The sequence below is a fragment of the Tenrec ecaudatus genome, chromosome 4 (genome assembly GCF_050624435.1).
Source record: "Tenrec ecaudatus isolate mTenEca1 chromosome 4, mTenEca1.hap1, whole genome shotgun sequence".
Taxonomy (NCBI): domain Eukaryota; kingdom Metazoa; phylum Chordata; class Mammalia; order Afrosoricida; family Tenrecidae; genus Tenrec; species Tenrec ecaudatus.
Window position 1 is genome coordinate 153,692,248 of NC_134533.1, and position 68,671 is coordinate 153,760,918.

Genomic DNA, 68,671 nt, shown 5'->3' on the forward strand with positions numbered 1-68,671 from the left:
GTCACTTGTTTAATGCCTTGGCGCGCCACTTTCTACTGTAAATATTGGACGGGCCCACAGGTGGAAAGTTGTGCATATGCCTAAATTATGCTCTTCAGCTAAGATTTTCCTTCTACTGAAGTTACAGGTCTCAAGAATTTTTCAACTAGGCTTATTTCCAGTAGAAAGCATCTATTTAATTTTTCATTGTGAATTGGGTGAAGGTTTACAGAGCAAATCAGTTTTCCATTCAACAATTCATACCCATTTGGCTTCACGTGGCTGGTGATGAGAACTGTTTTTTAAAAGGCAGAGAACGTGCTGGTTGAACGGACTGTTCCCATTTTCTATTTTACCTCCCACTTGTTTCATTGTCCTTCCTCCCCCTGGGAAGAGGGAGAGAGGAGAGAAGTACAAAGTTATTTCAGGAGAAACAATAGTGTCAGAGCAAGGCTGGGCCCATTTTCCTTTCTCTAAGTGCTTCCCAGCTGGGCTGTGTGTTTTGTTTCCAGAAAACCTCCCACAAAGCCAATAGCTGCAACTTCCAGCTGATCAGAGCCTGCTAACCCTTACCAGACTTTGAATTGCAGTACTTACATCAACCTAAGAAACTATGTGGAAAGTCAGAGATACACATGTCCTTTGTGGAATACACTGTGTTCTCTCCCCAACACCATTACTTAATGTGTTGATCTGGGTTGACAAGAGAAAGAAATTCATAGACACGCACATATGTGTATAAGAAAGAGCTTTATATAAAGAGTAATTTTATATTAAGAGAACAGCCCAGCCCAGTCCAGATCAAGTCCATAAATCAGATATTACCCCATATGTCTGATACCAGTCTATAAATTCCTCTTCAGATTCACGCAACACATGCAATGACACCAAATGCTGGAAGGACACAGGTCAGTGGGTGGAAAGTCTTGTGGATCCAGTAGCGGTGGAAGCATCTCTGAGCTGCTGTGGGTCTCCATGTGGCTCCTCCAGCTCCAGAGCTCTGGTTTCATCAGTGTGTCGCCATGTGGCTGCTCAACAGGAATGTCAAGCAGAAAGAGCATGGATTTGGCCTCCAGTGAGCTATTTATCTCCTTCAGGTCTCCAAATGAGATCATCAAGCTGCAAGCTGACTGGCAGGCTAGACTCCACCCCTTCACAAGTTGACAGATTATGTAACTGCACCCTAAATATGCTTTCAGAATCCTCCTACATAATTATAAGAAGAGCTTACTTCTAGAGTGTGTCTGATTACGGTCCTACCATTTAATGATGCCATTTAAAAAAATCATTTTATTAGGGGCTCATACAACTCTTATCACAGTCCATACTTACATCAATTGTGTAAAGCGCATCTGTACATTCATTGCCCTCATCATTCTCAAAACATTTGCTCTCCACTTAAGCTCCTGGCATCAGCTTCTCATTTTTACCTGTCCCTCCTTGCTGCCCTCTCCCTCATGAGCACTTGATAATTTATAAAGTATTATTTTGTCGTATCTTGCCCTTTCTGATGTCTCCCTTCACCCACTTTTTTATTGTCTGTCCCCAAGGGAGGAGGTCATCTGTAGATCCTTGTAATCAGTTCCCTGTTTCCAACCCATTCTCCCTCTACCCTCCCAGTATCGCCCCTCACCCCACTGGCCCTGAAGGGATCATCAGCCCTGGATTCCCTGTGTTTCCAGTTCCTATTTGTACTAGTGTACATCCTCAGGTCTAGGCAGATTTGCAAGGTAGAATTCGGATCATGATCTCATGATAGTGGGGGGAGTGGGAGGGGAGGAAGCATTTAAGAACTAGAGGAAAGTTGTATTTTTCATCGTTGCTACATGGCACCCTGACTGGCTCATCTCCTCCCCTAGGTTCCTCTGAAAGGGGACCTCCAGTGGCTGAAAAATAGACTTTGGGACTCCACTCTGCACTACCCCCTCATTCACTATGGTAACTGTTTTTTGTTCTGATGATGCCTTATACATGATCCCTTTGACACCTCGTGATCGCACAGGCTGGTGTGTTTTTTCCATGTGGGCTTTGTTGCTTCTGAGCCAAATGGCCGCTTGTTTACCTTCAAGCCTTTAAGACCCCATACGCTATACCTTTGATAGCTGGGCACCATCAGCTTTCTTCACCACATTTGCTTATGCACCCATTTGTCTTCAGTGATCGTATAATGGAGGTGTGCACCCAATGATATGATTTTTGTTCTTTGATGCCTGATAACTGATCCCTTTGGAACCTCGTGATCACACAGGCTGGTGTGCTTCTTCCATGTGGGCTTTGTTGCTTCTGAGCTAGATGCCCACTTGTTTACCTTCAAGCTTTTAAAACCCCAGATGCTATATATTTTGATAGCCGGGCACCATCAGCTTTCTTCACTACATTTGCTTATTCACCCGCTTTGTTTTCAGCGGTTATGTTGGGAAGGTGAGCATCATAAAATGCCAATTTAGAGAGGCAAGAGGGGGGAGACAAGACAGTGACTCTGCCAGGGGTTCCCAGCTTGTCAGCTGCCCCAGCTCACCTGTGTTCAATTTACCTGCCATCCTCCCTGCACTGGGGAGAGCTTCCCACCACCCCCATCCCCACCCTCTCTCAGGGAGCCTCCGGTTGCCCTGCCCCCCCTCCCCCCCCCCGCCCCCGCCCCACTATGTAGTTCCACGTTCCTGAAAGTCTAGACCCCAACCGTGCTCTGGCGGGTTCCTCAGCAGCGCCCCCATTTCCTCAGGCCCTAGGCCGGCCCCAGCATTCGGTGGGGCCCCTTGGCGGGCGCGCTTTGATCCTGAGCTGCTCAGCACAGCCGGGGACCTGAGCATGGCCTCCGCCCTCTGCCAGCGGGCCTGCGCTGGGTCTCCCGGACCAGCTGCCGTCTGGCTGCTCCCCCGGGACTGAGGGCGATTCAGACTTTAGGGTGTTTATAGGGTAAACATTTCTTAGTGTTTTAGTTGTTTGCTTTCTTTGGGTTTGGGGTTATCTTTAGAGTTAAAATAAATGCCAATTTAATAGAAGAAAGTATTATTGCATTGAGGGAGTACTTGAGTGGAGGCCCAATGTCCTTCTGCTACCTTAATACTAAACCTATAAATATAGACACATAGATCTATTTCCCCATCCGTATATATATTTGGTAGACAATTGGGGAAGAGGTGGGGAAAGGGAAAAAATGAAGAAAATAAGGAATGAATGGGTAGCGGGGACACAGGACGCTAATCCACCCAAGGGGAGGGCATCGTTTCTATCTCCACAGGGAAAGAGGGACCAGGGTTCAACCCAGTGCCCCAAGGTGTGAATACAACATTCCAGCATGGAGTAGTGAACCAGTGGAGAGGTCTAGAGGGCTGGCCCCAGTCCCAAATACTAAGTGGATGCCCGCCCCTCCCCCCAGAAGAATTTATTTCAAAGGATGGCAGGCATTGAATCTGCAGGTCCGGGAGAGGGACATAACTGATCAGAGCACATGGGAGCAGATGAAGGGGGAGGAGGAGAGAGTGGAGCACATCCTGGCCCACCAGGCCTTGAGGATGATGTTCCAAATTAGAGCAGCCAGTTCACAGAGAGAACCACATGGTCAGCCCCACTATGAGACATGACACGCCTCACTGACCCATGGCCCTGCGGGGGACAGCACCAGAGACACAGTGTGGGAACTGCGCCCAATGATCCCACCACACCGAGGCAAAGCACTGGGGGAGTGCAGCGGAACAGCAAGGGAATGGAGCGGCAAGGTCCCCAGGGAATGCTGAAAGTGGACTTTGGGGCCAGGGCATGGTGCTCCAACAGACTGGACTGGAAAACACTCCTAAAGGCCAACAAATGATCCTTGAACTAATACAAGCTTTTCTTTCTTGTTGTGTTTTGTTTTGTTCTTTGTCAGTGGTTTGTGGTTGTTGTTGTTTTGTTGTATATTGTTGCTTGGTTTTGCTCTGTCTTGTTTTTGTGCATGTTATTATCTCCACAAATCTGTCTAAATAAGATAGGCTGGATGAACAATCTGGAGGAGAAAACAAAGGTACCGACAGTTCCGGGGGAACATGGGATAGAGGGAGGTAGGGGGAAAGGAAGTGGTGTTAACAAAGCCAGGGACAAGGGAACAACAAGTGATCCAAGTTGGTGGTTGAGGTGGGTGTGGGAGGCCTGGTAGGGCATGATCAAGAGTCATGTAACCAGGAGGAATTGTTGAAACCCAGGTGGGGATTGAGCATGATAGTGGGGCAGGAGGAAAGTCAAGGGAAATAGAAGAGCTGTGAGGCAAAGGGCATTTATAGAGGTCTAGATAAGGACATGTACATATGCAAATGATGCCATTTTTAGAGAGACATTGAGCAAAAGTCCTGGTAAACTTGATCAACCCGTGCTGTGAAGAGAAAATGAAGAAGGAAACATGAAAAAGCTGGAATGTCAGTTCTACAACTTTTAAAAGGTTAGGAAGAAAAAGCAATTGACATTCAATCCTCTTCTATTTCCCTACTAGTTGGCTCTCCAATGGGGAGGGTGCACTCTCTATTACTAGCACCTGTTTTGTTTTTATTATAACAATAATAGGGGGAGGGAAAAAAGGAAAATGAGCTGATTCCAGGAACCTAAGCGGAAGGCAAATTTTGAGAATGATGAGGGCAACGAATGTATAAAGGTGCTTTACTCAATTGATGTATGTATGGATTGTGATGAGTTGTATGAGCCCCAATAAAATGATTTTAAAAATATGTATACCCTTTTAAAAGTCAGTGAAATAAATCATGGGATTGCTACCCCCTCAAAAAAAATAATAAAAAAACATTTTCCCTAACAAAAGAGTTACATTTTAAAATCATTTTATTAGGGGCTCATACAACTCCTATCACAATGCACACATACAGCAATTGTGTAAAGCACATTTGTACATTCATTGCCCTTATCATTCTCAAGACATTTGCTCTCCACTTAAGCCCCTGGCATCAGCTCATTTTCCCCCTCCCTCCCTGTTCCCTCCTCCCTCATGAGCCCTTGATAATTTATAAATTATTATTTGTCATATCTTGCCCTGTCCGATGTCTCTCTTTACCCACTTTTCTGTTGTCCATCCCCCAGGGAGGAGGTCACATGTAGATCCCTGTAATTGGTTCCCCCTTTCCAACCCACCATCCCTCTACCCTCCCAGTATTGCCCCTCACACCCCTGGTCCTGAAGGGATCATCAGCCCTGGATTCCCTGTGTTTCCACTTCCTATTTGTACCAGTGTACATCCTCTGGTCTCGCCAGACTTGCAGGGTAGAATTGGGATGATAGTGGGCTAGTGGGCGGGGGGGTGGAGGGGAGGAAGCATTTAGGAACTAGAGGAAAGTTGTATTTTTCATCATTGCTACATCACACCCTGACTGGCTCTTCTCCCTAAGACCCCTCTGCAAGGGGATCGCCAGTGGCTTACAAATTGGCTTTGGGTCTCCACTCCGCACTCCCTCCCCACCATTCACTATGGTAAGATTTTTTGTTCAGATGATGCCTGATACCTGATCTCTTCAACACCTCGTGATCGCACAGGCTGGTGTGCTTCCTCCATGTGGGCTTTGTTGCTTCTGAGCTTGATGGATGCTTGTTTACCAAGAGGTACATCTTTAAACCATTCATTTTTGCTTTGTTTATTTACATATTTGAACTAAATTTGTACTTAAGGGGCTTGAATTCTCCCAATATAAATGTCATTTTAAAACTTGGAAAGTGTTAAGTTTCCAAGTTTTAAATTGTTCTGTGAGATCATTGAAGGCAAATTAATCTCCATAGTGTGGGATCACAGGCTGTGTGAGGGAAAATTTGGCTGGAAAAATAAACTCTAGTCAAAATGAAAAGGCAACATTTTAATATTCACTTCTCTCATTTTTTATTTTTCATTTAATGATATTTTATAGTGTTCCCAATGTAGCAAGAAACTGGGCTAAATGCTACAAAGAGAGAAAAAACAACTACAAATTTAGTAAGTTATTGTTTAAAGGACTCACTATACCTTTGTCAGGAGAGAGAAAAGGCAGGTAACTATGTAATTACAATACAGTGTGTCAAGCACTAAAATAGATTACTTGCACTGTGTTGTGGAAGAAGAGAATGGGATGTTAATTGCTAGATTTCATTGCTAACCAATTGCAAAGCAACTCACACCAACCCTGTAGGGCAGAGTAGACCTTCCCCTCGAGGTTCCAGCACCGGAATCTTTTCAGAGGAGGACTGCTACGTTTCCGCCTCTGGGAAGCAGTTGGTGCCTTCCAACCAACCGCTGGCCTTCTAGTTAGCTGCTGAAGGCCTTCACTGCTGTGCCTCCTGGGATCTGATGCAAAACAGAAACAAAGGACTATCTATCTATAAGCTATGTTTTCATAAAATGACAAGGAGCCTAATACGTTCAAAAACATCATTTCTGTTTGAATTACCATATATACTCGAGAATAAGCTGACCCAAATATCAGCCGAGGCACCTAATTTTACCACAAATGTGCTTGACACAATGGATGGATGTATGGATTGTGATAAGAGTTGTACAAGCCCCCAATAAAATGATTTTTAAAAGAAAATAAATTTTTTAAAAGAAAAAGAATTGTATTTTTAAAATGTGCTGGAAAAACTCGACTTATACATGAGTATATATGGTGCTTGTCGTCACTTTATTTACAGAAACCTATTCATCAGAATTCTTCAAAGAAATTATAGAGAAAATAAGATCTCTATAACAACTCACAGAGCCCTGGCGACACGTCGTGTAAGCGTTATGCTGCTAACTCCAATGTCAGAGTTTCAAACCCACAAATCCCTTAAAGATTTACTGCTCCCCTGAAGATTTACAGCCTGGGGAACCAACCCTATGAAGGGCTGCGAAGAGCTGGAATCAACCTGGTGGCGGAGGGCATGATTGGATTGGATGTAATGACTTAGGAGCCCTAGTGACCCTGAACTGTTAACCATGAGATGATGTTATCTGCTCTTGTACAGACTTAGTCATAGAAACCTTACATAAACGTCACTATGAGTCAGGATGCACTCAATGGCAGTGGATTTGTCTTTTTAGGGGGGATGTTATATGAGAATGTAAATTATAATATGGTAATTTTGTATGACAAGCCAATGGGCTCAAACATAACAACTGTTAGAAAGGCCCAGGACCAGGCAGTGTTTCGCTTTGCTATGTATAAGGCCACTATGAGATGACACCTAACAATAAGACCGTCACAGCGGGAAGTGTGCATTTGTGCTCAGAAAGACCTCCCACAGAGTTGATAGAGGCAACTCTCAAGCTGATCACAGCCTACAGAAAGGGCGTTTGCCAAAACCCAGCACCCATTGCTGATAAAACACACTCAACAAAATAGTAGTGGAAGGGAGATTCTGCAAGATAATCAAGGACATATTCTCAAAACTAATGGGCAACATTAGTGTCAGTGGAGAGAGGCTGAAAGCAGTCCCCTTGTAAACAAGAACCAGACAAAAATGTCCACGTTGCAAACTTTCTTCATAGGGCTCTTATCAAGTCTCTGTAACCCCCAACAAATGATTCAGTGGGGCTATGCAAATAGGGTGTGAGTGACGCTCAGGGGATTGGTCAGTTTTCCTTACCGCTCCCCTGGCTATGCGGATGAGTCCTTTTTGAAGCAGGAGCAGAATGAAGCCTGCGAACCTTGGAAGCACACATGAAAGATCTCTGTGAAGCGGAGGAAGATTAGATGCATCAAAGACTTGCGCACAGAAACTCAGAAGAGCAGTACTGAGACTGTGGGTAGCTGTTTCTCGTCCGGCCTGAGACCAAGGAGCAGAGCACCAGGCAAGCTGTTTCCTTGGCTCATGGAGGCAAAGGCCAAGGGACTATGTGGCTGAGGGACTGAGAACTAAAGAGAAATTTGGCCACTGGCTAAGGAAACCTTAATGTTTACTAACGCTAACTTGCGTTAACTGTCCATGAAGACTGTCCATGCATTCTGTGTAGCCACTACAAGGAATGATCAAGCCCAGCATAGAGATAAAGTGGCGAGGGAGCAACAGCTGTCCAACAATGCGAAACGTGAGGAAGGATGCAGGCGTGTAAGCATGTCTGTCTCCTGCCTCCTGGCAACAGGGAAACCAGCGGAGTGAGATATGGCCTGCCATTGCCATTCAGTGCAACCGTTTCCCATCACGCCTATCCAAAACTGTGCTGTCTTAGCCAGGTTATGGTGAGAGGCAACGACCCTGATGCTCACCTTTCCTGATTTTAAACCATGCAGTGTGTCCTTGTTCTATTCCCACAACTGCCTCTTGAGACATGCAGAGGTTCCACTGGAGCACAATGTAATGTTCTGGAATTTTCAAGGCTACCTATCGTGTGTTGATACACTAGCCAAATGCCTTTGTACAGTCATTTGCACAAGGATCAATCTTTCTGGTATTCTCTGTTTTCAGCCAAGAGCCATAATATCAGCAATGATAGCCTTTGTTACACATCTTCTGAATCTGACCTGAACGTCTGGCAACACTCCGTCAATGCATGCTGCAACTGTTGTTGGATGATCTTCAGCAAAATTTTACTTGCATGTGATATTTATGGTATTGTTCTATAATTGTATGCATGTTATATTATTATATCCTATATATAATGCAGTTCACAGAATTGCACATTCTATTGAACATAAAGTTGCTCTGAGTCAAAATAGACTTGATAGTACTTAACAAGAACACATAGCATAGCTATGCACTTACTATCAAAAATCAGTGAAAACATGCAAATAGCAGAAAACAAATTAGATAACTAGAACCTCTTAAAATTTAGACACTTGGCGGCCAATGGAGATCCCCTCATAGAGGGGTTTAGGAGAGGAGATGGGTTAATTAGGGTGTGAGGTAGTATCGATGAAGAACACAGCTTTCCCCCAGATCCTGGATGCTTCCTCTTCCCAACTACCATGATCCGAATTCTACCTTGCAGGGCTGGATAGGACAGAGGCTGTACACTGGTACATATGAGGGTTGGAGGTACAGGGAATCCAGGGTGGATGATACCTTCAGGACCAAGGGTGTGAGGGACGATGCTGGGAGAGTGGAGGGTGAGTGGGTTGGAAAGGGGGAACTGATTACAAGGATCCACATGTGACCTCTTCCCTGGGAGAGGGACAGCAGAGAAGGGGGGAAGGGAGACTCCGGATAGGGCAAGATATGACAAAATAACGATGTATAAATTACCAAGGGCATATGAGGGAGGGGGGAATGGGGAGGGAGGGGGGGGGGGAAAGAGGACCTGATGCAAGGGGCTTAAGTGGAGAGCAAATGCCTTGAGAATGATTGGGGTAGGGAATGTATGGATGTGCGTTATACAATTGATGTATGTATATGTATGGATTGTGGTAAGAGTTGTTTGAGTCCCTAATAAAATGTAAAAGAAGAAAAGAGAAAAAAATGATTAGGGCAAAGACTATACAGATGTGCTTTATACAATTGATGTATGTATATGTATGAACTGTGAAAAGAATTGTATCAGCCCCAATAAATTGTTAAAATAAAAAAATATATAAATTAAAAAAAAACAACCAAAAAAATTGCACCTTGAAATAAATAAAGGAAGAAATTTAGTTCTCAAAAAAAAAAAAAAAAGAGAAGTAGTTACAATTCCCTGGAGGTAAACAGAGATAAACCAAGAAGATTCAAATAAAGAATTTGGGAATTGCTATGAAAAAAAAAAAAAATTAGACACTTGGTACATCAAAAGAGTGCACCAAAGAACAACAGACCATGGGGAAATTTTAAGTAATGATCTATTAGACAATTGAGTAAACTCTAAAATTTACAGAAAACTTCAACACCTCAACAAGAAAAGGACAGTCCCAATTTTAAAATGGGCTGTCGCGCGCCAGGTCTCGCCAGCAAGAAAAGACACGCTACAACAGGATTTTTCCACAGGCGTTTTATTACGGGTTCGATTTGCAGATGCGGAAAAGGACCCCGAAGCCCCAAACTACTGCTGCTTATATACGCTCTACGGGGACGTGCCATGCATTGATTGGTGCGTTCGCCAGAACCCTCGTTTGCATACTCCAGGTGGAGTTGTGACTACGTCATCTAAGCAGTGCGCATGCCTTAAGTGGTTGTTTACCACTTAATGGGCCACCGCCCTGACTGCCCGGCGCCATCTTGTAATGGCGGCGAGAGCTGCGGCTTCCCACAATGGGCAAAGGCTGTGAGCAGACATTTCAAAGAGCATATTCAGGCCGCCAACGAACATGAAGAAAGGTTCCAGACCATTGGCCATTTGAGAGAGATGGCAAAACAATGAGGCAGCATCCCAGCCTTGCATTAATAGCAGCGTCCAAAAACCAGAGAATGACAAATGCTAGCATGATGTGCAGCGACTCGAAGCCCCATATATTCCTGAGGGACTGTAAAGTGACGCCACCACTCTCTAAATGGCCTGGCCTTCCTTAAAAATTTGAAATAGAAATACCATGTCATCCAACAGCCCCATTATTATATATATATATCCTTTTTTTAAAAGCCATAACATGCACACCCATGTTCATCTCAGCACCGTTCACAATAGCAAAAAAGATAGAAACATCTCCGTTCATGGAAAAGGATATTAAAAAAACTGTTACATATACAACATACTATGGAACATTAAAGAATAGTGATGAGTGAGTGAAATATTTCATAACATGGATGAAGCTGGAGGACGTTATGCTGAATGAAATTAGTCGATCATTGAAAGGCAAATATTGTATGAGATCCTATTATGAAAAAGTCAAGATTCCACCTAACAGAAACATTCTTTGATGGTGACCAGGTGGGTGCGTTAGGCCAAGTTCTCCTGAGCAAGGCTCTGTACACTGCAGCTCCAGAGCCACCTGTGACTTTTTCGGTACGAACATACATATATGGCTCTGACGTAAAACTGCAAAATTATTATTCAGATAATGGTGATCTGTTTGTAAAAATAATCATAGCTCTTGAATAATTTTTAAATTGTTCTGAGGGACAGGATTCGCTTTTCCGTCTCAAAAATTTGCTGACTTCTGCGCTACAGAAACAAAACTAGTGACGCGTGCATGTGTGCGTGTGCGTGCGTGCGTGTGTGTTGAGAGAAAAATTTAGATCAAGAAAATGGCTCACAAAGTTGCAGAAGCGGTCCCGCACAGTACCAAGTCCTTACGTCAGTCTTCAGACTCTCAGAGCTTTGGGGACTGATAAACCCAAGATTAACAAGAACTGAGAAAATTAATCCAAGGTCAGGAAGCCAGGTTTGTGACTGGAAATCAGAACGAACTCAAGGACAGCAGGTCAGACAGCAGGCAGCTGATGGTTCCAGACCCAAAGGAGATATAGCAGGCCCTTGGCTCACATCCAAAGAACTGGAGAGCAAAGAGCCAGGTGCAGGATCCACACCCAGCAAAAAGCAAGCAAGCTCCCCACCTGAGCAAGAGGCCTGTACTTTTAACAGCTGATTAACTGTCCACAGCAGATCCCATTATGGAGTTGATTACATTGGGTTATCTGATTTCATGGGGAATTAGATTTTAATTGCCAAACACTGGCACTTGTGACACAATCAAGTTGGTATGAAACCTGAGCATCAAACCAGGGGATGGAAGGAATGGGAGGGTAAACCACAAAGTACACTGTAGACACCTTTTAACTTAGGTGATCCACTACCATCAAATTGACTGAGACTCATAGTGACCCTGTGTAGAGTTTTCTAGGCTGTAAACCTTTACAGGAGCAGTGGCTGGCAGGTTTGAACTACCAATGTGGAAATTAGCAGACCAAACAGCACACTGTGAAGAAAAAAAAATTATTTTAAATGGAAAAAGATTTTCTTTTTTGGAAAAAGATTTTCAACTCATTTAATACACCAGTCAGGCAATTACGTAAGCTATTATTAAATGCTTAGTATATGCCAGATACTGTATTTGGGGGAGCATTTATTTGGTGGGGGAAGGAGAGACATGGTCCAGCCCTGCACCATCCTCATAATTGTTATGTTTAACCCATTGTTCCAACCACTGTCAATCCACCACATTAAGTCTTACTCTTTTTCATGATCCGCTACTTTACCAAGCATTATGTCCTTTACCAGGAACTGGTGGCTTCTGATAGCATATCTAAAGTATGTGTATATATGTACTGTGTGTGTGTGTGTGTGTGTGTGTGTGTGTGTGTGTGTGTGTGTGTGTGTGTGAGAGAGAGAGAAAGAGAGAGAGAGAGAGACCCCACTGAGGGGACAGGCCTCAGGTATCTCCAGACATGTCTCTGTACACAGAAGTGTGTTCAGCCTCGAAGGGTCCAGGTTAGGGACAATCTAGGGAAAAAAGGTTAATGTTGGGGAGCAGATGGGGAGGGGCAAGCGGCAGGCAGCCCTCCGGATACGTGTCCATTCCCTTGGCAGTGTCACTTCTTGACCATGATGTAGCCCTGGTCACACTCGAAGTGGAACCAAGCTTGGTGTTAAGGCATTGCTCCGACTCCTCATACGTGTCTATATTCGTACAGACATTTAGCACACATAGTTTTGAGTTGAGGCCATGCCTGGAGGGTTTCCTGGGTTCACTGCCACAGGCATGTGGGGGACTAGACAGGGAGGCAGCCTTGCTACAGTCACCCTCTGTGGAGGGGCACCTATCCTGGTCTGACTCGCATCTAGTACAAATAGGAAGCTCACTACCATCAGCTCATAGGGTCCTGCTCTTCGAGGGCAGACCTTCCCTGGTGCCTCCTTCAGCCGTGGTCCTGAAGATAAGGGCCAGCTTCCTACAGAACAGAACTGGGTCGTGTATATTGGCCAAGCAACTCATCTACCTCCAGGGCAGCGAGTCATCACACCCTGACAAGTTGAATAAGACAATGTTATTTTTCCTCCGAGTTGTACAATGGTGCATTGACTTTTCTTAAAGAGTTGGTTCATAAGTATTTTAAAAAATATCTTATTGTGGTTGAAATGAAAGTTTGCAGAGAATATTAGTTTCCCAAAGATTCAAACATGGAGCATTTTGTGTCATTTGCTGATAATATTGCAATGTGGATTTTCATCCTGATTCCTCATCCATTCTGGGTTCCCCATTTGCATTCACCCAGGTTTCCTGCCTGTTTATGTCTCCAAGGAGACCAAGCTAGGACGCCTGCATTCATCACATGTACTCACATTGTACAGGATCACATAAGGCTGAAGACGGGGAAGGGAAGGCATACTGATTAGAAAAGAAGTTAAACTAACCCTAGTTTCTGATAAGATTATTTACAGAACAAACTCATAAAGAAACTTCCAAAACAATCAAAAGAACCAGCAAGTGAATTTAGGAAATTGGATTATTGTACTGGGGCTATGGTGCTCCAGTTTATACATGCACAGGCTTGTTCGCCATAAAACATGTTTAAACACGTCTCTGCCATCAGTGGGCATGTTTAAGTTCTCTCAGTAAAACACTGGTCAAAGCCTCCTCTTAGGGAACCTTCAAAAAAAAAAAAGGTCCCATCAGAACCGTGCTCTCCAGAGAAGCCGCTGTGCCAGTTAAACTCAAGGCTGACGGTCCAGCTCAGAAAGTTCTGGCAATTGTTGGGGCTCCCAAAGTAGTCTTGATGGTTTTCCCCAAAGGGCACAGGACAACCATCGAGACGTATTGGGAAGAAGTTTTAAGAGAAATGAAAACCGCATCCATGAGAAAAAGGGCAGGAAAACTGCAATGAGAAAGTGTTTCCAACGAGGCAACACTGGCACCTGCTTAACTCCCGACGGCAGCCAGGGGCTGCCCTAAGGGATTTTCAGTGAGAAACCTTATGCACCTGATATTGCCCTTTGCGGAGTCTTTTTGTTCCCCAAACTCAATAAACATTCAAAAAGAACACATTTTTAGTCCCTTGAGGATGACAAATCTGTTTTGACCCGGTGTAAAGAGCACAGAATACTTCGGGGGAAACTTATAGAGTTGGAAACACCATCTTCAGAACTATCTAGAGCAGTGGTTCCCAACCTTCCTAATGCTGTGACCCTCTAATACAGGGCCTCATGTGTGGTGACGCCCAACCATAACATTATTTCGTTGTTACCTCATAACTGTAATTTTGCTACTGGTATGATTCGGGCGACCCCTGTGAAAAGGTTGTTCAACCCCCAAAGGGTTCATGACCCACAGGTTGAGAACCACTGCTCTAGAGCCAGATGGGAGAGAAGCTGAAAAACAATAGCTTTACATTTTGATATTTTTGTTTAACAGAGGTTTCTAAGATTTTGTAGCAATACTCTTTGTCTTCATATATTAGAAACAAACAATTGGAAAAAAATTCAATCAAAGCATTGTTACATTTAACAAAGTGTTCAATGTCTACTTGTGTGACTGACATTACTTAAAAGATTTTTTTAAAGAAGTATTTCTCTCTAATCCAAAGAATCTTAAAATGATAAGCTGTATTTCAATGATAGTTTCTTAAGGATAATAAACTAAAAATATATTACTGAACATTTTTCATCCATACACAAATACATATAGACAATCATATATACATAGATAAACTTGAAATAATATTAAGAGTTGATAATTTCATATTACACAACTATTTCAGGGTCACCTGCGTCCTTTTGGGGTGGGGTAACCATATGTAGAAATTAGCCATTCTGTATGGCTAGAAAAGGTCTGCCTGTACTTCTCTTGCAGCATCGCCCCCAATTCACCAGCAGATGAGCAGCATCTGGGAGACAAGACATAACCTCTCAACAGTTTCCTAGCTGCTGATAAACTGGGGTTATGCTACAAGAGAAGAGTATTTTGACCCTTTCTAGCAAGAAAGAAGGGATAATTTCTACCTGTTGTTACAACCTTCCAAATTATTATAAAGAGTCCTAGTAACACAAAGTTAGCAGTTCAAACCCATGAGCTGCTCCCCATGAGACAGATGAGGCTGTTGCTCCTGTAAAGAATTAGTATTAAATACCTTATATAGGGTTGCTACCAGTGGAATTGACTTGTTGATAAGTGTTTTATTATAAATACTCAAAGTTGATAAAACTACAAAAATAAACCAAAAATCTCTTTCAATAAAAATTATGGTTGCCCAAAATAACACAGTAAGTAGTTCAGTTCTTACAACACTTATATTACATATTTAACTTACAATCTGGTAGCTTTCTTTTGTTTTCCTAAACACATATGAAATATACATAATAACAATTTGTTTAAAATAAATGTAATTTATAATTTTAATAATCTTTCTAATATGTCAATACAATTAGACTGCTAATTTGTCCATTTGGAAATGTTTCCATTTCAACTTAATGAAAAGTCCATATATTTGCAAATTTTACTCTTTCCAAAGTATGTAATCTACAGACCAGGTGTGTGCTGTTGGCGCAGTGGTTATGTGTTGGCCTGCAATTCACAAGGTTGGCAATTTGAAACCACCAGCAGCTCTGCGGGAGAAAAGCTAGGCTTTCTCCTCCCATAAACAGTTACAGCCTTGGAAACCCAGAGGAGGTCACTACAGGTCAACAATGACTCAATGGCAGTGAATCTTCAGAACACATATAAAACAAACATTATTTTTCCTAAATACACATAAAATTACATTACTATTTTTTAATGTTAATTCTGATGTCATTCATAATAATAATGATCTTTCTAATATTTCAATACAATTAGACTACTAATTTGTTCATTTGGGGAAATGCCCATTTCAACACAATGAAAAATATCCATATATTTACAAATTTTACTCTTTTCATCTTCAGACTTCTTGGAATATTTCACTCTTTTCTACGAAAGTATATGCGACTCATAAGTTCTCTGAACTTCTGTATTAAGGAGTAATTATTCATATTTTCTTTCCATGTTTCATAAGTCTTTCTGAGGTTGTCATAATAACTTTCCTTTTTCAAACTGAAATTTGATCCAAGTTTTCCAAAAGAACTGTCTTTTCCCCACATTTCTCTCCAGGAGCCTTTGAGTTTTCCCAAATAACTTTCTTTTTCACGCTCTTCCTTCCATAATCCTTCTCCTTTCTTCAAGGCCGTTAATTCTGCTTTCAGTAAGTTTCGGTGAATTTTCCAGTAGGTTTTAGAATCATGATTTAGCCCTTGGACAGGGACAGTTTTACCAAGGCCTCTTCTCAGAATTTCTTCATTCAGGCTCACGTTAAAATAGCCACCCTTAAATTAAAAAAAAAAAAATCACACAAACCAATAAACTAAAAAGCTGTCAGTATACAGATAGCATCCTTGTTACCTTAAAATCAGTACTTCAGTCTTCCAGAGAAAAGGCAAACATTTAAAGCAGAATAGTCCCAACAAGAGTGTAAAACAACTGTTATTAAATCCAAGAATTTCATGCCCCAAAGAGGCCCTTGCTCAAAATTGAATTGAATCTTAAAATGTATTACATTTCACCAACTCACTGGTCTTCCCCAAGAAGCATAGAAGCAATAAAGTATAAAAATAATTTCATGCTTTGTTTGGAAGGGGTGGGGCACACAATGACAGACACTGCAAACCAGACAGAATCATCACATAAGTCTAAAATGTCAATATGTAATAAGGGTATTGGCATGCTTTTTAAAAAACTTCTCTCAAAATAAATAACATGAAAATAATCTGGTCTTTGAATCTATCCTGTAGGAAATTCCACTCAAGAGATTTCTCACCCTCCCTCAATACAAGAACACTGTTCTAACAAATCGACGATCTGAGATGTTCACCCTCCCGACACAATCGCTGAAGACAAAACAGTTACATAAGCAAATGTGGTGAAGAAGGCAGATGGTGCCCAGCTATTAAAAGATATAGCTTCTGAGGTCTTAAAGACTTAAAGTTAAAAAGTGGCCATTCAGCAGTGAAGCAACAAGTTCACATGAAGAAGCATGCCACAGGTGCAATTATGAGGCGTCATCGGGACCAAGTAATGGGCATCAGCAGACACATAACAAACAAACAAACAAACAAACAAAAACATATTGTTGAAAACAAGGGGGGATTGAGCAGAGATCCACAGCCCATCTATAGACAGTGGCACAATAACCTCACAGAGGGGCCACAGAGAAAGGATGAGTCACCAAGGTGCAGTAAAGCATCAATGAAACACACAATATTCCTTTGGTTCTTTGAGGCGTCTTCACCCCAACTATCATGACCCCAGAGCTGCTTCTCAATTCAGACTAGACCGGCGTATGTACACAGATATATATGGGGGCTCACAACACACCAAATTCAGGAGTGGGAAGAGTGATACTAGAAGGGTAGGGGGAGGAGGGAGGAGAGGACGGGAGAAAGGAGGAATGGATTGCAATGGTCGACACACATAACCATACACCTCTCTCCAGGGGGAAGAGCAACAAAAAACATGGGGAAGGGAGACAATGGTCAGTGTGAGATGAAAATAATAACAATTTAAAATAATAATAATAATTTAAAATCTATCAAGGGGTTAATGAGGAAGGGAAAAAAGAGGAGCTGATACCAAGGGCTCAATAGAAAGTAAATGTCTACAAAAGAATGAAGGCAACATATGTACAAATTTGCCTGATGTAATCAATGTATGGATCATAACAAGAGTTGTAAGAGTTCCCAATAAAATTATCTTTTAATTGAAAAAGAGTTAGAGAGAGAGAGAGAGAGATTTCTCACTTCTGAATGAAGCCAAAGGAGCCCTGGGGGCAGAGTGGTTACCAGTGGGGCTGCTACCCACAAGGTCAGCAGTTTGAACCACCGACCACTCTTCTGGAGAAAGACTCAGCTTTTCATTCCTTACAGTTAGTCTCAGAAGCCCACAGAAGCAGTTCTACCCTGTCCTACAGGGTGATGAGTCAGAATCCACTCAGTAGCAATGAGTGTGTTTGTTTTGGCTCTGGAATGAAAACAAATAAATAGGACTGTTTTCATTCATTGTAAGCAAGAACCCACTTAGCTTTTTCTGCAATCCTTTGAGGATTTCAGACAGAAAATCAAGTTCAAGATCAGTGTATAACCCTAACACCCCAACAGCCCCACCCCAAGGAGCTGAACAACAGAAACGTGGGTAAAGGGAGACAACAGAGGGTATAAAATATTACAAGAATAATAATTTATAATTTACCAAGGTTTCACAAGGGTGAAAAGGTGGAAGAGGGAGGGAATAAAGAGGAGATGATATTAAGGGCTCAAGTAGAAAGAAAACATTTTGAAAATGATGATGGCAACATCTGTACAGAGGTGCTTGGTATAACTGATGTATGGATTGTTAGAAAAGCTATAAGAGCCCCCAGTGAAACAATTCAAAAAAAATTTTAAAGCACTAATAACTTAAAGTTTCATTAGAAAAGTAATTCAACTCAATTCTGAAAACTTCAGGCTTTAACTGGGAGAGACTCTTCTAAAGCCATCAAGAAACAAAGTAATTTTTGTTCCTTTAAATACAGTAACACTTGGGCAAAGGATGGTAAATTAGTAGATACAATTTTAAAGGGCTTGTCCTACTTTGCTCAATTAAGAAAAATTATGAGCTAATTCGTTTCAACCAAAATCAGAGCAATTCAATCTCACCCATTAGTCAACCTCCACACAGGCTCTTCCACTACTCCGCCTGTTCACGGCATGGACTTGCCCTAGAATTCTACCTGGACGGGGGACTAAGACCAGTTCTCCCACAGGGTTGTCTTGAGGATAAACGAAATCATATTCAAAGTGCCCAGCTCAGTGTCTGATGTACGGCAAACACTTTAATATATTGTGGTTATTATTATTATTTTCATCATCACAATCATTTCCTATTTTGGCAATTATACTCTGAGCATAAAAGAAAAGCTGTTATATTTATAAGGCCTCTGTATACTTTAACTAATCTTGTATTAATGAGTTAATTTTAAATGTGGGATGCTAACTTTTGGATAATTCCTATTGTGAAAGAACTGAATATGATGTGAACATCCAAAAATTAATGGATTTCCATAAATGACACCAGTCATGCTGGGAAGATGGAGATTGATAAAATAACCAAGATTATGGCCCTTAGTCACCCTCCACTTCTAAGAATTAAACTCACTACCATGTTAGGCCAAAGGACAAAAAGGAAAGTAGAAGTGATGGAAACAGAAAACACAGGGACAAAGTGGGATAAGTGATAGTACATTGAGAGGATTTCAATGGATGAGTTGAAACAAAATGTGTATGAATTGTTGAATATAAAACTGATAATCTGCTCTATAAAATATCACCTAATTCACAAATAAAAAGTTTACATTTTTAAATGATTTAACTAGACTCTCTATTATTAATTCAAGAAACTTTTAAGAATTAAAATAGTTCTGATCCCAGTCTTTTTAATATGAGATTTATTTGAGATATTTTTTTCTTAAAGAAGCCCTCGTGGAGCAAACAGTTCCGAGCTCAGTTGCTAACTGAAAGGCTAGCAGGGCTGCTCCCCTAACGAGCGAGCGCAGTCAAGCCCTATGGGTCCTCACCCCCCACTATCATGACCCCGTGCTGCCTTTCCCTACGGCTAGACCCGAGCAGGGGCCCAGGTACCGGTGAGAGATAAGTGCTTGGGACACATGGAATCCAGGAACAGGAACAGAAGCAGCAATACCAGGAGGGTAGGAGGAAGGTGGGGAGAGGAGGTGAGGAAAGGGGAACCAATTGCAATTATCAACACATAACCAGAAACACACACACACACGCACACACACACACCAGGGGGACGAACACCAAAACCCATGGGGGAAAGGAGACAACAGTCGGTCGGGGTGTAAGATAGGAAAGTAATAATAATTTATCATTTATCAAGGGGTCACAGGGGGGGAGGGAGAGAGGGGGAAAAGAGAAGCTGATACCAAGGGCTCAAATAGAAATATTTAGAAAATAATGATGGCAACATATGTACAAATATGCTCAATACAATTGATATATGGATTGCTTTAAGAACTGTAAGAGCCTCCAATAAAATGATCTTTTATTTAAAAAAAGAAAAAAGCCCTATGGGTCAGTTCTACTCCATCACTGCTGGCAACATTTCCCCCGTTTTTAATAAAACATTTCCCAGATTACCTTTCATATAACAATAGATTTTAAAAATAAGAAAACCAAAATCCAAACCTAATGTTGTCAAATCATAAACTGCTCTTAATCCTCTGTCAGTGACTAGCCATATTCAGGTTTTTATATAGCTAGAAATCAGCCGAGATGCAATGTTTACCCTGGTTACTTGTCTTGAGGTACAGCTTGTTTCTGCGTGACTGCGATCACCCTCACCACCCTTGTAGGAGCTGTACAGCACACTGAGGTAATTCAGAATCTACCACTAAGAGACGTGCAAGGAGGCACATCCAAGGACTGTGGCGTCCCTTCACATGATGGCGATGAACCACCAAAAAGGTAGGATGGCTCTGAGGCATCGTCTGTAAATGACAGGCTGTTGTCATAAATAATAAATACGCTCCGTTTCTCACGTCCCAACATCTGTACACCCAGGCAATGTGTACGTTATAGAAACTGCCACGTTTTTGTAGTCTTCAGTTGACAAGCTTCATTTTAAAAGTGGTCCCTAATAAAACAAGTGTGATGTAATATATATGCATGCATAAGGAAGTAAAAGGATACTTTTTAAATTAGCATGCTCACTCATTAATGACATGAAAGGTTTTTCCCTTTTCCTTAATTTTCTACTCCCTCCTATATTGTAGCTAAAATAGTAATACAATTAAATAGGAAGTATTTTAATATAGTTGTTTCTCTGTAGTCACTAGTAGTAGAATTCTAGAGAAAAAAAGATTCATAAGGTCTTATTATGTAGTCAATGTTTTCATAAACAAGCAATTAAACATAAAAATAAGAATGAAATAATGGTATATTTTCATAGTGCTTACCTTATTCACTAATAGGTAACAAAAAAGGGCGGAGTTCTCCCTTCCAAGAAGCTGGAACCAGAGAAGCTGGGAAGGTTTCAGCTCCTTCTGTACCCAGGCCTTCCCAGTCTCGGTGAGCTCCACCCCCGCCAGCTTAACCAGCAAAACACCGCAGGGGTCTTCTAAAACGGTGAGGGAAGAGAGAGCTTTTAGCAGGTGGCAAAAGAAAGTCCCAAAGTAATGCGGCACAAAGTCATAGCTGACTATAAGATGCTTATTTATAAATATCCAAATGCTCTACATACAGGTTGTATCTTGTATTCAAGGTTTAGTTTTTAAAAATACAAGTGTAGGACAGATGGAATCAAACTACAAAACCCATTGTAAAAAAAAACAACCCATTGTAATAACTCTCAGAACAAGATGTGAGATTTAACTAATTTAACCTTTTTAAAAAATCCTTCTAGATATATTTCTATGTGTGTGTGTATATATGTATACATATTCTGCAATGTACGTATCATTAGATATATATATAGACACAGAACTATAGATTTGTGATCTTGTAAAATAAATTCTTATTATGAAAAGATCTATATTAACTGCTTTTTTTACTTAATAAATTATTTAGGATATTTTTCCATCTCAATAAATTTTGATTTATACCACTATTAAAACTTTTTAATACTTTTTATGAAGCTGATTTCCATAGAGAATTGATTATTCATAATTCATAGTAACAATATTTTGGAGGCTTTGGCCCTGGAAAAAAAATCTTAACTAGAATTTTTTTATGTGTATAATTTCCAGGAAGAAAAAACGATTGAACGAGGGCAACGAATGCATAAGGGCGCTTTGCTCAATGGATGTATGTATGGATTGTGATAAGAGTTGTATGAGCCCCAATAAAAAGATTTACTAAATTAAAAATAGAAAGAAAAAAGATTGAGTGTCAAAAAACAAACAAACAGCACTCTAATGTCCTTTTAAACCATCATACATGTAATGTGTAGTTAGAAGTATAGTTAAGATCAACTACTCTCTAGGGAAGAAGAGAACTCAAGTTCAAAAGGACACCCTAGAGCACTCGCTTCAGCAGCACACACTGAAATGGGAACAATACGGAGAGATTAGCATGGGCCCTGCACAAAGAGGAAAGGCAAATTGGTGGATCATTTCAGATTGCTAAAAAGATACACTATATGTTTTTTTAAGATACACTATAATGTTACCAAAATATTATTTGAATATTAAGAAACTTTTATTTTTAAGACCCAGGCTTCTTAAAACTGATCCAAAGCTTTCAGTGAGGGAAAGAACAAAAGTACTTCTCATGGGGACTTCACGTATTTGGCTCAGAAGTGCTAAGCTACACTAACAAAGACAGCACTCGAAACAAAATCAAGAAAATAATAGCATTTACAATAGCCACACAAAAAATGAAATACTTAAAATAAGCCTAACCAGAAAAACAAAAGACCTATACAAGAACAGTACAAGACACTATTATAAGAAAGCAAGAAGACCTACAAAAACGGCCGAATAGTCCATGTGCAGTAATGTAGCCCAACACAAAACCACGGGGTTTCTCATGTTCAAGGACACAAAGGCTTAATATGTGAAAATGTCATTATTACCTAAACCCATCTATAAATGCAATGCATTTCTGATCCAGATCCCAACTATTCCCTACGGAAGTGCAAAAATTAATTACTAACTTTATATGAAGAGGGAAGAGAGCCAGGACGAGCAAAGAGCTTCTCACGAACAAAGAGGTCTCTCACTTCCCCACCTGACACCCAGTAGCTCTAACAGTGTGGTACATAAGCCAGTGGAACAGACTAGAGAACTGGGAATCAATGCAGACACCTACAGACCATCTAGATGAAGAAGAATGTGTTATCAAAATTGGAGGAAGGAGACATGCAGATGATGCAACTTTGTTTGTTGAAAGTGAGGAAGACTTGAAGCATTTGCTAATGAAGATCAAAGATTGCAGCCTTCAGTATTGATTATAACTCAATGTAAAGAAAACCCAAATCCTCACAAACAGACCAACAGATATCATCATGATAAATGGAGAAAAGGTTGAAGTTGTTGAGGATTTTGGCTTACTTGGACCCACAATCACTGCCCATAGAAGCAGCGGTCAAGAGAGCAAATGGTGCATTTCGTTGGGTCAGTCTGCTGCACATGACCTCTTTAAAATGTTGAAAAGCAAGGAAGGTACTTGGAGGACTAACATGTGCCTGACTCAAGCCAGGGTATTTTCCGTCACCTCAAACGCATGTGAAACCTGGACACTGACTACGGAAGGCTGAAGAAGCAACAGTGTGCTTGAATTACTGTGCTGGGAAGACTACTGAAAGTTCTTTAGTCTGCCAGAAGAACCGACAAATCCGTCTTGGAGGAAGTATAACCAGAACACTCCTTAAAAGCACTGATGGCAAGAAATGATCTCAAGTACTTTAGATCTGTTATCAGGACAGAAGAGTCCCTGGAGAAGAACATCATACTTAATAAGGTAGGTAGGTAGGTAACAAAAAAAGAGGAAGATCCTTGACAAGCTAGGTTACACAGTGGCTGCAACAACAGGCTCAAACATAACAATTGTGCGGATGGCGCAGGACCAGAAGGTGCCTCATTCTGTTTGATACAGGGTCCCTATTTATTGGAACTGATTTAATGGCACCTAACAACAACAACATATAGACAACTGGTCTTTAATCAAAGGATGAAAAACAAGTACAGTCTCGTCACCAAATAGTGCTGACAGAATTGGATTTCTCATCTTTAAAAGGATGAAACAGGACTCATACCCCACCCCCGGTACAAAAACAAACTCAAGATGGATCAAAAGGCTTAATGTAATTTCCATCAACTGGCGAATGGATTAAAAAATTCTGGTGTATACAATGGAGTACTATGCAGCCCTAAAAAAGCAACGAGAAATGCATGGTGCACCTTGTCTGATGGGAAGAGTTGGAGGAAATTATGCAGAGCAAACTTAGTCAAGCACAAAGGAACAAGTACAACATGAGTCCACTGAGGTAAGCTCAAAAAATATAATGGGCACAGAGAATATTCTACTTAATGCATAAATCCTCGGTTGAGGTCCAGGCACTCTGGCAGGGGTCTGACCCAACCCAGGGATGCATGTGGCAGCCAACTAAAAAACAGGGGAAAGAGGGTAAAAGGGAAAAAAAACGAGGGTGATGGGGCACTACTACACCTGTGGGGAGGGTATTGTTTATGTCTCCACAGGAAAGGGAGACAGGGACCTGACCCTATCCTGGAGTGCCAAGCCTTGAAGGCAACATACTGGCATGGAGCAGCAAACTAACAGAGAGGATGATGGGCCAGGCCCAAGCTGATCTATGTTGACCACTCCCCAGAAGAAAGCAATACAGAGGACAGCACTGAAGATATAGCCCGGGAAAAGTGGCGGATCTGTCCAGATGCAAGGGTTAAAACTAAGAGGGAAAGAGAGAGAGAGAATGGACCTCATCATGGCCCACCAAGCCCTGGGGACAACATCCCAGCTCGGAGAAGCCAATTCACAGAGAGGACCGTAGGGCTGGCACCACCACGAGACAGCATTCCCTCACTGACCCATAGGGCTACAGAGGACAGCACTGGAGACACTGTCAGGAATGTGTGCCTGGTCTGCCCCAGGCACAGTGAGGTGAAACGCAAAGGAATGCAACAGGGCAGCAAAGGGAGCAAAGTAACCAAGTTCCTGAGGAGTCCTGAAAATAGACTTCTGACTGTGGGACAAGGCTTGGCACCTCATCACACCCAATTGGAAAACACTCATAAGGGTCAGCAGACTGACCTTGAACATCGATTGGCTTTTTTTGGTTTTGTTTTTTCTTTCGCCCTATGTCTATCTATATAAGATAGACAGGACAAACAACCCCAAGGAGAAAAGACTCTGGGACTAGTGGTCCCTGGGGGACATTGGAAAGGACAGGGTGGGGAGCCAACAAACTCAGGGATAAGGGAAAAACAAGATATCTAAAAATGAAGGTGAGGAGGTCTGGTGGGGTTTACGCAAGTGCAAGGTATCCAAGAGGAAACACTGGGAGCCGAATGGAGGGTGAGCAAGTTAGTGGGACAGGAGAAAAGAAATAGGAAGTAAAAGCTATTTATAGAGGTATAGCTATAAGAATAAATATGTGTAAATATATTAATTTATAAATGAAAGGGATATAAGCCACTTTATATGTTAATTATAAATATATGTACATTGGCCTATATCCCTTTGGGCCTCTTCTCAAGGCCTCCCTAAACACAAGAACATTTTGTTCTAATAACCTGGCACTCTTTGATACTCACCTTCCGATACTATCACTGAAGACAAAATGGGTGCATAAGCAAATGTGGCGAAGAAAGGGATAGTGCCCGGCTATCAAGAGATATAGCATCTGGGGTCTTAAAGGCTTGAAGTTAAATAAGCAACCATCTAGCAGGGAAGCAAATAAGCCCACCCGGACGATGAATGAATCAACTGAACAGGGTCAACAATGCCTGTAGTTTCTCCAAAATTATAGAAAAATCAAATATTTTTTAAAAGTCTATGTTTTCACAGGTGGGAGAACCTGTCATTGGGAAAAACACTTCATATTACTTCTTAGTATCCAAGGGGAAAACACACCCCTTTCCATGTTCCTAGTTGGACACTTTTGACCTAGAATCCATCCAGACCTTGGGAACTCCAGTCACAGGCTACAGACAACTAGAACTTTAGACCCTGTCCTTTCAAGGGACACAACACCCTTCACGGGCCGTATCAAGAGGATCTAGTTTGGGACCCCCAAGAAGCAAAGTGCACTTTCCTTTAAACTCACCTGTAGCACATTTAAGGAACTGAAATACAGTGCTACCTCAGTTGTCTAACTCAATTGGTTCCACATGCATGTTCAAACACCAGACATAATGGAAAACCAAATAATTGGTTCCAAGGCCCCCAAGTTACACTTACAAGTTCACGATGGAGGCTTTTTGCACATCCCTGCACATCCCTGTCTTACACACCATATTGTTGCACATCCCTGTCTTACACACCATATTGTTGTCAAGTTGTTTCTGATTTATCCAAATTAAGAACAACTTTTCAACCTCTTCAATCGCCCGGGTTCTTTGTTTCATGGTTAACAATTTCACACCTTTTGCTACATTAGCTGTTTTAATCACATTTTTTCACTTCAAAAATGTTGAGAATGTCGACTTAGCCATGTTTATATTCAGTTTCCAATCGCACAAACAGAGACCTGATTCAAATTTCTCCAAAGATTTCTGTCTTTAACTATCGTGGTTGTTTTCCTCTTAGCTTTACTACTGGTATCATTAACTATCTTTGGAGCCAAGGTTATGATACTGTAAGCAAATAAAGTGCAAAAAAAACCCAACAGCACACTGCCACAGCACTGTCTGTTGTCTGAGCAAGCGCGACTGCGAGCTGCAACATGTGACTCACTCTTGGCCCGGCCAGACTTTTACAGTCGGGTTTCTGGTGTGGAGTGAAGTTATGAACCCTGTGTTGTGTGTGTGTGGACTTTGCTGTTCGAGTAGGGGAAGTTTGAGCCTGGAGCCACTGGACAGCACAGGCATCACTGCGCTCCCTTGGACTGGAGGCTGAAACACCCTCGTGTGAGAAGAAGCAGACGATAAAACTTTGGAATTTGGCTTGAATCTCTTCCTTTGAGGATGTCCAAGGAACAGTGGCCTCGGTCTCCTGTAGATCTACTAGGGTCGTGCTATTTTGGTTTGCTTTCCACATGTATCAGTATAGCAGACAGGGTGCTCCCTTTGTGAACAAGTGCTCCCGAAAGTTTTGCCCTCCCCTCAACTCTCACTGTTTGTGTAAATAATGTGCTGTCACTTAAGCTTTTAGTCTGTACAAGTCAACCATCCATGTACTGAGAGGTTTAAAAACTGGCCTATGCATGCATACCTTCCTGTGCTCAACAGTGCTTAAAGTTCTATAGCCCTGGCTATAATACTGACACTATCAACAGAACTCTCTTAAGACTCAGGGCTATGATTTATAATGTTCTCCAATGAAATCATAAAGATGTCGCTAAAGTGAACCAGGGACCTAAATACACCATACCTATAGGAACAGCTGTGGCCTCACCCTGCTCTGCGTAAGAACAATCGTTCTTATGGCCTGGCTCTACTTGATGCTCCTCCTAGTGAAGCAGCCACTCGGCCTGTTTCACTTAGTCGTTCCTGTTGGGGTGTTTCTTCCCTTGTGTTTTTGTATGTTTTCCTGTATATGAAATCCAGCTATGTGAACCTATAGAGACGGCATCTGGAGTAATTACATAAAGATAGGGCAGGAAGTTGGAGGAAAATGGGAGTTGATAGCAATGTCTACAGGATGACCCTGTTCTAAAGTGCACCGTGGTGATGACGGCACAGCTCTCCTTAGAATGACTGGACTATTGGGTTGCATGGTGTGTGCATTATATGCCAATAAAATATGCTTTTAAGTCTGCTGCTTCTAAGTTAGGTTTTGTGCTAAGTTGGACGTGTGTGACCCACGCCGTCAGTAACACATTACAAAAAAAGCACAGTCCACGGTGGATGGCAGGACAGATGATGCTCAGGGGGGGACAGTGACATGGGCTCACGTGGAGCAGCCCAAGGCACTCTGTCAGAAAGGTAGGACTTCAGCGTAGCAGAATACACCTACAAGAAGGTGAGGCGGCAGAGTTAGGATGCCGCGTAAGGACAAGACCCCGGGCATTGAAGAGAAACACTAAACCAAGCTATAGTTCACTCCATTATATTTCTGCTTCACAAGCATGGAGGAGAAATTGTGACTCAATATTTTCAAGGATTTTTAAAAGATAGTACATAATATAGTAGCAACTGATATGTACAATTCATATAGTAGTGTAAGTAGATGCATGACAAGGAACAATTTCATAACAGAAGTAGCTAGGTCAAAAATATTTGTTACCATCAGGGCTATGAGCTAGCTACCAAGCTTCGTTTGGTGCCGCTCACTCATTTAGTCCCTGTGTCCTGGCCATCCGAGCCTTCAAACAGTGTATCACAGAGCCCATTTCATCCCCACCCGTGGTCTTCTCATCCTTTGGGTCTCCAATGAACAACTAGTCAGGAAGGCGCTCTCGGACTATCTGTAAGTACAGACTCTCCTTTCCACGACCCTCAATAATTCTCTATCCTAGCACCCTGTTCTTTTACGTTATAGCTCTTAGACAATTTTTCATTTGTTTGCTGTCGATCTTCCAGCAAGACTGCAGCAGAACAAGAGGCCTTGTAGTTTGTTTCACTCAACATTGTACAGCCAGCTTACAATCTAGAACATTGGTTCTCAACCTTCCTAATGCCGTGACCCTTTAATACAGTTCCTCATGTCCTTACATTTATCTCAACCATAAAATTATTTTCATTGTACTTCATAACTGTAATTTTGATAGTTACGAATCATAATGCAAATATCTGAAATGCAGGATGTATTTTCATTGTTACAAAATTGAATATAATTAAACATATTTAAAGCATAGTGATTAATCACAAAACCATTTGTAATTATATATTGTGAAATATTTATGTATTTTCCGCTGGTCTTAGGCAACCCCTGTGAAAGGGTCGCTCGACCTCCAAAGGGGTCACAACCCACAAGTTGAGAACCACTGATCTAGACTATAACAGGGGCTCAATGTTTGTGGAATGAATGATTGAATTCCTGACTAAAAGACTGAGTGGTGGGCACCATCAGAACAAAAAATCATATCATAGTGAATGAGGGGGGGAGTGCAGATTGGAGACCCAAAGCCCATTTGTAGGCCACTAGACATCCCCTTACAGAAGGATCTCGGGGAGGAGATGAGCCAGTCAAGGTGCGATGTAGCAACGATGAAACATACAACTTTCCTCTAGTTCCTAAATGCTTCCTCCTCCCCCACTATCATGATCCCAATTCTACCTTACAAATATGGCTAGATGAGAAGATGTGCACTGGTACAGATACACAGGGAATCCAGGGCGGATGATCCCTTCAGGACAAGTGATGTGAGTGGCGATACTGGGAGAGTACAAGGAGGATGGGTTGGAAAGGGGGAACCAATTACAAGGATCTACATGTGATCTCCTCCCTGGGGGACGGACAGCAGAAAAGTGGGTCAAGGTGAGACATCGAACAGGGCAAGATATGACAAAATAATCATTTATAAATTATCAAGAGTTCATGAGGGAGAGGGAAGCAGGGAGGGAGGGGGAAAATGAGGAGCTGATATCAGGGGTTTAGGTGGAGAGCAAATGTTTTGAGGATGATGAGGGCAATGAATGTACAAATGTGCTTCACACAATTGATGTATGTATAGATTGTGATAAGAGTTGTATGAGCCCCTAATAAAACAATTAAAAAAATAAAAGACTGAGTGGTGGAATAAAAAAATGGAGGAAAAGTAGAAAGGAAATCTAGAGGCTAATGAAACACATTCTTGTATGAAGTTTTCACTTTCTATCACAGATAATCAATAGAGAATTATCAGGGATTGTTTATTAACAACACCTAATCTGAGAATGCTACAAACAGCTACTTAATCTTAATTTTCTTGCACCTTACTTACTTTTCCAAGAAGATATGACAGGTAAAGTAATAGGAATATGTTCAATTTCTAAACCATTTTCAGTTATTCGATGGAATCGTCCACGTAGTTTAACATTCTTTTTTATAAATTCCACTGGAATATCTGAAGAATTTGTGAACTTTGATGTCTGTTGGTTTACAAGGAGAAAAATATGGCCTCTTAATATTTTCATTTAAAAATGTCAAATTACCTTCAAAACACTTAATAAAATAAAACCATTGGAAATGTTCTATTTCATAATTTTATATATTAATATACTTGCATTAATGGGTACTAATGGGCTTTCTCCTCCCATTAACAGTTACAGTCTCAGAAGTCCACAGAGGTCGCTATGAGTCAGCATTGATTTGATGGCAGTGAGAGTGAGTTAAAGTAAAATTTAACCAAAGGTGTTTAAAGGAATATTATTTTGAAATCATTATTCACTGTTTTACTCTTTCATGCTATATGTAAAGCACATTAAATAGACCCTTACCCTCTAAAACTTATATTCTCAAAATATAACGCATTTCATCAAAAAGCAGTTTCTAGCATCACACAAATCTAGTTAGACAGTCCCTATCCTAGTGTGCATGCATAACCTATGTATGCTGGAATTGCAAGAAACAACTTTAAAGAGCTAATCAAATTAGAGTATTTCTGTTGGTTGCCGATTAATGTTTTCTGACTCATGTGGGTCCCAGGTGTACAGAGTAGAACTGAGCTATGACCTTTCAGAAGCAGAGGAGCAAAGCCGATCTTCCAAGGCACTTGTGGGTGAATTCAACCCCCAAACTTTCAGCTAGTAATTGAGTGTTTACTGTATTTCTCCTCAAATAAAGCATGCACCATACTGCCTTTACAATCCACCCGCCTCCTACACTGGCTATCGATGTGCGCAGTATTTATTTACAGGGTGCATTACATGTGAAAAAGCATCAGAAACACTTGGGCCTCCTAGGGACTCCAAAATTGATTAGACTCCTTAATTAACATGGCTTTTAGCTTGTCTTTTTTTTCAAACTTGTAGATGGCAAATTAATTTAAAAAGAAGATGAGAGTCCAAAGTCAACATGAAGAATTTACTAAAATACCGAACATCTAGATGTGGACTGTAGGCATGTCAACATCTTAAAACCGACATCTCCCACATTACATAATACTGGGACGAGCTTCCGTTCTTCATTTACAATCCTGCCTAGGGATGAGCCTCATATACCACAGGATAAATTAATACCTGAACCCAATGGTAATAAAGCCTATCTAATATTTGTGATATAAAGAGCTTAACCAAGTAAGAGATAGAAGCAGAGAAGGTGAGTCAGTCACACAGCAGGAGCAGAAGCAGTAGCAGGAGCAGAAGCTCGAGGGACGAAAGCTTTCCTCCAGTGTCAATAGAGAGAAGGTGCCTGCCCCCCTAGAGTCTGGGCTCAGATTTCCCACTGCTAGCCTTCTTACACGGGAAAACAAGTCTGTCTCTAAAAACCCCCCAATCTGGGCATTTCTATTTTAGCAGCACAATAACAAAGACCCTCCATTTTACAGACAAGGAAACCGAGGTCTGGGAGGCTATAGAACTTGTCCAAAGTCACAAAGGCAGAAAGTAGGGGTGCTGGAACTCAAACCTCTAGTGACCCCAGTGTCTTTTCCCTTAGTCATATTACATAATGTCTTCCTCCCAAACTCACTTCTACCGAGTTCATTCCGACTCATAGTGACCCTATAGGGCAGGACAGGACTGCCCTGTGGGTTCCCGAGACTAAAGACTCTCATCTTTTTCCTTGGAAGTGGCTGGTGGTTCTGAACTGCTGACCTTGCCAGTAGCAGTCCAACAAATAACCACTATACCACCTGGGCTCCTACTGTTTTTCTATACGCAATCATTTCTCATTCCATAATATTGGATTCATACAAAAGAACCCATCCCCAAATTTAGGAAGCATTTGTTACTCTCAAAATAGTCAACCCTCTCCTCTTACAGTTGGCCCAGAAATAACCACTATTTTGAATTCTGTATTTCTCACTCTCTTGTCGTCCAAAAGGGAGCCCTGGACCTCAGCAGAAAGCACAAGGTCAAGGCTGCTGTTCACCAAACTCACCTAGATCCTGGGTTTGCCTGAACTAAGGCGGGTCAATGAGCTGGCCAAGCTGGGTCATTCCCAACTGGGAAAGGGGTAGAGCAGTGTCAGCTGATCCCGGTGGACTTTTACGTTATGACATGACAGCTCTCAGGGGAAGGTTGGAGTGCCTTCCAAACAAATAGAGTGGGGGAAAGCCCCTATGCTGGCCCCTCCCTGCCTCCGCCACATAGTTTCTCCATGGCATTTTCCAAGGTACACCTCCTTCCCAATGGCCCCAAGAAGTCCTCCAGGCTGGCAGTGGCTTCTGCTACAGCCGAGGGAGAAATCCCCTGAGATCCTCATCACAAGAGCCCAGAAAATACTCTACCCTCCCAGGGACCAAGTCTTCATGTTTCTATGATGAAAATGAAAATAGTAATAATTGACCCCTCCCCATCTTTCTGAGATTATCATGTGGTGCTCTGGGCTGGGCTGTAAAACACTTAGCACAGAGTGCCCAACATGCAGTTAACACTTAGTGAAAGGGGTAGACTGTATTTTCGAAGATGGCCACTGCCCTTGATCCCATCCCACATAGGCTATTTTTTCACCCTAGTATTAATTTTTTTAATTGAGGCATAATTCCAACCTAAAATAGTACACAAGTGGATGTTTTTACAGATGCACATGCCTGTTATACTACACAAAATATTAAACATACCCATCACCCCCAGTTTTCCCATGTGCCTCAGGGATCCTTCCCAAGCAAGCCCTCTCTCCCCTTCCAGGAAACCACTGGTTTACTTTCTGTCATTACACAGTAGTTTGCATTTTCCATACTTTTCTATAAATTGAATATTGTTTATACTTTTTTGATTGGCTTTAAAATTTCACTTAGTATTACAGTTTGGAGTCTCACAGGTTGTTGCATATATCAATAGTTCATCCCTCTTCACTGCTGAATTATACTCCATTGTACTGATATAACATCATTTGTTTATCCATTTACCTGTTGATGACTATTTGGACTGTTTCTAATTTGGGGGCAGTTCAAATAAAGCTGGGAAAGAAAGAAAAGACAAAAAGAGTCTTGGGAGTATAGTGGTTAGTGCTCAGACGCTCACCAAAAGGTCAGCAGTTCAAACTTCCCATCAGTTCCATGGGCAAAAGATGTGGCAGTCTGCTTCTAAAAAAGATCACAGCCTTGGAAGCCCCATGAGGCAGTTCTACTTATCCTTAAGGTCATTATGTGTCAAAACTGACTCAAGGTCACCTAACAGTCACAACAAGATGCAACTACTGGCCGCTCCCTATCTGGGGGAAAAAGACACCTGGAACCAATTAGTCCAATGGGCTAATGGGCCACACAAACATCAGTCTTATCGTAGTTACATAATTTCATGTCAACTTGATAAATAAGTGTAGGGGTGGGGTCCAGTCTGTCAATCAGGTCACAGCCTGACTGATGCCTCCTTGTGGGCTGGCCTTCTCATGAAGATTCTGGGAACTCCCTCTCTTCCTCCCTGGAGGTGGACCACACTCTCTCTCTGCTATACATTCCTGTTGACAAGCCGCATAGAACCACACTGATGGTAGTCAGTGCCCTGGAGGTGCATCCACTGCCATTGGATCCACAGGACTTTCCACCCACTGGCCTGTGATGCTCCTGATTCAGCATCACTGCTGAGGAATTTATGGGCTAATATCGGACCTATGGACTTGATCTGGACTGGGCTGGGGTGTTCTATTGATACATAATTACTTCTTGATATAAAGTTCTCTCTTACATACATATGAGTATCAATTTGTTTCTCTAGTCAACCTGGTCTACCACATTATGGTACCTTGGGAGTGGGGTACAAGAGAAACAAATAATGAAGATGGAGAATGGATACATATTAGACCTCTGCCTCATGGTAGTTTTTCTTCTTTGGCTAGCCAGAGGTCAGATATGGCCACACTGTTTACTCAATTGTTTTCTGGAAAGAATATGTGAAATTAATGTTTTGATTCTTTGGCTCTTGTCTTTGGTTATTCCTGTTCAATGGCAAAAAATGAATGTGATTAATGTATATTTTGAGTTTTGAGTTCAATGAAGAAATCGCCCCTTGAATTTCTCAGAGACCATGCTACTTAGTGAAAATGGCTGACAGAAGGCCCTGCCCTGGCATCATGCAATAAAGAGATGCCATATTTTGTATCAATGGAATAGTTTGGATAAGGATTAAGATAAGTTTAAATAAGGATGTAATGTAACTGTTTTAAGAATTGAGTTTAGGATCTGGCTGTAGTAGGTTTATACTGTTTTCTCCTGTCTATTGTTATTACAATGAGTGACAGGAATCATTCCTGGGAGGGAAAAATGGAGTTTGTAAGCCTACTAGCATCAGCCATTAAATTGGATCGTTAAATATGTGGGGGCACACGTGGCAAAAAAGGCTCTGAAAAGATAAGCCCCACCAGTGCCTTGAGTGCTTAGGACATTTATATTTGAAGAAACTGGCCTAGCAGGCTGTTGAGAGGCTGAAGAAGTAAAAATGAACACTGGCTTTTCGAATTTGGAACTAGTGGTTTGTGCCTGAAACTGAAAAAATTTAGAGCCATGAAGGGACTCTTTTCTCTAGGACTGAATGTTAAAGGGAGCCTGCAGGCAGCCTGAAATGCTTGCTAGGTGACCACCTGGATCCACTTGTTCAGTGGAAGTAGGAGAAAGGCAGCAATGAAGAGACTGGCTGAGTCTGGCCACTGATACCTGTGGACCTGGTTCACAGGGACTAGAGGAGAAGATGAGCGCAAGTTTGCTAGTCTCAAGTTCATGACTTAGCCCAAGGGGGTGTTGAGAATTTGTAACTGGGCTCATGGTCAAAAGGTGCAATGGTCAGTGGGTACCCTGATAAGGCTAAGCATGGAGGCACACACTGAGTTAACCAGAACTTGACCAGATGAAGATTTTTGAGCCTGTGGATCAATGCATATTGATGCTGAATTAATGGCCTGTCCTGATTTGACTTTGCTTATGGATGCGGACTCACAAGGTTTCAATTGGAATGAAGATTCTTCACATCAAAGAACACCTTGTCTCCTCCGAGCACTAGGTTGATGAAATTGGGCAGTATGGAAAGTGGATACCGAAAATTGGGCAGATAAAGGCATGTAATGGCTGGCTTACAAACATTCATAGGTTGGGGAATATATTAATAGGTTTATAGGATTATGGTATAATTGTTCATTTAACTGCAATTGTTAGGCATAGAATATTTTTGTTTTGTGGAGGGAGGGTGGCAAGTAAAGGGGGAACCGATAATAAGGACCTACATATAACCCCCTCCCTGGGGGATGGACAACAGAAAATTGGGTGAAGGGGGATGTCGGACAGTGTAAAATATGACAAAATAATAATTTATAAATTATCAAGGGTTTATGAACGAAGGGGGAGTGGGGAGGGAGGGGGAAAATGAGGAGCTGATACCAAGGCTCAAGCAGAAAGTAAATGTTTTGAGAATGATGATGGCAACAAATGTACAAATGTGCTTGACACAATGGATGTATGGGTGTGTGGATTGTGATAAGAGTTGTATGAGCCCCTAATAAAATGATTTAAAAAAAGAATATTTTGCTTTGTTCACTTATAGAATATCATGTTTAAATGAGGGGGTCACATTTTGAATTGTATGCATTTTAGTTTTATTGTTTAGGCACACAAATGGTTTTACTATTGTCTTTGTTTTAGAAATTATATATGGCTAAGGAGTTATGTAAACATGTCAAATTGACAAGAAGTGAGCTGTCGTAGTTACAAAATTTCAAGTCAACTTGATAAATAAGTGTAGGGGTGGGGCCTGCCCTGTCAATTAGGTCACTGCCTGATTGACACCTCCTTGTGGGCATGGCCTTCTCATGAGGATTCTGGGAACTCCTTCTCTTTCTCCCAGGAGGTGGGCCACTCTCTCTCTGCTATACATTCCTGTTGACAAGCCACATGGAGCCACACTGTTGACAGCCAGAGCCCTGGAGATGCGTCCACTTCCATTGAATCTACAGGACTTACCACCCAGCAGCCGGTGATCTTCCTGCATTCAGCATCATTGCATGTGCTGCGTGAGTCTGAGGAAGGAACTCATGGGCTAATATTGGACTTATGGGCTAATATCGAAAGTATAGACTTGATCTGGACTGGGCAAGGATGTTCTATTGAAACATAATGACTTCTTGATCTAAAGTTCTCTCTTATACATATGAGGTCCATGAATTTGTTTCTCTAGACAACCCGATCTAACATAGGTCTTAACAACTCAGAAACCAGAAGAGCTGGAGGTGCCTGTGATCACTACCAACTGCCCTGGAAGAGTTCAAATCACAAGGTCCTGGATAGAGTGGAAGAAAGATGTGGAACAGAATTCAAAATCAGGAAAGTGACCAGACTTGCTGGTTGGACAGCGACTAGACCCCTGAGACTCTGGTCTTTGGTCACTTTTCAGTCTAAACTTAAAGACAGGGGAGGAAAGACAGCAGTTGGAAAAGATATGCTACAGAAGACTGTTGCTATGGAGGGACTGATAGTGTAAAATTAGATGTAGACATGAAATGAAAGAAATATACCGTAAATAGGAGCAATAAATCACTGTTGAGAAAGCACTGTATGGCGAACCACAAGGTCAGTAGTTCAAACCCACCAGCCACTCTGAGGGGAAAAAGATGAGCAGTTTGCTCTCTTAAATATTTATAACCTTGGAAACCCTATATAGGGCTGCTATGATTTGTAATGAAGGAGCTCTGGTGGTATAGTGATTATGTTGGGCTGTTCAAAACCACCCCGCATTCCCACAGAGAAAGATGGGCTTTCTACTCACATAAAGAGTGACAGTCTCAGAAACTCACAGAGGCTGTTCTACCTGGTCCTATAGAGGTGCTATGAGTTGGCATTCAACTCAATGGCAATGACTTTGATTTATTTTTTATGAATTGTAATTGACTCCATGGTAGTGGGCTTGATTTTTGGTTTAATCTCCGCATGACACTGAAATTGCATACATTCTGTGACATGAATTGGTTATATATAATACACTGTTAAATTTTGACTTATTAAACAGATTTATACCATCTATTATTAATACATCAGAAGGGCAAAAAAATGGTATAAAGTATTCAGTTTCAAAGAACATAATTCAATTACAATCTAATTCTAATAGCTATAGATAAAGCACTTTTGAAATAATCTGCAAAGTGCAAAATGCAAATTTAGTGATTTTAATATTCTAGCGAACTCAATTCCTTTGAAGATCCAGTGTTAAGCATGAAAAGAAGCAATGGTGGAAATATAAGTTGTGCAATTCCTTCCCATAAAATCCTGTGGATGTGCTTTTAAATCAAGATCTTAAAATATGCTCTTTATTCTACAATACTACTTCAAAGCTTCCAAGATAAGTAACAAAATGATACACTGCTTGTGATGAAAACTGACAGGATTACAGTTTTTTTCATTGTTTAACTTACCACTCGAACACTTCTGAAGAGTAACACGATTCCAGCTATGGCCATCCCAGTGCTGATGTTCTACAGAAAGAGATGTAAGGCTTCATTCTCACTAATTATTATGCATACTACTGAAATACTAATTTAAAGGGTTAAACAGAATGAAACAAAAAGATTGCCTTCCCCTTCTCTCACTCTGTCCCCATACCTCATATTCAACTGAAGGCCTACATTTTCCAAGAAACTTTGATTGCCCACTTATTCCACTAATCTTGATTTTTTAAATTTTATAAGCCCAGTCTGTCCCAAGCAATCGAGCATGCACAGAACATTGTATGGTTCTCTGCGGACTGCAATGCTTTAACCTTAGTTCCCTGAAGGCATGGACCAGCCTAAGGGTTCTTGGGCAATGCCCACAGTGCCTCAGATCATAATCAATGGCGGAAATTTAAGTATTTGGTAAAAACCTTATCACTAAAGCCTTAAAGTACAGCATTTTGGAAAACATATAGGTAACTAGTTGGAGAAGTAATAATTTTTTAACAAGGAAAGGTGTGAAGATGTGGACTACTAGAACTCTCATAGTTGATGGGAATAAAAAATTGTGCAACTATGGAAATTTTTTTCAAGGAATGACCATATGATTCAGTAAATATGCTCCCATCTACATACCCCAGAGAACTAAAAACAGACCCAGAGACATGTACATCAGCGTTTATTATTGCACACTGCCATACAGTAAATGTGGCATATACATATAATGTCTATCAATGTAGCATACTACACAGCCACAATGACAAGTTCTGAGACATCCTACTACATGGATGCACCTTGAGACCATCATGCTGAATGAAATAAAGCACGCACAAAAGGACAATTATTGTATGATCCCGCTTACATGAATTATCAAGAATAGGTAAGTAAATTACAGGCCAAAGTTTATTAATGATTGCAAGAGATGCAGAGGGGTGGGGGGGGGGCCAGTAACAAAAACTCAATGCTTAAGAGACTTTGCACTTCTGTTAAGGATGATATCATTTGGGAATAGATCAGTATGAGTATTGAACAATGTGATGAACATGTTACTGAGCTGTACGTGTTAAGACTGTGGAAATGTCCAGTGTTTGTTACATGTTTACCATGATTTAAAGAAAGCAAAAAAAAAGGTGATGTTCTTAAAGTGTTTGACTTAAAATGAATTAGAGCAAATAAGAGTTTAATTAAAAAGGAAGAACCCTGCGACTCCTTAAGAGGACAAGCTACCATTTTCCTTCCATAAATATAACTAGCGACATAAGTAGTGATGTTGCAAAGATATTTAAGGGCAGTTTTAAAGTTCTGTGATTACGCTAGTTGGAACAATGTATCTATGTGTCAATATGCCAAGGTCACCACACAAGGTCAGCAGTTCCAACTTACCACACAAAGATGTGGCTGTCTATTTCAGTAAAGACCGTTTTTGGAAATTGGATTTTTACAGGGTAGCTGTGGGTCAGAAACGACTCCAGGGCAATGGATTTGGTTTTGTTTGTTTTCTGTGTGCTTACAAACTTTTCCCTCCTCGGTTAAATTTTAATTACCACGTGCCTTCGTTTCTTCCTGCTAGGATACAAATCTGTATCTAGCCATACTAAGTAGCAGACACTCCCGATTCTATTGACTTCCTTTTGGAATCAATCTGTACCTTCACTCACCGAGGTCAGGTGGATTTGGACTCAAAGTGAGGCCCTGTGTGTTTCCACGGCTGCTGTCTTTGTCCCCAGGGGCAGCTGGTGGTTTCAAACGACTAACCTTGTGGTTAGCAGCCAAATGCATAACCTGCACTCACGTTCCTGATTTCCCTCCCCCTACCTGCCTGTGCCCTCTTAGTTGCTCACTTCTCATCGCTCGGATTCTAAATGTTAAGCTCTAAGTGGCCCAGCTCTAAGTTTCAGGCCTCCTGCTGCAGCTTTCTCTCTGGCTCCAAGATCTCCTGCAGGATCGGGGTTTTAAAAACAACCAGAGGCTTATGTATACAGCTCACTACCAACGTCTATAGGCCCGTTCTAACTTCCCTTCAAACTGGTCTCCTACTCAGCTACCCAGCACAACACTTAACAATTGCTTTGTTAATTCAACAAGCGCCTACGAGTTCACCCTAAACAAAAACCCCACACTCACTGCCCTCGAGTCAGTGCTGACTCCTAGCGACCTCCTGTGTGATACTGGGACTGCACCTGTTCAGGGAAGCAGACAGCCCAGCATTTCCCCGCGGGGCTGCCGTGGATTCAAGCTGCCGCCCCTGTGATCGTGCCCAACCCCACACTTCACCTCTGCGCCAGCAGGGTCCTCTCAAGTTCGCACATCTCCCTTTTATTGGAACTTGACCTTCAACTTCTGTCCAAAAACATCCCCTCCGTTCTCCCCAACAGATCCCTTACAGGTGCACCCCACTTGATTCCTCCTCCGCCCCCAGCCCGCGCGGGTGCCCCCTTCGCCCACCGTATTCTTCTACTGCCTGAACTACACACGTGCCGGGGCCCCCGTGGCACTCAGAGGGAACCTTGGAAACAACCGGGCCGCCTCTCCCTTCTCTTTAAAGGAAATGAAAGGTCTTCACCCGAGGCACACGCAGGCCCTCGGGGCCCTCACCGGGCCTCCTCTGCCGGGCCCTCCCCACCTGCTCTAGGACCCAAAGCGCCCACGCTGGCGCGGCCGGCGCCGGCAACCTCGCCAAGTCCCTCGGGCGCCACGCTGGCCCTCCGTGCCCCGGGTGGGCGCGGCCGCCGCCGGGCGAGGCCTCCCGCTCCACGCGACCCAGCGACCACCCCTGCCCGGACGGCATGGACTCCCGTACCCGGACAAGAACCAGGTGGTCGTCGGCCCACTGGGACAGCCACGCCACCACGTTGGGCGCCTCTCGATCCCGGTCCGGCGGCGGGGCTGGCCCCCGCGGCCGCCCGGCCATGTTCCCGGCGTCGCGTCGCGTCGCCCCGCCCGCGCTCCCAGGCGGCAGGGGGCGTGGCGCTGCGCGCGGCGGCGGGGCGCGACCTCGACGGCAGGGGGCGTGGCGCAGCGCGCGGCGGCGGGGCGCGACCTCGACGGCAGGGGGCGGGGCGCTGCGCGCGGCGGCGGGGCGCGACCTCGACGGCAGGGGGCGGGGCGCTGCGCGCGGCGGCGGGGCGCGACCTCGACGGCAGGGGGCGCTGCGCCCCCTGCGAAGCAGATCAGCGCGTCCCGGAAGCGGTTCTGGGACCAGGATTGGAATAGGTACGTGTTGATCATCTACCCAAACCAAACTCTTGACCGTCCTGCAGATTCCGACCCGCAGCGACCCCACAGGACAGGCTAACACTGGTCCAGTGGGTTTCCAAGGCTGTGACTGCTGATGGGAATAGAAAGCCCCCTCATCTTTCTCCCTTACGCTGCTGGTGGATTCAAACTGCTGACCTTGTGGTCAGCAGGCGAACGGGAAACCCATTCAAATATTGGGAATGGGACCGTTTGGGACCTAGTCTGTACAGCTTAGTTTGCTCAAACTCAAAATATAACAGCCCTCCCACTCCCCCCACCCCCACCCTTGCCGGAAAAAAAAATAATCCTTTAAAACGTAATCAGTGAGAAAGTTCTAATTCAGCAAGTTTGGGCAAACAAAACCTCCTGGACAAGCAAGCCCGTTTACATAATCGATGGAGCCTGAGACCTTAGGGAGTGATAGGCCCAAGGATGCCTCCTGCTCCCTGTGAAGCTTGACTCTTGTCCCATTGCTTGAAGACCTTCATTCAGTGCAACAAACCTATTAAACAGACCTTCAAACTTGCCACGAAGCTTAGGGCAGGGTTCTGCAAACTTTTGAGCTGGAAGAGCCAATCCTGTCCCACAGCAATTTGAAAACTATTGGAGAGCCACAAATATACTTTTACAAACAAATGAATTCACCGTTATCTGAATAACAGCCTTCCAATGATCTTCACTTTTACTTCGGAGTCACGCATGACTCCTGAGCCACAGTTTGCCTACAGGGGGTTTGGAGTGTATCCATGGCTTTGATTGTTGCTGAATCTTTTAGAGGTAGCAAACCCCACTATTTTCTTCTGCCAAGCGCTTGCAGAATTCCTCCAACCAACCTGGTCTCTGTCATAAGCTGAACATCCCGGACCTTATTTGCTGGCAAAATTATGTTAAACATAAGGGTTTGCAAAACTGGTCCTGGGCCTTCTGACCAAGGCAATCAGAGCATAACTCAAAACTGTGCCACTCCCAGTACCGTGACCTCCATCAAGGACATACCCAGACAAGCCGCTAGAGGAGCCTGCCTGAGGGAAAGGGTACAGGTACTCACTTTTCAATGCTCTCTGTCTGAAGGCAAGGTTAATAACAAATTCGATGGAGGCTTCATCCATATGCAGACTATGCAAGTAGAGTTGGGGCTTTCACTGTATCCATAGCCTTTTGCCAACCCAAACCAAATGCACTGCCTTCCAGTCAATGCTGACTCCTAGCGACTGTGCCCCCATGGGATTCCGAGACTGTTACTGTTTACTGGAAGAGAAAGCCAAGTCTCTCTCCCTCAGAGCTGATGGTGGTTTTGAACTGCTGGCCCTTCCGATGGCAGCCCAACAGGTTACCACTGCACCAGCACTAATGCAGTACCATTTTACTTTCCCGCCAGCAATACAAGAGTGATCCAGTGTTGTCCTTGCAAGCATTTTTTTTTTAGCCATTCTGTTAGGCACGTAGTGATACTCACTATGGTGTTGATTTGCATTTTCCTAATGGCTAGTAGAAATTATCAATCAATATTATTACTATCACAAATAAGTAAACTTCCGCTGAAGATCATTTTTAAACGGCGGCAGCAATATATCCACAGGGTGGTGGTTGTGGTTGTTGTTAGGTGAGTTCCAACTCATCAACCTTGCCTACAACAGAAGAAAACACTGTTCGATCAGGCCACGCTCGCAATCTCTGTCATCTTCAAGCCATCAGTGCAGCCACCATGGCAAACCACCTGTCCAGGCTCTTGTTCTTCGCTTCCTCTCTCCTCTACCAAGCATTATTTCTTTTTCTAATGATTGGACTCTCCTGATAGCGTGCCTATCGTGCATGAGATCAAGTCTTCATATCCTTACGTCCAAGGAACATCTTGGCTGTACTTCTAAGACAGATTTATGGATTCTTGTGGCAATAGCTGATAGTTTTAATATTTTCCCCTAGCACCAGAGTTCAAATACATCAATTCTTCTTCAGTCTTCATTACTCAATGTCCAGCTTTAGCATGCACATGAGGCAATCGAGAGCACCATGGCTGGGGTCAGGTGCACTGAGCCCTCAAAGTAACGTCCTTGCTTTTCAAACCTGCAAAGCAATCTGAAGAAGCAGATTTATCCAATGAAATGCGTCATTTGATATCTTGGCTGCTGATTCCATGAGCATTGGTGGTGAATCCAAGTAGTTTCCCCATTTATCTTGATGTCATTTAGTTGTAAGAACTTATGCTTCCTTTTTTTCTGGGTGCAGTGTACTTTATCGATGGTTCATGACAAGGTCGGGCTCTCTAAGCCCCTCCCCTTCCTTCAGGGGATCTGGATGGAACATTGTCAGTGTGTTGGGGGATTGAGTTGGGGGCAAAGACTCCCCAGCAGCTGAGGGCCTCTCTTCCTCTAGTGCTCTTGCTGGGCTGCTGGTCCAGGGGACTCTCGCTCCTTGGAGGCCATGTGGGCCATGAGGTCCACCACCCTGTTGCTGTAGCCAAATCCATCGTCATACCAGGAAATGAGCTAGACAGAGTGGTCGTTGAGGGCAATGGCAGCCCCAGCATCAAAGGTGGAAGAGTGGGTGTCACTGTTGAAGTCACAGGAGACCACCTGGTCCTCAGTGTAGCCCAGGATGCCCTTGAGGGGACCACCGGACACCTTCACCTTTTTTTTTTTGATAAATCATTTTATCGGGCCTCATACAACTCTTATCACAATCCATACATACATCCCTTGTGTCAAGCACATTTGTGCATTTTCTTTCTACTTGATCAATTGATATCAACTCCTCATTTTTCCTCTCCCTTCCCCACCCTCCCTCATGAACCCTTGATAATTTATAATTTTCCCATGTTTTACACTGTCTGATGACCCTCTTCACCCCCTTTTCTATTGTCCATCCCCCAGGGAGGGGGTTATTTGTAGATCATTGTGATTGGTTCCCCCTTTCTCCCCCACCTTCCCCTTCCCCTCTTGGTATGGCTACTCTCATTGTTGGTCCTGAGGTGTTTATCTGTCCTGGATTCCCTGTGTTTCCATCTCATATCTACCAATATACATACTCTTTTTGTTGTTGTTGTTAGGGTTAGGAATAGGTTAGGCTTAAGTTTACGGTTGTTAGGGTTAGGGTTAGTGTTAGGATTGTTAGGGTTAGGCTTAGGATTAGGGTTAGGGTGGTGCTTTTAGTGTTAGGGTTGTTAGGGTTATTATGGTCAGGGATAGGGTAAGAGCTAGGGTTAGGATTAGGGTTATGTTTCAGGTTGTTAGGTTTATGATAAGAATTACGGCTAAAATCCACATAATTAGGCAAACCATCCATGTCCTAGTTAGAACAATAAGAAAACATATGTTTGAATAAAGAAAAGGAAAGAGAAAAAAAGAATTATGGTCAAGAATATGTTTGTTAGAGTTAGGACAGGGTTGTTAGTTTTAGGGTTAGATATAGGTTTAGGGGTGTTAAGGTAAGGGTCAGGGTTAGGGTTCTTAGAGTTAGGGTTAGGGTTCTTAGAGTTAGGGTTGGGGTTAGGGTTACAGATTTTTAAAAATCATTTTATTGGGAGGTATACATACTCTTGTCTAGCCAGATTTGTAAAGTAGAATTGGGATTATGGTAATAGGGGGAGAGGAAACATTTAACAACTAGAGGAAAGTTGTATGTTTTATCGTTGCTATACTGCACCCTGACTGACTTGTCTCCTCCCTGAGTCCCTTCTGTAAGGGGATATCCAGTTGCCTACAGATAGGCTTTGGGTCTCCACTCCACACTCCCTCTCATTCACAATGACATCACTTTTATTCTTTGATGCCTGATACCTAATTGCTTCGACACCTCGTGATCACACAGGCTGGTGTGCTTCTTCCATGTGGGCTTTGTTGCTTCTGAGCTAGATGGCCGCTTGTTTACCTTCAAACCTTTAAGACCCCAGACGCTAAATCTTTTGATAGACAGGCACCATCAGCTTTCTTCACTACATTGTTATGCACACATTTGTCTTCAGCAATCATGTCAGGAAGGTGAACATCGTGGAATGCCAGTTTAATAGAAAAAGTCTTCTTGTATTGAGGGAGTTCTTCAGTAGTGGCCCAATTTCCACCTGCCTCAATACTAAACCTATAACTATATGCATATAGATCTATGTCCCCATTGTTACAGATAAATATATTTATATGCCTGTATTTAGATCTCTATAAATTCCCTTTGCCTCCTAGTTTCTTCATCTATTTCCTTTTACTTTCTTCTTGTCCCACTATCATGCGCAGCCTTCATTTGGGTTTCAGTAATTCTTTCCTGAGCGGTCTTTGAAATTTCCTGTTCACCTCTTTGACTGCATCATGTCTTCCATTTGCCTTCGCCTCCTCTGTGACAGACAGCAAGACCGAGAGTCTCTTCTGGAATCCACTTTGGTGTTCCTTTCTCTCCTCTTTGGAACGGCCTTTGCTTCCTTCAGGAATGATGGCCTTGCTGTCCTCCCACAGCTCACCAGGTCTCTCGTTCGTGGTCAGTGTGTCGGATCTGTTCTGGAAATGTGGCTGTTTGGGCTCGGGTAGCTGCAAAGTCCGTTGTTCAAACCCAGCAACTGCTGTGCTAGAGAAAGAAAAGGCTTTCACCTGCTATGAAGATGTACAAGCTCAGAAACCCAGAGGGCCAGTTAGTTCTACCCTGTCTTACCAGATCACTATGAGTCAGAATTGACCAGACATAAAATCCAGGTGGAGCTTAGTGAAGCTGTTGGGTCAGCCTTTGGCTCCTTAACACAAGGTCTGCAGTTCCCATGAAGATGTACAGCCTGGGAAACCCTACACAGGGGCAGTCTGAACTGAAGAAACTGAGCTGAAGTGCTCCATTCCTTAGAGGCAAGGATGATGAGACTTCATCTTACATACTGTCGCCGTGTTGTCAAGGGAGACCAGTGTCTGGAGAAGGACATCATGTTTGGTAAAGGGGAGGGGAAGTGAAAAAGAGGAAGACACTCAGGAGATGGATTGAAACAATGAGCTCAAACATTGGACCAATTGTGAAGATGGCGCAGGACCAGGCAGTGTTTTGTCTGTTGTACATAAGGTCGCTATGGACCGGGACCAAGCAGATGACACCTAACAACAAACCTGATTAGAATTGACCCAATGGCAGTGGTTTTTATAAGAAAAGCAATTAATATAAAATCCAGATGGATCGAGGCTTAAGACAGTAAACTACAGTAAACAATGCTGTAGCCCAATAGAGTTCTGGTATGCAGACTGTGTTGTCTCCCATATAACAGATCAGTACAATCACCGATATGGTGAGTAAGTTCTGTTTAATCACCTGGAATAAAGCAAATTTAAAACTTCATTTGCATCCAAAAGGACACCAATTCACCTTGACTACGAGCACTCCAAATTAATTTAGGACCCCAGACAGGAAATGGTGGCTATGGTAACCTTTGAAGCCCAAACTCCATGGAAAATATATTCTATCATTTCTGTTAACTCTCCACTGTACCTTGAGAAAATTACCTGGTATGCAATTGTAGAGGAGAATGTGATTTTGTTTGCTTAAGAATTTGCTTGCTTAAGAATACACCCTGCTTAGGACTATGCCCAGAACAAATGCTTACTCAAGATAAATCTTACAGTTATGTACATCATTGTAGTCAAATAAAAGGAGAATCTAATGCTTGTTTCCAGGGCAGAGGCATCCAATTTTGTAACTATTACCTAAAGGTCAATCGCTAAAATCTGATTGAAGCTCCGGGTGTAACCGGACCTGTTCTCTGGCCAGCAACTGCTGCAGTCGAGTCACACAGGCAGGGTGAGAGAGAGCCTGCATTTATTAACAGATCTGGAAGGTCCTAAAATCTCTAAGACTGCCTTGTCCTTCTCATGCACTTGGGGCTTTTATAATCCTTTCGATGCTGGCACGTTTGTCTTGTTACCATCTTTCTCAGTCTAAAAGCCTTCCCGTCTAGGAATGTAACTTCAATCACAGGGTCGGCATGTAAGGACTTAAGCTGCCCCTGCATTCTTTCAGACCAGATTTATGTTCTGAAAGCAAACATCTTTCTAAGGGCTCCTCCTTAGAATCTGGGTTCTGTGTTTTCTCAAAGTTGCTTCTCTCATATTGAGTCAGAGTCAGCCGTACCATAACAGAATACTAAGTCACTTAGCTTATATATTTTTCTCCCAAGTTAGACTTAATGAAAATACAGTACTAAATGATCCATCTGTGTTAGTGTGGGTAGACTAGAGAAACAAATTAGTGGACATTCATATGTGTACAAGAAAAAGCTTTATATACAAGAGCAATTGAATATTGAGAAAACATTCCAGCCCAGTCCAGATCTAGTCCATAAGTCTGATATTAGTCCATATGTCTGATCCCAATCTATAAAGTCCTCTTCAGACTCATGAAGCACATGCAATGATGCCAAGTGCAGGAAGATCATGGGTCTGTGAGTCAAAAGTCTGGATCCAATGACCATAGAAACATCTCAGTGCTGGCAGGGGTCTTCACACGCCTCCTTCAGTTTCTAGAGCATGGGGTCTATTAGTATAGTGCCACGTTTTTTCTCAGGAGAGGGTCTCTCAGGAAGTGAGTGAGAGAGTGTCTCCCACCTCCAGGAAGGAATTCCCGGGATTCTCCGAATCCTCAGGGGAAGGCCATGCCCACACAGAGGCCTCATTGGCTATGACCCAACTGACAGACTAGATTCCACTCCTTCACTCTTAATCCTCTCAAATCCCAAATTGACACCAGATTATGTAATTACCACACCATCCTATGCGCTCTGCGAATACATCCACAGAAGTTAGTAAAGGCAGTAAAAAGTTTTAAGCTTAGTGTCTACTCTCTTTTTTTTAGATAATGCTGGATCAAAACAGAATTTATCAATAGACCTCTCTCACGTGTATTCCATCAGATGTTCCTTGCCAAATTTTTTGACCATTACCTGTCAACCAATCACTGAATTTTTATGGAAGTTCTTTGTATTTTCTGATAAAAACTCCCTGAACAATCTCCTCCCTCTGCCACTAGGTTCAGAATCCAATTACTCTTCTGATTGCTACTACGTAAATTGCCTTGCCGCTCAACAAAAGCTTTTCATTTCAACCAGACTATTATATGTGTTTTTGTTTTTTCTCTTTGACAATATTCACCGGCTGAAGTGCTGACTCAGGATGGGGGAATCTAGAACATGTCTATCAGAAGGAATCTACTGGAGTTTGTCCTAATTTCATGCTCTCTTCTAGAAATCTCTATTTCTTTTTCCCAGAAGAGAAGTGAGATTAAGTAGCACACGCAGATCTAAGCAGAATAAGAACTAGATTGAAACCAGCAGGATGGATCAGTGACCCACCGAAATCCTCTGATATTTGTTTATTCCAGTGAATTCAAGAGGCCAGTGTTTGTATATCTTTGCTCATGTGTCCCCTGTGAGATATACGTACTGTGAAAACCAGTGCAGCACTCCAGTGAACTGGGGAAGTAATAGTCCCTGAGGTTATAGTCCTCTGTGGTTAATGTGGAATTAGTGTTGGGTGGAGCCATTTTATAGAGTGTACTTTGTACCAATGTCCTGTGTAATTACTCTCAAATAGCACCACGTGACTTAGTTGTGCCTCCTTTGGCTACCTTCGTAGCCCTGTGTCACCTTTCAAGTTCCCTTTTGGTGCACCCTTTAATCAATCCAACCTCCAGGAACTTTCTGGGGGAAATAATTTTTTAAGTTAATAATGTTGGAACACACTGGTGAACTTGCTATTTCAAAAATTGGAAAAAGACTCTTACATTTACCTAGCCTTTTCTGTAAACTATTCCACAGAGTAACCAAATAAGAGAGGGAATATATATCTTCATACATGTATTTGACTTAAGCAAAAAATAAAATGTAGATATTTTAGTAACCCTTAATAATGAATGGACGTAGGCATTGTCTTAGAAGTGGGGGAACCCACCTCTGACTCCGCTTACAATGAAGCAGAAGAACTCACTGAAAGCAGACAAGCATTCTAATAAAGAATTATCAACTTCCAATATAAGGATACCAAGAATCCATGGGCTAGCAGTTTGGTGAGGATAGAATAATATTCTGCACTTATCAGTGAAAGGTAAAGAATATTCTGATTGTAAATTCTTCAGATTGGCTATTATTGGTAAGTTATTTAATGTAAGCACTTTTCTGCACACTTCCTATTGTTGTTAGATATCTGCTGGTTGGTGCTAAATGCATAAGGACTTCATGTCCAACAGAAAGATACACTACCTGGTCCTACACCACCCTCACAATCATTGCTACATTTGAGCCATTGTTGCATCTACCATGTCAATCCATCTCATTGAGGGTCTTCCTCTTTTAGCTGATGCTCCACTTTGCCATTCTGCACACTCAAACAAACAAACTCGCTTCCATCAATTCTGACACATCGTGACCCTACAGAAAGGGTAGAATTGCCCCTGTGAGTTTCAGAGACTGGATCTCTTCACAGGAGGAGCCGCATCTATCTCTCTCAGAGAGGTTGGTGTTTTCAAATTGCTGACCTTGCAGTTAGCAGTTGTGGTTGATGTATAACTGTTTGACAGTTTGAGGATTAAGAGTGCAGGGGTGGAGTCTAGCTGGTCAATCAGATCATAGCAATGAGACCTCTGTGTGGGCATGGCCTTCTCCTGAGGATTCTATGAAATCTGGTACTTCCACCTGAGATAGGAGACTCTACATACACCCTGGAAGACATAGCAGCTGACAAGACACATGGACACACCCTGATGCAGACACTCCTGCCATTGTTGAGATGTTTCCAATGACACTGGATCCAAGGACTTTCTACCCACTGGCCTGTGATCTTCTACACTCAGCGTCATTTCAGGTGGCCATGAGTCTAAAGAGGACTTTATAGATTGGTATCAGACAATTTGCTAATATCAGACTTATGGACCTGATCTGGACTGGGCTGGGATGTTTTCTCAATATTCAATTGCTCTTGTATATAAATCTCTTTCTTTCACACATATGTGTCCATGGATTTGTTTCTCTAGTCTACCCAGACGAACGCAGCAGCCCAACCCATAGCCCCTACACCACCAAGGTTCGTCTATTCTGCACACTTGTCAGTGTAATTTCAACCACATTCTTACTGAGAGAAGCTGCCTTCTCCCTGTTGCCCTCCAACAGGCATGAGTGGAATTTGAAGAAGACGTTAAGCCATTTTCGTTTTGTGAAACACTCCAGAGTTGAGCATGCCCTTACGTACAACGTCCCTGAGAGCGTCTTGCACAGTGGGTTACGACAGCAATCTACAAGCAAGACCTAAAAGGGCATGCTGCAACCTTCGAGAGCGCTCTGTCTTGACTAACCACGGAGCAAGCATTTCTTAGTATATATTTGGATCTGTGTACAAGTTAGCATCCTTTTGGCAAGACACAGAAATTAAGATAAGAAACCATATCCAGACTTCATTCTGGTTAAATGTCCTATAATGTGGGCTTCCCGACATTCTTGCGCATCCAAAGTCACAAAAACCACAAAAGAGAGACAATAAGAGAGTTTGCCTGCTGAGGGATGAACCTACCACCACCTAAAACAGTCAGTGGTCAGGCTCCCACATCAGTGCTTCCTTCCCTTAGCCTGAACAAGACCAGCATCATTTGGAAATTTGCTAAAAACTTAAAGTCCTACTTCCCATCCCTGGCGTACTAAATTAGAATCTGTGGGTGATATTCAGGAATGCATGATTTAAACGTTCTGCAGGTAAGTCTCATGCACCTCGATGTCTGAGAAGTACTTAAAACAAACAAAACACAAACACTGCCATCAAGTCAATGCTGCAGATAGCTTGCCTGTCGGACAGGGTAGAACTGCCCGTGGGTTTCCAAGACTATAAATCCTTACACGTAGAAAGCCTGCTTTTTGTTGTTGCTTTTTCTCCTTCTCCTTGAACTTTTAAAAAAATCATTTTATTGGGGGCTCATGAAACTCTTATCACAATCCATATATACATCCATGTGTCAAGCACATTTGTACATGTTGCCATCATCATTCTCAAAACATTTTCTTTCTACTTGAGCCCTTGGGACCAGCTCCTCATTTTTTCCCCTCCTTCCCAAACCCTTCATAATTTATAAATTAATTTTCAATGTCTGACTTACACTGTCCAATGTCTCCCGTCACTCACTTTTCTGTTGTCCGTCCCCTAGGGAGGAGGTTATATGTAGATCCTTGTGATCAGTTATCCCTTTCTCCTGGTATGGCTAATCTCATTATTGGTCCTGAGGGGTTTATCTGTCCTGAATTCCCTGTGTTTCCTGCTCTGATCTGTACTAGTGTACATGCTCTGATCTAGCTGGATTTGTAAAACAGAATTGGGATCATGATGTGGGGGTGGGAGGAGGAAGCATTAAAGAACTAGAGGAAAGTTGTATGTTTCATCGGTGCTACACTGCACTCTGACTGGAGAAAGCCTGTCCTTTTTCCCATGGAGCTGTTGGTTTCCAATTGCAGACCTTCTGTTTAGCTGTCCAACATGTAGCCCACCACGCCACCAGGGCTCCTTCTGAAAAGTACTCTCAGGTCATTCCCTCAAGTTGATTCCAATTTATAGCTACCCGATCGATCCAGGGAGAACTGCCCATGAGTGTCTGAGACTGACTCTTTCTGAGAGTAGAAAGTGCCATCTTTCTCCTGAGTGACGGGTGCTGTCAGATGCTCTTCTTGCAGTTAGCAGCCTAACGCGTAACCACGCCGCCACCAGAAGATGGAGGAGCATGTAAAGTGACCATGGCCATTGTATCACTGAAGAACATGAATAGCTTTAAAGCAAACAATTGCAAAGGAAAGAGAGAGGGAGAATGGACAGATCTGTAGATTAAGGAGGTGCTGGTGGTGCTATTGGGTCCGACCACTACGTGCAACATTGCTGGTTCGAACCCACTAGCCACGTCATGGGGGAATGAGGAGGTTGTCTGGCCCTGGGAAGACTGGCGGTCTCAGAAAGCCCACAGGGAAATTCGACCATGTCCTATGGTCGCCGTGAGCAAGATGAGCTCTGCAGCAGGGAGTTTGGTTTGATTTTGTAGATTAAGAAATTCAGCATCCATCACAACATATGAACTTTATGTGGATTGTGATCAAACAATGTGCAGCATATATGATAAAGTTTGAGGAAACAGCAAATGAACCCAATTTGAAAGACAGGTTTTGAGTGTCCAGCCCTTCTAACACAGAGAAAGAGTGGAAAGCTGCTCCCGATGGAACAAGCCTGCAGGCACCTCTTGGAGACGTTGCCAGCTGTTTTCCAGACCACTGCAGCAAGTAGAAAAGCACAACAAAGCAAGTTGTATGAAATGTGGACTACCCTCAAAATCTCACTGCCATGGAGTCAATGGTGACTCACAGCGACCGCCTGTGAGTTTCCAAGACTGCAATGTTTATGCTGCTAACTGGAAGGTCAATGGTTCAAAACCAACTACTCTGAGGGAGAAAGAAATGGCTGTCTGCCCCCATAAAGCTTTACAGACTCGATAGAACATGATGAATCATAATTGATTCGAGGCAGTGGGATCGATTTTAGTAGGCTATTGTGTACAATAGCATTATGAACAAGTTTGCAATCGTGTGAGAAATACCCCAGTGGGACAGAGAGACGCAAAGTGAGCACACAGTGTTGGGAAAACCCTGTTAATAGACTCAATGGCCACAAAGCTTTATTGTGTAAAAGATGGCAGCCATTGCAAAGCGCAATGAAACAAGGTATGTCTTTAAAGAAACCTAAAAACAAAATGTGTCAACTCAGATTGAATGCTGCAAGGATACTAGTAGGCTGACCATCGTAATTTGAGGGGAGTTGGAAGTTAAATGGCAGTATTACATCAACACAATGTCCTAAATATGGTGCTCGTACTGTGCTTATGGAGAACGTCGTCAGGAAATGCACTTGAGGAAAAATTAAGGGACCAATGGGGCCTCATGCCTGCAACATCTTCCCAAATAGTTCTGAAAAGTTATGAGTATGTATATGTTGATAGATAAAAACACAGAGATAACTGGGCTGAAATAGTGTTGATATTGTTAGGTGCCATAGCGTATGACCCGACTCATTATGACCCCATGAACAACAGAATGAAACGCTGTCCGGTCGGGTGCCATTGGTTCCCGTGCCAGAGCCATGGTGCAGCCACAGATCAATCTGACTCGTTCAGGGCCCTCTCCCTTTCCACTGCCGCTCCATGTCACCAAGTCGATGTCCTCCTCCAGGGCCTGGCTTCTCCTGACAACTTGCCTTCCTTGCTGGTAAGGATCACTCTGGCCTCACTTCACCCCGCACAGAGCGGTTTGTTCTTTGGGGAGTGCATGGTACTTTCAACAGTCTTCTTCAGCACCTCCATGCAAATGTGCTGATTCTTGTGTGGCTTTCCTTACTCAATGTCGCCCTTGCGCATGCATGTGAGGTGATGGAAAATACCATGGCTTTGGGTCCGAAACACCTTAATCCCCAAAGCCACATCCTTACTCGTCAGTACTCGAGAGAGGCCTCGTGCGGCAGATTTGCTTAATGTAGCATCTCTTTTGATTTCTTGACTCCTGCTTCCAGGAGCATTGATTGTGAATCTAAGACAGACAAAATCCTTGAGAACTTCAACCTTTCTCCAATTATCATGAAGTGACCTATCGGTCCAGTTGTGTGGATTTTGGTTTTCTGTACATTGATTTGTAATCTAAACTGAAGGCTGCAATCCTTGGTGTTTATCAGCTAGTGCTTCACGTCCTCCTCACTTTCAGCAAGCACAGCTGTGTCATCTGCATGTTGCAGGCTGTTAATAAGCTTTCCTCCTATCATGGTAACACATCTTTTTCATATAAGCCAGCTTCTCTGACGATCTGCTCAGCTTGCAGACTGAATGAGTGTGGTGAGAGAATATAACCCTGACACACACCTTTCCTGGTTCTAAACCATGCAGTGTTCTGTTGTTCTATTCCCACACCTGCCTTTTGATCCACGTACAAGTTCCTCATGAGCATAATGACGTGTTCCAGAATCCCCATTTTTCTCTAAGTTATCCACAGTTGACTATGGTCAGTGATTCAAAACCACCAACTGCTGGTCCACACAGTCAAATGCTTTTGCATAATCAATAAAACACAAGTAAACATCTTTCTGGTGTTCTCTGTTTCCAGCCAAAATCCACCTGACATTCGTAATGATATCCCAGTCCATGTTCTCTTCCAAATCCAGCCTGAACCTCAGCCAGTTTCCTGTCAATGTACTGCAACATGGGGATGTGCACGGTGTTGCTGCTTTTCTGCAATTAAAAAGATTTCCAATGACACAGCATGGAAAAGAGTAGTTAGAAATAGATTTACTGATGTTCAGTAATGTGTATATTCTATCATCCTGTCTTATTTGTGTATATGCTTAAAGTTTTCTATAATAAAATGTCTTTATTATAGACATCTCCCTTATTTTAAGGCGGCAATTCCAATTTATGGTAGGCAATTCCAATTTATTTGTATCTACAAATAATGTAGATCAGAGGTTTTCTTATCGGTATGAATGGGATTATTTATCAGAATGATTTGGAATGTCTCATTCCATAATGTCTGTTTACACATGTGCATGAAAGACAACTGTCCCAGGTAGTTTGCTGTCTGGAAGTAAGATATCACTTTTATACCTGCTCTGTTTTCTTGAGTGGGAAACAGACAAGATAGCAATCCTTCAGGAATGAGAAATAATTGGGTACACTGTTGTGAATAAATGTCTCAGGATATCTGGGCACTATAGAAATATCTTTGGGGAAAAAATGTATCTTTGAAATTACTGGTCTAGAGACCCTTACTCCCATCCATGTGTGCTTGACAATCATGGAAAATCCCTCCTCCACTGCTAAACTTCCTTCTGGAAAATTCAACAATCGTTAGAAAGTCAGACAATTAGACTTCACTAGACCCACCTCACTCAATTTCTAAACTTAGACTTTAATGTGTTCCCCATGAATCCCATACCACTCATCTCTATTTCGATCTTTTCTGTCTTTTCAATTTGACACTCTCACGCCTGCTTCTCGCACATCATATCAAAAATACCTGGCAAAAACGAGCTTCACTTTCTCTCCTCTCCTCATTAGCATACTTCAAAATCTTTCCTGTTTCTTCTCTCCGGGGTCCGAGATTGATGAGATACGTGCTGTGGTTAAATTTCTCCCCTTAACGACGAATGATCTTCGGTAAAAGGTCACAGTTTGGATAGGAAGGAGCCCTGGTGACAGTGGCTAAGCACTGGACTGTTAGCAAGCAGTTAGTTGGCAGGGGGAACCAACCCACCAGCGGCTCTGCAGGAGACAGATGTGACAATCTGTTGCCATAACAATTGTAGTCTTTTTTTTTGTCTTGTGAATTAGATGGGGGGGCGGGGTGTTACTCACCAGACCATCACTTTGTATTCACCAGCTTTAGCAACTAGTCAATTCTCCCTAGTGCTTGCCCTGACATTCCCACATCTTTTCCGTTTCTTCACATCTCCCTCTTGTGGGATATGATTTACCCCTTCACCCGAATTAACACCTATCTATACTCAGTTATATTATTTCCCTTTCCCTCCTCCCCTCCCACTTCCAGTAATCACCAAAGTCTATTCCTTTTGGCATGAAAATTTTTACCTTAAAGTTGTAAAACAGTAGTACCATATAATACTGTACTTTTGGGGGACCCGATTACAAGGATCTACATGTGACCTCCTCCCTGGGGGACGGACAACAGAAAAGTGGGTGAAGGGAGGCGTCGGATAGGGCAAGAAATGATAAAATAATAATTTATCAATTATCAGGGGTTCATGAGGGATGGGGTAGAAGGGAGGGAGGGAAAAAATGAGGAGCTGATGCCAGAGGCTTAAGTGGAGAGCAAATGTTTTGAGAATGATGAGGGCAATGAATGTACAAATTTGCTTTACACAAATGCTGTATGTATGGAGTGTGATAAGAGTTGTATGAGCCCCTAATAAAACGATTTAAAAAATAAAATTGTACTTTTATGACTGACTAAATCCATGTGGCGTAATGTTCTCCAGGTCCATGCATGCCATGCGGTGCTTTGTGGATTCACCATTATTCTTTAGGGGTGTATAATATTCAATTGAGTGTCTGTACCAAAATTTTTTTCCATTCTTCTACTGATGAGAAATTAGGTAGTTTCCATCTTTTTGCTACTATCCAGAACCCTGGAGGCAGAGTGGTTATTTAAGCATTGTACTGCAGTCTACAAAGTCAACAGTTTGAAACCACTGCTCAGAGAAAGACAGGGCTTCGCATTCATGTAAACTCAAATGGGCAGTTCTACTCTGTCCTGTCACTGTGAGTTGGCATCAACTTAATGACAGTGAGCTTTTAGAGTATTAATATTACAAACAATGCTGTCTGTTCATGTTATTGCACTTACTTCTTTAAAGTATATACCCAGCACAGACACTGCTGACTAATATGGAATTTCTATTCCCAGTTGAGTTAGCACATTTTAACAGTCTCACCAACAGTGTATGAGAGTTCCAATCTCTCTGCACGCTCTCTGTATTTGCTATTTCCTGTTTTCCTGAACTTTGCTATCAATTCCACTGTGGGGTGATATCTCATTTTTTTAATTTGAAACTTTCAAATATCAAATGGCCAGTGATTTCGAACATTTGTTCATATGTTTCTTGGTCACCTGAATGTCTCCTTTTGTGATCTGCCTGTTCATATCCTGTGCCCATTTTTTCATTGGATTATCTTTTTCTTGTGGTGTTGCAGTTTTCTATGGATTATAGAGATTATTTCTATGTCAAATGTATCCTTGCCAAAAGACAACTGATTTTTTTAGTTTATTTTTTAAAATCATTTTATCATGAGCTCATACAACTCTTATCACAATCCATACATGTATCAACTGTATAAAGCACATTAGTACATTCGTTACCCTCATAATTCTCAAAACATTTGCTCTCCACGACGATGCTTCTTTTTTAAAAAAATCTATTTTGCCACTCTGTGGCTTTTTTTTTTAAAGCACATTTGTATATTCATTGCCCTCATCATTCTCAAAACATATGTTCTCCACTTAAGCCCCTGGCATCAGCTCATTTTTCCCCTCCCTCCTTGCTCCCCCCTCCTTCATGAACCCTCAATAATGTATAAATTATTTTGTCATATCTTGCCCTGTCAGATGTCTCCCGTCACTCACTTTTCTGTTGTCCGTCTCCCAGGGAGAAGATCACATGAAGATCCTTGTAATCAGTTCCCCCTTTCCAACCCACCCTCCTTCTACCCTCCCAGTATCACCACTCACACCACTGGTCCTGAAGGGGTTATCCGCCCTGGATTCCCTGTGTTTCCAGTTCCTATCTGAACTAGTGTACATCCTCTGGTGTAGTCATATTTGTAAGGTAGAATTGGGATGATAGTAGGAGGAGGAAGTATTTAGGAACTAGAGGGAAGTTGTATGTTTCATTGTTACTACATTGCACCCTCACTGGCTCTCTCCTCCCTGAGACCCTTCTGTAAGAGGATCTCCAGTGGCCTACAAATGGCCTTTGGGTCTCCACTCCGCGCTCCCCCTCATTCACTCTGATAAGATTATTTGTTCTGATGATGCCTGATACCTCATCCCTTCGACACCTCATGATCGCACAGGCTGGTATGCTTCTTCCATGTGGGCTTTGTTGCTTCTGAAATAGATGGCCGCTTGTTTACCTTCAAGCCTTTAAGACCCCAGATGCTATATCTTTTGATAGCTGGGCACCATCAGCTTTCTTTGCCACATTTGCTTATGCACCCATTAAGACAACTGTTTTTTGACAAAGACCCAAAATACATTAAATGGGGAAGAGTTCTGGCAATGTACTAGACAATAGTGAAAAAGGTTCCAGATGGAATCGGTATTTGAGACTGATGAGTGTGTATTGGGAGCATAGTACCAGCAATTTTGTAATGTTAAGACTGTGAACTCTGGAGTCAGATGATCTCAGTCCTGCCCATAGGCAAATCATGTACCTTTCCCATGCCTTCATTTATTCTTGAATGAAATAAGAATATTTACCTTTTAAGGTTATGGATCCTCATAAGATTAAATAATGCATTTAAAGAGTTTAAAATAGTGCCTAGAATGAAGAAAGTATGAAATAAGTGTTGACTGTTATCAGTATTAGTATTTAGGAACCCATGATCATCTCAAAACTGGGCTGTCATATGTCACAGTCTTGTTAACCATCCAACTCACAGCTCTGCTTTGCTTTCTTCTACTGAAACTGTCTGTGGTCCTGTGGACAAAGGAGACTGAGTTAAAAATCCACTGAGTTAGAGGAAGGATCTCTATGGAACACTGACTAGAATTTAGAGGGTGACTATGGACAGTGCCCCTCATGTCTACATTTCTCTACTGAGGCTGGTATGCAGGCTGTGTCATTGGCATCGTGTGTGATGAAGTCATAAGGATTCCTAATATTATCCCTTAAGGAAAGCAATTTGTTATAAAGAAGGGCTCAAATTTTTAGTGACTTTCAGAAGAACTGTCTAAGTTAGAGAGGCGTATGATCTGCCCCAAAGGAACTGAGTAAAGTAGAAACATCAAAAGGCTATTATTACACCATTTTTAGATTGAGAAGCTTTGATGCTCACTATAACTACACATTTTTAGAAGAATAATAATTCATATTACATAATTTCTATTCTTAAGTTCTGTTATTTTTATCAGGAAGAGAATAGTGAAATATGTATGATTTTTGAAAAGTCATCATCTTGCCTCCCTATAACTGTGCTGCCTTTCCTTTCTTCCCCCTACTGGCTTCATTCCCCTTAGTTTACCCATTGAACAATAAAAAGCTCAAACCTTAACTCTTTAGGAGTGCAGAAATGAACAAGCGTCCACTCCTTCATATTACATTTTACTAATTAAAAGAAGCCCTACAGTGTAAGATAAGATAAAATATAATGTATAAATTATTAAGGGTTCACGAGGGAGGGGGAGGGGGGAGCGGGGAGGAAGGGGGAGGGAAAAATGAAAATGAGCTGATTCTAGGAACCCAAGCGGAAGGCGGATTTTGAGAATGATGAGGGCAATGAATGTATAAGGGTGCTTTACTCAATTGATGTATGGGTTGTGATGAGTTGTATGAGCCCCAATAAAATGACTCTAAGATAGATAGATAGATAGATAGATAGATAGATAGATAGATAGATAGATAGATAGATAGATAGATAGATAGATAAAAGGAGCCCTAGATGCTATGAGTCAGAATCGACTGGAAGGTAGAGAATCTGGGTGACAGATAAACATTGGACTATTAACCTAAAAGTGGGTGGTTCGAACTCCCCAACAACCCCGTGGGACAGGTTTCCATAAACCTTACAGGCTTGGAAACCCTATGAGGTGGCTGTGAGTCAGAACGGACTCGACAGTGGCAGGTAAGGTTTCTGTTTGGAGTTTCTTCTACGTAAAAACTGCCTTCCCTCTCCCCAGGAGTCCTGGTGGCAGTGGTTGAGTGCTGGGCTGCTGACAGTTCTAAACCACCAGCTCCTCCACAGAAGAAACAGCTCTATGTCCATAAGAGTTCTATGGACACACAGGGGCAGCTCTAGCCTGTCCTGTAAGGTCAGTGTGAGTGAGTCCGCAGTGAGTTGATGGCAGTGAGCTTCCTTTCGGTTTTGGTTGCCTCGCTTGACATTTCCTATTACCACCTACACTCGCAAGCATACGCCTTTGCTTCCTGTAGGAAGTTGTCCTTGTAATTCATCTCCAGTGTCTCTATGGAATACATGACCTATTTACAATACTAGCGTGCTTGCTTACAGCCTATTTCCTAGAAAGGCCTTCTGATTTCCGTCTTCAACTGCATTTTAATAGAAGCTGGCCGTCAAAAAGGTCATCACTAGAAATCAGTACTTTCTAATCTGCAAAAGCCTAGCTTTTGCATATGTTGAATACATGCAGGCACCGATAGATGTTCTCGCCAGTTAGTGTGTAGATTTCAACCCATATGTGCAAAACAGAACTGCTCCATTGAGGGTTTTTTCCAAGTTTTATTGGCATATTATTCACATATATAATTACATAGTTCAATCACATGCCATGGAATTTTGAAGGTTATGACCTTTAGCGAGCAGAACACCAGGCCTTCCATGGCACCCCGGGTGTTTGAACCCCCAACCTTTGCTAGCAGTTGAGCACATATCCCTCTACCCCATCCAGGTGCTCCTACATCGATTGTGACCCATATATACAAATGTGGTTCTCTCAGTGCAGCAAGATCAGCAATTTAAACATCCGAGTTAGGATTTGGAAAAAAGGATGAATTGAACAAAAACAAAATCTCCCTTTAATTTTTCAAAATCTATTGAATTTTTAAAAGCTTAAAGAGCTGTACAAGTGTGATTTTAAGGAGGCTTCGTCAGTGTTTTGCCTTTTGAAAGTCAGTCATTTCTTTGAGCTTGTGTGGAAAAGTTTACCATGGACCTAGGGGCTCTGGTTTTCTCACCTTAAACTTCTAGTTTTTGCCTTGTCACTAATATTTCACAAAATCGGGGCTTAAATTCTGAGCACTGGGTTTCAGAAGGCGATGGTTCACAGTCCAGCCTCCTAGTCCATTTCTCTTCCACCTGGCTTCCTTCTTCCTTGACCTCGGACGGAGCAGGAGAAAAGCTTTTTCCGCAGGTGTGTTTGAAAGTGCTTTACTGGGACTCCTCAGCCAGCCCAGGGAAGAGCAGCCTCGCCCTGACTCGACCACGCGTGCCCTTCACGGGAGGAAATTGGGGTACTAAGGTTGCATAGTCATGAACCACACTGACTGCCTTGCCAGAGGGTCATGAACCAGCTTTGGGAGCTTTTCAAATCTGCAATAGAGCACGTTTCCCAGTTATGGTCCCTTTCCTTTTTTTTTTTTTAATGTTTTATTAGGGACCCATACAACTCTTATCACAATCCATACATACAGCAATCGTGTAAAGCACACCTGTACATTCATTGCCCTCATTTTCAAAACATTTGCTCTCCACTTAAGCCCCTGGCATCAGGTCCTCTGTTGTCTCCCCTCCCTCCCCCGCTCCTCCCTCCCTCATGAGCCCTTGATAATTTATAAATTATTATTTTGTCATATCTTGCTCTGTCCCACGTCTCTCTTTACCCACTTTTCTGTTGTCCATCCCCCAGGGAGGAGGTCACATGTAGATCCCTGTAATTGGTTCCCTTTCCAACCCACTCTCCCTCTACCCTCCCAGTATCACCCCTCACACCCCTGGTCCTGAATGGATCATCCGCCCTGAATTCCCTGTTTCCAGTTCCTATCTGTACCAGAGTACACCTTTCCTGCTTCTGTAAACCACTTGCAACTGCGATGAACTGAAAACCTGCTAGTTGTCATCTGTTCTCCGTGCCCTAAATTGCCACGTGTCCTTGGACGACATGATGGCCTCCCTTATTCCTAAGATTTATCTTTGTCCTGTGTAAGGCTTAGGTGTGTCTGTAAAGTTTATTTGAATTCGGGGTCTCTTTCCCCCAAGAATACACATTAGATTTAAAATGCCCTTTACGAACAGAAGGAACTTTTATTATACCCTATTAAACTACTTGAATAATTTGCCTCCATTTAGAATATAACAGGAAGCCTCTATTTGAGACAGAACTCTTGTTTTCTAGAATTGAGTTTTTCAATTTTCCAAATCTGTAACCATAATATGAAATGCTCAAAATTAGTAACATATATGAACAGGAAGAAAATTTCAAGAAAGATGAAGTAAAATATAATGTATTTTTGTCCAAGTTCTTAATATCTTTTGGACTGGATTGAAAGCACACATTTCTTGATTGGGATCAGGATTAATTATGGACTGCTTTGCCCATACTTCGATGGTCATTACTAAGGCCCTGAGCCATTTTAGCACTCTCCTAGCTGAACCCCAGGAGCGCTGGTGGCCTAGTGGTCACTCCCTGCGCGGCAAACAGCAAAGTCAGCCGTGGAAACCACCGGTAGCGCTGAGGGAAAGACCAGGCTTTCTACTCCAGCGAGGAGATCATCTAAGAAACCCACAGGGGCAAGACTGCCCTCCCGATAAGGTCGCTAGGAGTTGGACCCAACGTGGCAGTGACTATATGCGCCGAGGTCTGCACTATAGATGAAGAACCCAGAAATTTGAACGTGTGAGTACACAGTTCAGCTTTTACTAGTCCTCCGGGGAAGGGGGTGGTCGGGGAGACCCTCTCTGCCCGTCAATTCCAACCCATGGCGACCCTATAAAGACAAGGTAGAACTGTCCTTATAGGTTTCCGGGACTGTCACTCTAAGTTGCCAGCTTCATTTTGTTCTGGAGGAGCAGCTAGTGGTTTCCAACTGCTGACCTTTTCCGGTTCACAGCCCAGTGCACAACCACCAGGACACCAGGCTCCTCCACCCTTCCTCTCATCCAATGACGCAATCAATAACTGAGGCTGGCTTCAAGTTTAAAAGGACAAAAGGTTTAGTACTAAGAGTACATCGTTTCAAAATATGTTGGTTTTAATTCTATAATGCCAACCAACTAAAATTTTAACATGAGTTATTTCAAGGTAAATTTGGCTGTTGATAAAAAAACAAGATTAATGCTTCATTTTTTAGAGCTCAATTATGGAATGATCATTTTGAGCATTGAAATAACAGTACTTAAAAAGCTAGGGAGTTTAATTCAAACAGTCTAAAAACTTAAATGTTTCATAAAAAGATGGGATTGATTACATACATCTTTTAATAAATTAGCCCAGTATAACGTTCACATATATTCAAAATACTTAGATATTGCTAACTTGTCAATGCTAATGTCTGATATCCCCCAATAACAGAAATTACTTTGTGCTATCCATTTTTAATTAGAAATTATACATGGGTGATGATTTTATTATCATCTCAATAGTGACAAGCTTTCAACCTCAAGTACATTTTTTCAGCTTTACACAATCCAATGAGGACAATGGGTACAAACTCAGCAATACAACGGCGCTAATTTGTTAACTTTGTCCCAATCTTAGACTTTAATTCTGATATATGTGATTTGAGTCAGTGTGCTAATTATGACTATAAAATTAACCTTTTTATAACATTCAATGCCATATTGATGAAAATAATCTGTAATATTTAAATTTTATATTAATAATTGCTTCTGTTTAATCAACAAGGAGCTTTTAGCGATTTATGATAAACTATGTTGTCTCCCTAAAAATTATACCAGTACCTTGTTCATTCAGTCCTATTAAACATTATTCTTCACGTGTTATTATGTATGAACTATGCAAATTACAGATATCTTAATATGCTCTTTAATACATTTGGAAAAAATATTTAAAAAAGAGAAAGTATGATCATCCAGTCCCTTACTTCTACCACCAATAAAACCAACCCCCTTGAAGAGCACTCTATGTGCTCAACACAATGGTGGATCTATGGACTATGATGAGTTGTACAAGTCCCCAATAAAATGAATTAAAAAATAAAAGCACTCTTTATAGCCCAAGAGTTAAATCAAAGCTTCTATTCACCTAAGAGAGTGGGTATGAGTCCCATACATTGACTATTCTGACTTGGCATGTGACTTGTCTTTAGCAAAACGGAACTCCAGAAAGGCAAATTCACTTTCCATATGCCCAGTTTACTTGCTATTAGGGAAGCAATTTGAAGACTCAAATAAAAACTTTGACAGATAGAAAACAGGAAGACTCAATTCCAAACTAAATTTGATTACATTAAAATGTTGGCACTGTCAAATCAGGCAGATATAAACCGAAGTAGAAGAGGGTAGTAATATTTTAATGTAAGGGGAAATAATTATGCCTTGCAACTTAGCAAAGCTTCAGCAATTACATAGTATTATATCACCATCCCTTCTATAACCAAAAGGTTATTAAATATTAGTCTTAGTCTTAAAGGAGCCCTGTGACATGAAGGATAAGCACTCTGCTGGAGGTGGAACTTAGCTGGTTTTCAAAAGAAAGGTGAGGCAGTGTGCTTGCTTACTTAAATATGACAGTCTTGGAAGTCCCCAAGTTGGACTATGTCCTATAGGGTTGCTATGGGCTAGCATGGACTCAAATGGCAATGGACTTAGTGTAAAATAATAGTAGTATTGTAAATAGATTTTTTTAAGTTTCTTTTCTTTTTCTAGTACTAGGTAAATACATTTTGGAAATCCACATGAAATGTTTCCAACAAGTTCGTTCTTCATTTTCATTGGTGTCTGTGTGAAACTACTTTTACCCATTCTTTCACATCGAAAATGTGACCCTTCAAATACACAAATAAATATAGTCATCCATTATTCTTAATACTTATTGAATAATTATTGTTATAATTAACTATTGAAAACAAAACAGATTTTGTATGGATTTCTGCTAACAAGGCAAAATAAAATTTTAAATAAAAATTTATCTATAGGAAAGAAGACTTAATTTAGTTTTTTTATAATCATTTTAAAGATTAAAGAGTTGGGGGGCTTGTACAACTCTTATCACAATCCATACATACATCGTGTCAAGCACATTTGTATATTTGTTGTCCTCATCATTCTCAAAACATTTGCTTTCTACTTGAGCCCTTGGTATCGGTTTCTCATTTTTCCCCTCCTTCCTTCTCCCCCCTCCCTGACGAAACCCTTGATAATTTATAAATTGTCTTGTCTTACACTGACGTCTCCCTTCATCTACTTTTCTGTTGTCCATCCCCCAGGGAGTGGGTCTTATGTAGATCCTTGTGACCGGTTCCCCTTTTCCACCCCACCCTCCCAGTATCACACCGACTACTGGTCCTGGAGGAGTCATCTGTCCTGGATTCCTTGGTGTTTCCAGCTCTGCTCTGTACCAGTGTACATTCTCTGATCTATCTAGGTTTGTAAGGTAGAATTGGGATCATGATAGTGGAGGGGAAGGGAGCATTTAAGAACTAGAGGGAAGTTGTATGTTTCATCATTGCTACACTGGTCCCCACTCCCCTTCCTGCACACACCTTCCCATGTCCTCCCGGAACCATTGGTCCCCTTGTTTTCTCCTCCAGATTGTTTTTCCTGCCTATCTTATCTGGACATACAGAGATAATAAAATGCACAAAAACAAGACAGAGAAAAACAACAACAAAAAGTGCCAATAAAAGAAAAGCCTATAAATAGTTCAAGATCTGTTTGTTGACCTTTAGGAGTGTTGTCCAGTAGCGTATGGTGGGGTGCCACACCCTGGCCCCAAAGTCTATTTTTGGTATTCCCTTGGGACTTCCTTGCTCTGCTCCCCTTGCTGTTCTGTTGCCCACCCTTAGTGTTTTGCTTCGGTGTGGTGGGTTCAGATAGGACACAATTCCCACAAGGTCTCCAGTGTTGACCCCTGTAGGACTGTAGGTCAGTGAAGGATGTCATGTCTCATAGTGGGGTCGGCCATATGGTTCCTCTCTGTGCATTGGCTGCTCTGAGCAGGGATATCACCCTCAAGGCTTGGTAGGCCAGGATGTGCTCCACTCTCTACCTTCCCCTTCTTCATGTGCTCTGACCAGCCTTGTCTCTCCCTGAGCTGTAGCTTCAGTGCTGTCCTCTGAAGTGAATTCTTCTGAAGGTAGGAGTGGCTGTTGGGATTAGGGCTGGCCCCTCAGACCTGTCTACTGGTTCCCTGCTTTATGCCAGTATGTTGCATTCACATCTTGGAGAACAGGGTTGAAGTCTGGTCACTCTTTCCCTGTGAGATATAAACAATACCCTCCCCTTGGGTGGGTTAGTACCCTTTTCCCGCCTCTACCCAATTTTCTTTTTCTTTTTCCCCCCTCCTTTTTAGTTGGCTACCATATGTACCCCTGGATTTGATGTGGTCCCAGCCATACTACCTGCATCTCACCCCAGGAATGTTTGTAGACAGTAGCTTTCTTCCTATGCCCGTTTTGCATTTTTTTTAAAAGCTTACCTCAGTGGACTCATGTTGTACTTGTCCTTTTGTGCTTGGTTTACTTTACTTGGCATGGTTTCCTCTCCAAGATGTGAATGCAACATACCAGCATGAAGCAAGCTGTATCTTTTGAAGGGTAAAATTTACCCGCATGGAAAATATTGCAGCTACAATCCAGAGGCATCATGTGTGGTATGCAAACTTCAGAAATGTTACAATACCTCTTTGGACCCTCTCTTCTACGATACCACATTGCTGTGCAGTCAGGTCTGACTCAGCCAAGAGCACAACTGTGCACCATAGCTTCCAAGGGTGGATTTTGTGGAAGATCACCAGGTCAGGGTTGTTGGTTGTTTTTTCCTGAAGTGCCCCTCTGGGTGGACATAAATCTACAATCTCTCCATGACCAGCCAGTACACATGAACTATTGGCACCCCCCCAGGGCCTCTTCCCCATTTACTAGTAGTAGCTTGTCCACTCTATTCTCTCTGAGTTGAAGTTCAGTACCACAAATGTAGTAATTTCCTAGTTTTCATCAGATTTTTCTTGGAATCTTGCTTTCAGGATGTTTTAAACAATTTCACAACTATTATTTTAAGTTTATGTTTATGTTTATAAATCAAAGTACAGCCCATATTCAATAAGGTTACAGTTCTTACACTTTTTTTAATTAGAATCTATTTCAGATTTTAACAACAACATTTTCCAAGAAAACAAAGGTACAAATCCAGGGTCTTGAAATTCAGGAGTCAGAACTTACAACAATAGACAATAGGCTTGTAATTCATGGGTTTAAATATTTTAAAATTCTAGGTTAAATATATTTTACATTTTGAATAAGTTTGGTTGTTTATTTGTTTCCTAATGACTGATGAACTAAGATTAAAATATTTACAAAGGAGAGACTTTTTGGTTTGTCTTTAGCTAATCTTAAACAAAGCGACATCGGATATATACATGTTGCAACTAGAGCACATCGATATTGTCAGACATATGTTCATATCCAGAATTAACCAGTAAATATAATAACACATTAATATCCATACTTACGGAATATTCATACTTGAGGGTAGTTTCATTTTTTAGGATTATTGGATATAAAGGAAAATACATAAAAATAGAGCTGTATTTTCTAGTACCATTGACTTAAAATGGACAGATCCTCACATTCAGGTAGGTTATTTTTTAAGATGCCATCAGTGACTGTGACCAATACACGCAACATAGTTGCATACACGTACTAACCAGTCACTTTTAGCATGCACAACAAGCACATACATAATCAAATTACTGCAATTCAAAATAATTACCTCTTCGTTTTTAGTGTGAAGGCTTTGTCAAAGGCTTTCAAAAACATTTCAAAACTTCAAATCATTACAGATTTGTATACTTATAACTATATTTGAACACATGTATAATAAGCACTGATACAAATGGGAAGAGATAAAATGCAATTATGACCATCTAATTCTTAATCCAAAAGTTAAGCATTAAAATACATTTCACCTGTGTGTGTGTGTTTTACTTTATTCAAGTAGGCTTTTGATTTTAATACATGATAATGGAAAACTGATGTGACAATGAATTGTCGTCTGTTGTTTGGGGTGGCCTCCTTGACTCTAAATGAGCATTTCTCTGGGTGATTCCTCAGGATCTGACACCGACACCCACACATAGGCATGAGTCCTAGAGGCCACGTCCCTATCTGTCTTCAGCTGCCGAGTGCCACTGTCCCCTACCCAAGTCCCTTTCATTATTTACGAACTCTTCACTCTAACAGTCAACCTTTGTCAGGATATTAACAAAATCAAAAGTTAGTTTATATTTTCCACCAAGATAGTTAAGTAAAACTTATACCTTAATCTCTCAATTTTCTCTACATTTTGAAGGATTTATATAAGCTCTAGCATTAGAGTAATAACACAAAATCTGTAAAGTACCTTATCATTAGGTATATATAACATTGAAAATTGCTAAGAAACTAAAAATGATCATTTTCCTGGGATAGCAATTCTCCACTAAAAATTATAGTTTAAATAGAAGATAATATTTTAATACATGGAAATACAGTGTGTGGTTTGGCAGAAATAATTGTGAGAGCTTCTCTCACTAAAGTGCTTAATTAAGAAACATTCTTCTACCCTAAGAGTTAATTTGTCAAAGGCACAAATGTCTTTCTCACTCTTTAAAACAAATTCATTTTTCAAATTATGGTATTACTCATTTATATGTTACTTACTATGAAAGCTTTACTATTCTTTTGACTCGGTTTAATAAAAAGAAAAGCTACTTGAAGAGTAACATTTAACCTTGATTTTCCAGACTGTGCCATGACCCTGCAGGTAGCACTCACTCGATCCCTTACTGTGTCTGTGTGCCAGGAAGCACTTGTGACAAGAAAACCACATCTTATAAGCTTTAGGATAAAATGAATTTAAAATTTTTTCCAAAAAAGATACAGGCGGGAAAACCAATAAATTAAAAATCAGAGCTTTCACTTTATAAAAAATAGTTGGAATAATCTTATAAATCTTTAATGCCTACAAAAGCAGGAAATACATTTTAAGTAGTTTTTTAAAAACAGAATTCATTACAGTATGGTGAGGGTCAAAGAAATAAAAAATAAAAAGGGATTTCAGTAGTCTACACACTCAGCAAATTTCATACACCTTACCCAATTTGCAACACAAAATGAGATTTTAGCCATCAACAAAGTCGGACTAGCTTTTTAGTACCCGAATAGCAAGATCTGCTCCATTTCATATATCCTATGCAAATATTAAAATACAGTTCAATGGTACGTACTGAGAACAATACTTGACTGCATGGTTATCACTCCATGACTACTGCATTGCAGCTTAAACATGCTTTGGTCAGAAAATTAAAAAGATATTAAACCAAATAACAAGGTCAGAAGTTATTTTAAGAATCATTTGCTGACCTTAGTAAACTTTAAATGCATTGACAAGGCAGCAAAAAATATAATCAAATATTGTTTGAGGTTTCTATTTTAACCATTTGGCATTTTTATATTAATAATTTCCTTTAAAAATAATCTTTGTACTCCTGTGCACTGATTATCAGAGCTTCCTCTCTTAAAACTAATCTACAGTTACCTTTCTAGAATGTCCAACAGTCTATGCATTAATTACTCCTTTTACACTTCCATGAAGATGGTCCTTCATCCTGTAACCTTTTAAATTTTGGACCCAGAAAGAACCACCAACCAAATCCAATAAGAACACAAATAATGGACTCCACATAGTAACCATCCAGCGCCGTAACACACGAACCACCAAGTTTTTTGCAGAGCTGTAACAATGAAAAGACAAAAATAACCTCATAATTTCAAAATGGAAGTATTTGGCAATTAAGGTGATTCCACTTTGTAATTTAAAGGATTAATATCACTTTATTGGGGGCTCATACAACTCTTATCATAATCCATACATATATCCATTGTGTCAAACCCACTTGTACATTTGTTGCCATCATCATTCTCAAAACATTTGCTTCCAAATATACTTTTTGTTTGATAATCACGTCAAGTGGTAAAACATGTTAACATTCCCTAATGTACCTGCCACCCCCACTGCCACGGAGCTGCTTCCAACTCACAGTGCTCCTGTGGGTTTCCAAGACAGTGACTTTCTACATAGGAGTGGAGGTCCGTCTTT

The 68,671-nt window shown here is 41.9% G+C and overlaps 2 protein-coding genes and 1 pseudogene across 3 annotated transcripts in view; 1 reads left to right on the plus strand and 2 right to left on the minus strand.

Moving 5' to 3' along the window:
• Positions 1-14,324: 14,324 nt before the first annotated feature.
• On the minus strand, positions 14,325-39,874 carry C4H3orf33 (chromosome 4 C3orf33 homolog). 2 transcript variants are annotated; one of them, XM_075546950.1, is made up of 5 exons: positions 39,723-39,874; positions 36,908-36,967; positions 29,355-29,502; positions 20,767-20,927; positions 14,325-16,084 (listed from the first exon to the last, which is right to left on the minus strand). In XM_075546950.1, exons 1-5 carry the CDS (start codon positions 39,831-39,833, stop codon positions 15,683-15,685), a joined length of 882 nt encoding a protein of 293 aa, XP_075403065.1. In that variant the 5' UTR covers positions 39,834-39,874; the 3' UTR covers positions 14,325-15,682. The 2 variants fall into 2 exon arrangements, with proteins under 2 accessions (XP_075403065.1, XP_075403066.1); XM_075546951.1 differs by lacking the exon at positions 36,908-36,967 and having other exon boundaries at positions 39,723-39,869.
• On the plus strand, positions 21,835-21,932 carry LOC142447532 (U6 spliceosomal RNA; annotated as a pseudogene).
• A 25,766-nt stretch (positions 39,875-65,640) lies between the features above and the next one.
• Positions 65,641-68,671, minus strand: part of SLC33A1 (solute carrier family 33 member 1) — a 17,574-nt gene continuing 14,543 nt past the window's right edge. Inside the window, exon 6 of the mRNA XM_075546952.1 lies at positions 65,641-68,306. Within this exon, the coding sequence (XP_075403067.1) occupies positions 68,139-68,306 (168 nt within the window). The 3' untranslated portion in view covers positions 65,641-68,138. The remainder of the gene's footprint in view (positions 68,307-68,671) is intronic.

Bases quoted from the DNA above. Each gene is read 5' to 3' on its own strand.
- C4H3orf33 (XM_075546950.1), bottom strand. From the start codon at position 39,833: ATGGCCGGGCGGCCGCGGGGGCCAGCCCCGCCGCCGGACCGGGATCGA. The intron at 36,968-39,722 runs GTACGGGAGTCC...CTCTTTCTGTAG, and splicing joins ACCACCTGGTTCTTGTCCGG to AACATCAGCACTGGGATGGC. The intron at 20,928-29,354 runs GTAAGTAAGGTG...TCACCGTTTTAG, and splicing joins TGTCATATCTTCTTGGAAAA to AAGACCCCTGCGGTGTTTTG.